General features: G+C 43.0%; 3 protein-coding genes across 3 annotated transcripts in view; 1 reads left to right on the top strand and 2 right to left on the bottom strand.

The window, feature by feature from the left end:
- zgc:152863 (uncharacterized protein LOC562658 homolog) overlaps positions 1-6,607 on the bottom strand; it is a gene marked incomplete at its 5' end in the record, with an annotated part of 9,998 nt that extends 3,391 nt beyond the window's left edge. The window contains 3 exons of the mRNA XM_034231857.1: positions 3,313-3,516; positions 5,797-5,901; positions 6,568-6,607. Of these exons, the coding sequence (XP_034087748.1) occupies positions 3,313-3,516; positions 5,797-5,901; positions 6,568-6,607 (349 nt within the window). The remainder of the gene's footprint in view (positions 1-3,312; positions 3,517-5,796; positions 5,902-6,567) is intronic.
- A 1,472-nt stretch (positions 6,608-8,079) lies between these two features.
- LOC117556525 (THAP domain-containing protein 6-like) lies at positions 8,080-10,185 on the top strand. The gene is given in 7 exon segments (XM_034231862.1): positions 8,080-8,142; positions 8,145-8,161; positions 8,442-8,634; positions 8,772-8,885; positions 9,222-9,432; positions 9,547-9,682; positions 9,765-10,185. Coding segments are annotated over 7 exon segments (1,155 nt in total).
- A 13,775-nt stretch (positions 10,186-23,960) lies between these two features.
- Positions 23,961-71,165, bottom strand: pak4 (p21 protein (Cdc42/Rac)-activated kinase 4). The gene is given in 13 exon segments (XM_034231866.1): positions 23,961-28,278; positions 31,756-31,890; positions 31,956-32,081; positions 34,903-35,029; positions 35,754-35,887; positions 36,974-37,281; positions 37,284-37,349; positions 37,352-37,421; positions 38,143-38,361; positions 38,555-38,765; positions 38,883-39,094; positions 39,700-39,936; positions 71,009-71,165. Coding segments are annotated over 12 exon segments (1,965 nt in total). The 5' UTR covers positions 39,901-39,936; positions 71,009-71,165; the 3' UTR covers positions 23,961-28,122.
- Positions 71,166-72,089: the final 924 nt, after the last annotated feature.

Here is a 72,089-nt window from a genome sequence, read left to right as displayed (position 1 = left end):
AGACACTGACAGACCCTCAGACAGACCCACAGACACTGACAGACCCTCAGACAGACCCACAGACACTGACAGACCCACAGACACTGACAGACCCACAGACAGACCCACAGACACTGACAGACCCACAGACACTGACAGACCCTCAGACAGACCCACAGACACTGACAGACCCACAGACACTGACAGACCCACAGACAGACCGTCAGACCCACAGACCCTCAGACACTGACAGACCCTCAGACCCTGACAGACCCTCAGACCCTGACAGACCCTCAGACCCTGACAGACCCTCAGACACTGACAGACCCTCAGACCCTGACAGACCCACAGACACTGACAGACCCTCAGACCCTGACAGACCCTCAGACCCTGACAGACCCCCTGCCAGTAGCTGAGCAAACAGAGGCTGAGCTTCACAATGAAACAATCATTGAATGATTCAGTCTCCATATGGAATCCCCTCTCCTCACACTGTAGTCCTCCGCTCCACCTAGCCCTCAGCACTGCAATTCTCTTATTCTCACTATAACCAACGTTATCTATTTTCTATTTTTACTACATATCACATAATTGTTACACACAAATAAAACCTTGAACAATTGAATTGATAAAAAAATCATGAAATAATGAACTGTATGCAGCTAAAGGTACACACAGACATCTCTGGCCAATTATCCGACAGAAAAGGAGCATGTGGAAAGTGTCAGCACGCAGCTTCAGTTAAAACGTTTAGGTGGTTGAGAAAACAAATTGAAACGTGTAGATCTGTAACAATGAGTGGAAGCTGTGGCAGAACAATCACCTGTGGTGGAAAACCCAGACAGCTATTATCTAACAGAAATAGATAATCAAACACACGATCTATGACGGGAGGTTTTGATCTGGTTCTGTGGGTCCCCTGATCTCCTGGCAGTAGATTTCCATGAGGCTCTGACAGCGTCATCACAGGGGAAATGTCTAATGGTTATCATGGTGGCATCGCCCACTTCCTCTTTCTGCACTCTGACTTCCTGTCGCATCTTGTTCTTAGTGAATGGGGAGAGGAAGTAGAACTGGTCTGAGACAGTCTCTGTGAAGTTCGGAGATGAACTTGAGTTTACATCAGACTCTTCCTCCTGATCTCAGCTTAACAGTCAGTCATTGAGACAAAACTCCAGTCCACTTAGGTCCAGTGGAGGTACTAATACCACTCTGTAAAATACTCTGTTACAAGTCAAAAGTCCTTTGTTTCTTAACTAAAGTATGTAAGTATAACCAGGAACTACTTAAAGCTGTAAAAGTATAACAATGTCTCCTGTCATTGTTTACTTTAATGTACTACATCATCATCATTTTGCTGTTGTAGTTGTTTGAGATGGCGCTCAATTTGGAACTATTTATTAAAGATGTCATTTTTATAACGGATTCAGTAGATTTTCTCTATTCGTTTTTTTGGTAAATCAAATGAAAATGGTGGTTTAATAGTAACACAATTACCCTGATCCTAAATGACACAATTGTTAACAAGGTTAAAGGGCAAAAGCAGCTATTACTTGTTTCTATTGAGACATGGAATGTTTTACATAAAAAATGATAACTAGGTAACTAAAGCTGTACAAAGAATGTAGTGGAGTAACAGTTTAATATTTCACTCTATAACAGAGTGGAAGTGAAAAGGAATATAAAAGCTTCGATGCAGTAAAAGTACCTAAAATGTGTTGGTGAGTACAGTTCTTGAGTAAAGTCCACTGGCTGAACTATAAACTCTTTTTGTTGAAGCTCAGCCTGACACATCATGGCTGTAGTCAGCCATGTTTAGGTTGATATCTCTCCTCTGAGAGCCGCACCCAACCAGGATGTCCTCCTCTGCTTCCAGAACGCTCTGAACCAGGAGTGATGTCAGTGAAGACCAATGAGCTGCACCGCTGAGTCATTAGATAATAGCCTGAGCTCATCACTGAGTAATGCTGTGAAGCAGGGGCTGCTGGGAAATGTCAGGGGATGTTTGGAGTGGTCCGAGAACATCTGCTCACTGATTAGGAATTTGAAAGTCACATGACTGAAAACCTAGAGAGTAGTGGAAACCTCTGAAGCCACAGAGAGAATCAAATGTTCTTCACTGACGCAAACCACCCTGTGTTCAACTCTCGTCAAATCTGTCTGTAGGAAGGGCCAGTCATTCCAATACTCATACATCCCACACATATTTTGTCTTTCAACAAGTGGTGGAAGAAGTACTGAGATCCTTTACTTGAGTAAAAAGTAGAAATACCAGAGTCTAAAAATACTCCATAGAAATTAAAGTGTATTACAAATGTACACTATCAGCAAAATGTACTTAAAGTATCAAAAGTAAAAGTTGTTATTGAGCAGTGTCTTGTATTATAACAGAACATGATGCTCTCCTGCTGTTATCCGCTCCTCAACAGGTTTTAAAGTTGTGGTTTGTCAATGACAAATCCATTTAACATTATAGATAGTCATGCTGCATCATGCCATATGTTTTAATGTGTTAAAAGCAGTGGTGTAATGTAACTAAGTATATACTCAAGTAGTCTGATTAAGTACTTTTTTGACATACATATACTTTACTTGAGTAAGTGTGTTTTATGCTACATATAATTGTAATCCACTACATACTGGAAGCAAATATACTTTTTACTCCATCACAGTTTTTCAAGACTCACACTTTTACATATGATATATGATAAGATGCAATACTGTTCTACATATATACCTAGTATTTTGTATATATCGTTAGTAAATTGGCGCCACATTGCAAAAACTACAAGTTTAAATGCTCCTACATTTACTTGTTAGTTGTGAAAACAGAATAATATTATATTCTATAATAATATAATAAATTATAATAAAAAGGCATTATGCTTACTGAGTACTTTTGATACTCAAAGTACATTTTGCTCAAAATACTTCTTCATATTTTGACTTGAAACTGAGTATTTTAGGACCATAGTATTTGTACTTTTACCTAAATTAAGAATCTGAGTATTTTTCCACCACTGGTTTATAGGAATCATGTGTCAAGAAAATGTAGTGTGGTGAAAAGAATATCATTCATCTCTGGGATGTAGAGCAGTATAAACACATGGAAATATTGGATGGATATTGGCAATTCAATACAAAATAAAAAGCCCTTTAAAGTGAATGTAGGCCCTGTCACTGATTCCCAGCACTTAATATGGACCTGCCTGAAGTGAATATATCTGCACTATCTTGGTTGGTCGGAGTTTGAATCTGGATGTTTTTTGCACTTAATGTAAGTCGCTTTGGATAAAAGAAATAGAATGTAATGTGTTATTGTTGCACTCTCACCTCTGAGAGGGGTGCAGGCGGGGATGGGGGGCATCCACCTCCCGTGTCGGCACCTGGAGACGCGCACCTTGCTGTTGACATGGTAACCGGGCTCACAGAAGAAGTGGATGGAGCTCTTCTGGGGGAACCCCCGGCACGGAGACGGGTCACAGCGGAACCCCCCATGCTCCGGCACCAGAGGGTGGGTGCAGTTACTGAGGCGGCCTGCAGGCACAAACACACTCTGTGAGGCCTAATGCACTGGATTCATATATATACTACTATATGTAATATATAAATATACCTCTTCATACATATTATATCATCAATGGCCCCCCTTAGTCAGACAATTCAATTCATCTTCTGTAATAAATCTGTAAATAACTGCAATATATATTTCGCCTCCAAATACTGTCACCCAGCTGCTTCCTCACAGCTGTTACTGGGACTGGATGTGTATTTTGAAAATTGTAAATTGTGTAATTTCGAATTTTATCTGTAATATTTTATGCATTCTCTTAATTAATATTAGGCAAGGCAAGTTTATTTATATAGCACTTTTCTGTACGCGACAATTCAAAGTGCTTTACAAAACAAATTAAAAGACTTTTTAGGAATAAGCTATGCTTATGCTCTGATTCTGAGCCGGCGACTGGTTAATGCTTATATTTCTCAAAAATTAAACCATTGAACCTTATGCCTTCTTGCAAGCTGGGAAAATTAGGATTTCATTTTCCTTAAAAATGACTTATAGTAGAGTAGAAGTTCTATCAGAATATTCCTTGAATCTGTTCAATTAAACAACTTCAGTACACACTTTCAGTACTGAAACTTCAGGACACATTCTGTTTGTAGGGCCATTTAATTTACAGAAAGTCAATCCACCAGCTGGGTTTCTCTTCACGTGCATCATGACTACTCACCCTTCAGTAGGAAAAAGTAGCATACATTGGGAATACTCAAGTAAGGTACATGTACCTCTAATTTGTACTTAAGTCCTTGAGTTGTACTTGTTTGATCAGACGGTGCAAGAACACATGTCCAGAGTGAAACACAGCAGGTGATGTTGTTATGGTTCCCTGAGTGACAGGTTCTACAGAAGGTCACAGTTTGGGTTAGGTATTAATATGAAACCCTGAATGCATGCTGCAGTTGTTTTTTGCAGCATTAAAACGTTTCCCACAAACTCCTCTGCCTTATACAACTGGCAGAGCTGGTACCACTTCCTCTATTTCTACACCTGCATCTAAAGGGCTGCGTCGGCAGAACGATCGTTTCCACCGAGCTCCTTCACCCGAACACAGTGAAGAGTGGGTCAGGGTGAGGAGAGGAACAGGCCGGAAGGAAAGATACAACGGTTCTGATGAGAAGAGGAAGAACCAGAGAGGTTCAAACCTGACAGAAAGTGTCTGCATCCTGAAACACGCTGCTAAAATGTAATGTTTCACAATCAGTCGCCATGACACCCTGCGTGCCACTGTTATAAACTACCTGGGTCGTGTTGGCAATAAAAGCTAATATTCAATCGTCTTATATTCACCAATAAATCCCAGAGGTTATGTAAAACATAGATATCAGTTTTTCATCATTTCTTTAGTTGGAGATTTCTACGGTAACCCTTACCCCCTAATCGCACCAGGAGCGTCTGCGCTGCGCTGCGACCTCCTCCTGCGTCCTAACCCACCAGGCGCGTTTCAAAACGTTGCGGAAGCGGAGCGTCGTGTGTGCAGCCTCGCAGTTGTTGGATGAACATTCCACTTCCTGCCTGCGCCGCGCTGCGCCGTGTCAAAAATAGGATTCATCCTATATTTTAGAAATTCCTTGCGGCGAGGAGCTTCTGGGACGCTTCGAGCCGCGGCGCAGCGCAGCGCAGCGTGTCTGGTGGAATAGCACCCATTGACTAGAGTGGTCGCTGGTCGCGATCGCTAAAAACGCCGCAGCGCAACGCAGACGCTCCTGGTGGGATTAGGGGGTTATAATTCAACACGCTGCAAACAGAGACAACACAACAAATACAAGAAGCTCAAGCAGAGCACCAAGCAGCTGGGACACACTTTTTGTTGCCATTGTTGCCATGGTTATTGGCTTATAAAGTGATTAAGTCAACCATTGATCAGTGTTGTTGGAAAAGTTGAGTATTTTTTGCTTTATTTTAACATCATGACCACAACCGTCACAAGTAGCCTAATGTTCCAAATCTAAAATGCAAATGTATTCAATTATTGTTTAAAACAAATGGAGTTGCAGTTTGACGGCTAAATACAATCATAAACGTCAAAACGAGTCATTCTGTCATAAAAGATGATTTGATTTGATTAGTTATTTATTAGCTATAGCTCAGACAATGTTTCACAGGTAATTGTTTTGTTTCATCAGATGGCTAAGCTAATAAGCAAAAGGCCCTGAAAGAGTTTCAGGTGTTGTGTGCTGCTTCCTGCTGCACAGTCCTGTGCCTGCAGCGTGTTGCCTGGGTGTCAGAGGGGTCAGGGAGGTCAGAGGTCGTACCTGCTGCGAGGAGCGGGGAGGCGGCCAGGAGGAGGAGTCTACACACCAGAGTGACGCGTCCCCACGGCGATGGAGACAGGACGGACGCAGACATCAAACCTGATCCTGAGGACACGACAGGGATAGAGTCAGAAGCAGAACACACACACACACACACACACACACTCACACACGCAATTGACCTAAATGTAGCTGCTGAGCTCTTATCTCCAGATTAAACTACGACTGTAACCCTGCCCCCAGCCTTCAGAGCAGCGATAGTGAAACTGAAATGTGTGAACTCTGACCAGACAGACCCTCTCAGAACAGAAACCAGCAGCACCACAACAACAACAACAACACAACTCTCTTTGCAGATGACTAGTCCAGAACACGCACTGTAGGAGCTAAAACGCTTATTTAGTCGTTTAGTCGTTGTTGATTGTTTCTATTATTTTGTTATTTGTTTACACCACAATAAGTCTTTATAATAAGTCCTGGGGCCTCATTTATAAACGGTGCGTACGCTCAAAATATGGCTGATGCACAGGCTGCAGCGGAGACGCTGCGCACAGCTGATCGACAGCTGGAACACAAACCACCAAATACAAAAACATAATTCAGATCCAGTCGTCATGACTCCACTCCGGAGGGATTCCCCGATCATTTCTTACAGTTTCTTATCAAGGGGGTGTCTCCTGTCCCCGGTACAAACACACTGCCTGAGGAAGGCTATGGGCCCTTCTCACTTCTCTTATTTTTCATTTCCTCGCTCCTCGGTCTCGGTCTCACCGGAAGTTGATTTGTCTGCGCCATCTTGAGTAGCGTCCCAATGGCCTTATTTTTGCCGGAGGAGCGAGGAGCGATAATGGAGGAGCTATAACCGAGGAACCACCAGACCATCCTTCGATGAAATCCTCAGATACTCGCCCCGCCCCCTTACTGTGTATCGCTCACTGATTGGACGATGCAGCGCATGCACTGATCTGATGCTTCTTGACATGAGAGCAGTTTCCCAGCGGAGTGAAGAAAATACATGAAGCTCACGAGAGTCACTCCTCAGTTTATACCGTGTTTTGTTGCAATTCATGTTTCATTTAGTTACAAATATGTGATATATCTGAACAACAAAGTGGTCACAAATCATTTTATTCATTTTTCGTTTTACATTTTCATTTATTGTCATTTCCATTGAGTCAGTCATTAAGTGCTATTACAATGTTAATGTGCTACATATCCACACAAACACACAAAGTGTGCAATTCAATGAATGTTAATCTAACTGGGGTTTGATAGATAATATATCTCTTTTTCTTCTCTCAATTATTTTATTTCTTTTGTGCACTCTAATCAATAATAATCAAACTAATGTTCGTTTATACATTTTAAGAATGGCGTTTATCTTTTTTTAGAATTAGTTCTTATTTAATTGTATGTATTTGGGTCTACAACAGAATAGATGATACAAATGTTTGTGTCAGTAAATGTGTACTAACAGAGGCGGGGGTGTGTGTGGAAATAACGGGGACAGAGCTGCTGTCAGACGATCAGCTGTGCGGCGTCATCACAAACGGACGTCGCTTCACGTGACGCTCCGGAGGAAAGGACGTCCCATTGCTCTTAAAGCTCATTTCCCTGCTTCTCGTGGTTTCCTTGCGTCTCTCCATGCTTCCCTGGTGGGAGGGACTAGTCACAAGGAAACGACGCAAGTGAGGGACGCAAGGAATCCATTTAACCGAAGTGAGAAGGGCCCGGTGTGAGATGTCTTTTGTAGCTGTTCTGTCGTCATTTCCTGCGATCTCCTTCATAAAGTCAGGCCCATTCCCAAACCGCCCCCTACACCCTACCCCTCCGTTTGCGCGTTCGCGCGGAGGGTCCGCCATATTAAGTGCTCACTGCTGTTCCAAACCAACGAGTGTGGAGCGGTGTGGAGGGGGAGTGGGCTATCAAGCCCTCAAACAGCGAGTCTGCAGCGGTGTTTGAGACCGGTCTCTACCTGACCGGAGTCACGCTGTGTGTGTCCGTCAGGAAACCAGGGCTGAAGTCGAATAGTCCATTTAGCTTAGGAACCTTCCTAACGGAGTGAAATGACCCGGAAGTCCCTCAGTGGCAGCTATAAGTGCCGTTCGCATTCTCTAGAATGATAGGAAAGGAGGTTTCAAACTTCCTTTATAACCTCCTTTAGCTTAGGAACCATAGACATATAAAGAGTAGACGCCGCATTGGCTGCTGGGGCGCAAGAAATACCGGTCATCCTACCCATATTGTACAGACATTCTACCCATAGACAGCAGAGGTTTCAAGATGCCAGAGCACTGTGCGGCGTATTGCTGTGCAAATCGGCGGACGATTGCGAACAGCTGGGTCGGGGGATTACTTTTCACAAGTAAGATTTAACATTATTATTGGTTGTATTTTGTAAATAGAATATTATTGTACTGTATTGATGTCCGCCAGCGAAATCGTAGCCAGCAAACATTATGTTTATGGCCAACTGAGACTTTATAAATCATATGCTGCTGTAACAAGTGAATTTCCTCATTGTGGGATGAATAAAGTAAAATCTAATCTCATCTATCTAGGAAGAAGAAGGAAGAAAATAAGCTTGACCTCCTTCTTAAAAATGTTTTGTGTTGACTCTCAAATCTCCCGTTTTTATTTTGAAGGTTTCCCAAAGACAAAGATATGAGGAAGAAGTGGGAAGTTGCTTTGAGGAGGGAAGGGTTCACTGCAAGCGAGTCATCCGTGATTTGCAGTGAGCATTTTAAGCAGGACGAGTTTGACAGGACAGGACAGATTGTCCGACTCAGAGATGGTGTTATTCCCTCCATCTTCAGCTTCCCGGTTCACCTCCAAAGAGTAGGTGTATCATCATAAGGCTATTAGCATTCATAAATGTAAATATTCTATTATCAATAACAGGGCAGGGTGAAATACCTATCCCTGTGTGTGTGTATATATATATTCTTTTCAAGTATTATGCTTCTTCATTTTAGCCGGAAAAGGGCAGGACTACGTCTACTTCCAGAAAAGCTGAAGAGAGCCTGTCTGTGGCCCCTCAGGACGACCCAGAAGCTTCAACCTCACACTCACAACCTCAGCCTAATGATGTGAGTATTTCTATTTTCAACATCATATCATAATGGTCCTAGACGAAGTAAAATCTCTCTTGTTTGCTGCCACTCATATTAAACACACTCACAAATAAACCCATACACACACAATTGAAGACATGTTGAACATGCATTCCTGTCACACACACACACACACACACACACACACACACACACACACACACACACACACACACACACGCACATGATGCTGGCAGTGGCTTTGACAGGTGATGACTATAAGAAAGAATGTGGGCCATACTCTAGTTGTGTCAAAGTGATGTGTGTGAAGTGAAACATCACTCAAACCATGTTCATCCCTCTTTCTACTAGGATCATAGCTATGTCTTGCCTGCTTCTCCTACTGCTCTTAAGGCCAGACTCAATGAAGCTTTAGCAAGAGTGGAGAGTCTCGAGCGAGAGATAAAGAATGCCATGGCTAGAGAAAAGAGGGCAAAGACCACAGTGAGGAGTCTTTTGGGGGATTTGAGGGAAAAGAACCTCATTAATGAAGAACTCAAAGAGAGGCTTGATTTCTACTCAGGTAAAATGAGATTAGCACTTTGAAATTCATGTACATCTTACTCTTATACTCTTTATTAAACTCCTTTGTTATTATATGAAGGGGACTTATTAATTTTTTCTCATACAATTTCAGATCTTCAAATAGACTTCAAGGCAAAGCAGGGCCACAGAGAGTTTGCCCTCACACTCCATCTACATGGTCCAAAGACATACAAATACCTCAGAGAGACTACAAATCTTCCCCTCCCTCATCCACATACATTACAAAGGTAGTCTTAATGTTGTTCAATTTCATTTTTGGAAATTACGGTTGCAAATACGTTAAATAGCTACTTCTCCATTTGTTTACAGGTGGCTGTGTTCGGTGGATGGCAAGCCTGGCCTGAACAAGATGATGCTGGATATGCTGGAGAGAAGATGCCAGGAAGACCAGGCTAAATATGGATGTGTTGCACTCATGTTGGATGCCATGGCCATCAGAAAACAATATAATCCACATAACCAGTCAATGTCTGGTTTTGTAGACATGGGTGATGGAAACAATGAGACCGATGTTGCTACTGAGGCTCTTGTGTTCATGGTGGTTGTCCTACAAGGACATTGGAAGGCTCCCATTGCATATTACCTGACGAAGTCTCTGTCACCTGAAACACAAAGGGTCCTTCTCAGTCATGCTTTGGAGGAGCTGCATGCACGGGGCATTCGGGGTGGTATCTGTCACCATGGATGGGCATGCCTCCAACGTCAGCATGTGCAACCAACTTGGGTGTGAGCTGAAGGGAAACCCACAGGAGCCACTTCAAACCAGTTTCCCGCATCCCTCGACTGGTGACAAAGTATTTGTAATGATGGATGGATGCCACATGCTGAAGTTGGCACGTAATATGTTGCAGGTAAATGATGATTGTTGTAGACCTATTTGTACAAGTTATGTCTCTGCTGCTAAAAGTTGTATCTAAATATTGTTGTCTGTTCATTTGCACAGTTATGGCTGGACGTGATGATCAACATGTTGCTGTTTGTACTTGTTTGAGCAGTGACTGAATGTTTCTCTGCAGGCAAACAGTCCAATTGCAACGACCACCGGACAGATCAAGTGGAGGTTCATCAATCATCTCAATGATGTGCAAAAAAAAGACGGACTGCATGCTGTCAATACAATCACAGACAAACATGTCTACTTTGAGAACCACAAGACGAGGGTGTCCCTGGCTGCACAAACACTGAGTCGCTCCGTGTCAGTTGCTCTCCGCACACACAATGAATCCTACGCACGGCGTTATAAATGAGGCCCCTGGTCACAGTGATGAGCCAAGTTTAGCCTGTTGAGCGACATCATTTATTGGAAGTTTTGATGCTACACACACCTTCCTGTGATGAGAGAATGCAAACCTGGGGCCTCATTTATAACGCCGTGCGTATAGGATTCACGTGGGAAGGTTGCTTACGTAGTAGAAATCCAAAAAATAGGTACCGAAATTTTCCGATTCACCAAACATTGCGTAGTGGCGAGGACGTACGGCACATCCTACGCCGGTTTCCCTTTTATAAATCACAATCGACTCGAAATGCGGTGCAGCTTTTGCGGGCTTCACGTAACGCCCATATTTGCCTATAAATAGTCAAAGAAACGCCCATTCATTCATTCTGACTGACTGCATGAAGAAGATCGCAGGAAATGACGACAGAACAGCTAAAAAAGACATCTCACACCGTGTCAGATTTTGGTTATTTTGGGGAGGTGGAGATAAATCCTATTGTTTGGTGGATGCAGTTTGAACCAGAGTAGCAGCATGGAGGTCGGATCGTCACCAAAATAAATAAATAAATGGTCCGAAAAAGCTTCATGACAAAAACAATACACACAGCCTTCCTCAGGCAGTGTGTTTGTACCGGGGACAGGAGACCCCCCCTTGATGAGAGACTGTAAGACATGATCGGGGAATCCCTCCGGAGTGGAGTCATGACGACTGGATCTGAATTATGTTTTCGTATTTGGTGGTTTGTGTCCCAGCTGTCGATCAGCTGTGCGCAGCCTCTCCACTGCAGCAACTCTATATCCACCAGTTAAAGGAAATACAACTAATGTGTTGTGTTATATTTGCTGTACAATTTACCACTTATGGTGTTCTTAGTTTCCATACCTCCTGTGTTTTACGAGCGACTTATCAAGTCTTAGCAAACGGCATAAAACACGATTAAACATGGTAGTATATAAAACCATGCTCGTGCAACCTATAGAAATGCAAAACCGCATCATTTATGAGAAAACATTTCATAACATTAACACAACATATTCGAGGTGGCTTTAAATAACATATCCGTATTTATTTATTTCTCCAAGTTATGTTTTTGTGTGCACTGAGGAGTCTCAAACAGACGTTTGTTAAATCATTTTAAGATTGGCTTTAATCAATGTTTGAAAATGAATTCTTCATATGATAAATGGTAACATTTTGTTTATGGTATTATTTCCACACATTTCTCTCCATTCTTCCTTCTGCCAACGCGGTGTCGCAGTTTCTCGTCTCTCCCGTTTTTGTGCTTAGTGCTTACACATGGGTTAGTTTGCATGGAGGCAGGGCCGCCCCTCCCTACAGGCCAATCACGCAGGCTGCATGGGGCCCCGCCCAGAGGGCCTCAGCTGCTGTGCGCAGTTCTCCGCGCACCCCCCGCGAGAGTAAGAAGGGGAGCACGTCTGTAACCCGACACCGTTGCAATGAATCGACATCTGACCAATCACGGCTTTGATACGGCCACTAATGCAGGTGAAGAGATGTCGGTGAAAAGACAGTTTCAGTCCGGCGCAAAAAACAAAACATGAAGAAACTAGAGCATCACTCGAAGGTGGGTTATTGTATGAGTCAAATGTACAACTTACGAATGTTGTATAAGTCAAATTGCCAATTGCCATATTAAAACATCAACTGCAATTCACGACATGAAGAAGGCAGTCTGCAGAGCATACAGGCTAATGGAGATGCAGTTATTTCCAGCATTCTTTATTTAACATTCATTCAAGTATGTTATTCCTTTTATCTGCTAATGTACAGGAAGAAGAGTGATACACTGTCTGTCTACTTGGCTTACATAACAGTTAAAGTTTACAGCCTAAAAAACATGGAGCATTTTTCCCACTTTTATTCATTTTTATGTCAATTTGCACATTTCATGGTGATGCTCAGCCTCTCCCCTTAACTCCTAACAGTCATTATCATGTCAACCACAACACAGAGAAATACTGATAGAAATGTGTGTGTAGTTGTTGGTACATTGCTGACAGAGGGAACTAGAATACAGATTTAAGAAATATCAGTTTTTGAGCATGTCATAAGCATGTTTTGTCTTGACTATATTACAACTATATTATAATAAAACAATATAGTATTTATATTATTGAATTTATTATGATTATTATTATTAGTAGAAGTAGTTGATTTGCATTCATTATATTTTAATCTTTTTGAGGCTAGTATTTGGCAGGAAATGCAGACGTACATGCACATTTACCATTTACCTCACTGTATACAAAAGTAACTGTGTTGATACTAATAATAAACAGGAATTATATTTGCAAAGTAGCCTACTTTGTTTCCAAAAAAATGTGTTTCACTCCTGTCGGTTGGGGGGCCTCACAATGTCGCTTGGGGCCCCAAGTTGGCCAGGGGCGGCCCTGCGTGGAGGACCGCACGTTTTCCCGTCAAGTTAGTATTTACATTTTTCTTAATGTCTTTCATTTTTTGTAAAGCACTTTGAATTGCCTTGTGTTGAAAAGTGCTATATAAATAAACTTGCCTTGCCTTGCCTTATAAATCGCAAACATTGCGTAGAAACTGGCGTACGCCATTTTTTGAGCATATATCCGTTTATAAATTAGGCCCCTGGTCTCAGCCTAAATGTCAATGTCTGTGTGTGTGTGTGTGTGTGTGTGTGTGTGTGTGTGCAGCCTCTGCTGTCTTTAGTGGGGTTTTGTGCTTTCATGCCAGTCATCTCTGGAGCGGTGAGGGAGGGTCCCTGCCTTACCATGCCAGTCTCCCAGTCACACACACACACACACAGCTCCATCTCACGAACACAATCTGCGTGGGAGCTCTGGATCTTAGTCATCACGGCCCTCTGTGATATTAAAACTGCTGTCATTTTTGTCAACACAATTCTAATACACACAGAAAAAGACATTCAGAGAAGTGTTGTACCTCAGTAAAAGTAGCAAAACTATGATTTAGAAATAATTTGTTAAGTGTAAAAGTCCTGCATTAAAAAAAATCATACAAAAGTATCAGCATCAAAATATACGTATATAAGTACCAGAAGTGAAAGTAGTCACTATGCAGGTCCATTTCAGAATAATACATATCATATTATTGATATAATTATTGATGAATGAATGTGTTAATAATTGTAATGCTGTAGACAAGAAAAATATTTAACTTTATATACTACTGGGAGTTTATATTGAATACATCATTATAGTTATTAATTTATATTATGTATTAATTATTGCACACTGCAAAGTAACATTAGGCATTGAAATGTTATTTTATGTAAAAAGCGTACTATTTGAGACTGGGAATCTGAGGAACAACTATTGGTCCATCAGAGCACTCATACCACTGTGAACATACTGAAACTAACTGGAGTCAAAGTATGTCAGAAAGTTCCACACAGGAAATGATTGTGCAGTAAAAAGTTCCAGTGTGTTTTTACTAACATGTATTATGTTTAATTATAATAGTAATAGTAATGCTGCAGCTACTGTATGTGGATGATGCATTTTACTGCATTTTATTTCCAAGCTCCTTCTTGGAAATATTTTCAGTCACACAGGAAATGATGTACTTAATGTTTACAGCCAAAACAAGAGATGTGTTTGGTGAAAACAGGGGAGGAGCAGGGTGTAGAGGAACCACACCTGACGGAGGGGGTAGATCAGTAGCTGAGTGAACTCTGCTCTTTCTGCGCTGCTGCTCACTGTTTGGTCAAAGTTTAGCCTCAGGGTTTGATTTGTCTCTTTTATAAAGAACTGACTCATGTCCCCATCTGTGTAGTAGATACCAGTGGACATGACTTAGTTACAAGTAACCACCCTGCATTCAAAATCTAGGGATGTCAGCATCAATATAAACTTAAAGTACTAAGAGTAGAATGCAGAATGGCCTATTTCATAACAATGCATATTCCATTAATAGATAATGTAATGCATCATATTCTGTGTGTTCACCACTTCTGCTGGTAAGTGAGGGGTTCATTTGACCTAATGACTTACACTGCTCGGTACTATAAATAATGCATAATCATTGTATTAGTTGATTTGTGTTCCGTAATAGCAATCTGAATCTGCAAAGTAATAATAATAATAACAACTGAGTGAGTGAGTTATTGTTGGAAGGCGATGTTGAACAGATGAGTTTTAAGGGTTGATTTGAAGATGTTGAGAGAAGGGACGTTGCGGATTTCTGCAGGTAGGGACTTCCAGAGGGTGGGGACAGCGACACTGAAGGCACGGTCCCCGAAGGTGCGGAGGCGTGAATGGGGAATGGAGAGCAGGCCAAAGTCTGAGGATGGAAGGGTGCGGGGTGGGGGGTGGAGGAGATCTGGGAGGGACTGAGGGGAGAGGGCGTGGAGGGACTTGTAGGTGACGAGGAGGAGTTTGTAGGTGATGTGGGACTTGCCCGGGAGCCAGTGGAGGTTGAAGAGAGTGGGGTTGATGTGCTGCCAGGGCTTGGTGCATGTGAGAACCCTGGCAGCTGAGTTCTGGATGTACTGGAGCCTGTTCAGGGTTTTGCTGGGAACCGGGGTTCGTCAGCAGTCCGTTACAATAATCCAGGCGTGGGGTAATAAAACAATTAATCAGCTTCTCTGCAACAGAGTCGGAGAGTGATGGCCGGAGTCTTGATATATTTCTGAGGTGGAAGAAGGCTGATTTTGAAACGGACTTGATGTGGTTTTGAAATGAGAGGGTTGAATCTAAGACAAATCCAAGGTTGCGGACCTGAGGGGATGGGGAGATGATGGAACCGTCGATGTTGAGGAGCAGATCTCAAACATTCCCGAGCAGTGCCTTGGGGGCCACAACCATGAGCTCAGTTTTATCACTGTTTAGTTTGAGTAGCTTGGTGGTCATCCAGGTTTTAATTTTGTGGAGGCAGTTGATTAGTGACTGAGGGGGAGATGGGCAGAAGGTTTTGTGCTGATGTACAGTTGGGTGTCGTCGGCGTAGGAGTGGAAACAGACACCATGGCTGCGGATGACATCACCAATCGGAAGGATGTATATTGTGAATAGAAGGGGACCGAGCACCGAGCCTTGGGGGACTCCATGGTTGAAAGAAGCACAGGGGGAGCTGCAGCCAGTGTGTGTGACAAACTGTGTCCGGCCCGAGAGGTATGAGTGGAAGAAGGAGAGGGCGGAGTCAGTGAGGCCAAGGAGTTCAGACAGGCGGGTGAGGAGGATATTATGGGAGATGGTGTCAAAGGCAGCAGAGAGGTCTAGGAGAATTAGTGTAGTGATGGATAGGGTTGGATACCGATAACCGGTTCCGGTTCGGAACCGGTTCCAACATTTCGATTCCAACGGCATCCTTTAGACATGTGAATTTCGGTTCCGCTTTTCGATGCCTGAGGAAATATTTCTCTCCGTATGACTGCGGCGGGGCCGGAAATGTAGCGTTGTACCCATAGATATATATAAACCATAGATATAAACACGTGTTTATATTAGGGCTGTCAAGTTAACGCGTTAATAACGCGTTAACGCAAAAAAAAAATAACGCCACTAATTATTTTAACGCGATTAACGCATGTGTATTTTTTGTCCTCGGCCGCCCCGTAGTTTCAGAGCGCATCGAGTTTAAAATACCATCTACAAGCTGATGCTGACAGCCCCGCTCCTGCCGCCCGCTTGTGGCAGACCACACTTCCACGCTCACCGGCAGGCACCGACTGGCTGTTGGGAGGACCGGGAGGGTGTGTGTATGTGTGGCCCGAGCGAGCGAGAGAGAGACCTTACGTGCATTGTTGTTGTTAGCATCTGGTGCTAGCTAGCTGCGCTAACGGATATGGAGCTGTTTAAATGAAAACCTAGGAGCGACATTTCGCCACAACTGCGCCGAGCACTTGACTTTATGCAGGAAGCCAGACAGTGGGACATTGTACGAAAAGTCAGCACACTCAGCACGGATAGTGCGCGCAACATGATTGCAGCGTCCAGCAGCTCCCGTTCGAGCATATGCCTTGAGTTGCACATAACTCCAACGATCCATCACACACACACACACACACACACACACACACACACACACACACACACACACACACACACACACACACACACACACACACACACACACACACACACACACACACACACACACACACACACACACACACACACACACACACACACACACACACACACACACACACACACACACACACACACACACACACACACACACACACACACACACACACACACACACACACACAGTATTGTATGAGAGAGGTTCCAGTTTGAATTGAGGCGAATATTTGTAATGTTCAGAGGTTGTTGTGTTTAATATTCATGAGAATATTTGTCATTGTTCAAATGATAATAAACATTAGCATAAAGCATATTTGTCCACTCATATGATACTAAGACTATTAAAAACTTGAAAAATATTCCTCTAAGGTACATTTAGAACAGATACAAAATGTGCGATTAATTTGCGATTAATCGCGATTAACTATGGACAATCATGCGATTAATCGCGATTAAATATTTTTAATCGACTGACAGCCCTAGTTTATATATATAACTATGGTTGTACCTACACTTCACAGCGTAACCTGAGACCAGGGCCGGCCCGTAGCCGTAGCACTGGCGTAATAGATGTTCGCCTAGGGCGCCAGATCTGGAGAGGCGCTGCGCTGACAGCTCTGGGAGGGAAACAAATGTTTTGACCGTTGGTGCTCATCCTAATGTTCGGCCTTGATGTAACAACATTCATAATTAAGTAAATGTAACACCCTTTTCATCCCGGTTACACTTGGGCGCTGTAAGTGATGAAAATGGGGGATGTTGGCTTATCTGGCAACCGCAGCTCACAGCCAAAGTGCGAGTGAGTGTGGGAGCGAGCGAGGGAGAAAGGGAGGGCGCTGTTGTTATTAGCATCTGGTGCTAGCTGCTCTAACGGAAGAAGAATATGTTTCTACAATGATGTGGAGGGAGAGTCCTCTCCAGTCAGACTGAGAGGCTGATACTACAGCTCAGTGAGGTAAAGGACTCTGAGTGTTTAGATAGTTCATTTTAGTCTAAGTTCAAACGGTTTGGTCACAATTTATGTAAACACATATTTCCAAGGCACTCCTTTATAATTATTGGGATAAAACAGGTTTGAAATCATTCCAATGTATACTATAGGACAGTAACCAAAAATATCCTTTAAAACTGGAGAGATAAAAAAATATGCATAAATAAAATAGTAAAATAAGATATGAATGAACAACAAAACTAAAACACGTTACATGTATTTGTTATTGGCTATGGTAGGTTATTGGTTATGTTCACATACTTATTTGATTATTAAAATGTAAACCGATCTTTTTCATATGGGTGTTTAGAGTTGTACCCCCTAGATCTAGTCTCTAGTCATTCTGCTTAAAGTGCACCAGATTGAAGCATTTTACTTTAAAATGTTCAAACCTTTCTTCCCGGTATGCCTGAGAAGGCAGATATGCTTGTTTTTCTCAACAAGACCTGTTGTTAAATGGGGGGGGGTTCCTTTAAAAGTTGGACTGTTGCACTGTTGTAGCTTCAGTGGTTCTCAGGTTACAGTTACATAGCAGTGGATATAAACAGACTGATTCATGTGAATATTACTGTAAGCTAACCTGTGTAAAAGTCTCTCGAATAAATGTAATTTTTTTGGTGGAAGAAGAATGTAACATTTTTTTACCCTGCCCCTCAAAGAATCGGAATTGAGAACCGTTAAGAACCAGAATCGAAAAGTAGAATCGGAATCAGAATCGTGGAAATTCAAATGATACCCAACCCTAGTGATGGAGCCTGAGTCAGCTGCGATGAGGAGGTCATTGGTGATTTTGATCAGGGCGGTCTCGGTGCTGTGGTGGGTCCGGTAGGCAGATTGAAAGGGTTCATAGAGCTCATGGTTGGACATGTGATGGTGGAGTTGGTCGGCGACTGCTCTTTCCAAGATTTTACTAAGGAAGGGAAGGTTGGAGATTGGCCGGTAGTTGTCGAGATCAGTTGGGTCCAGTTGGGGTCCAGAGAGCAGGTGGAGGGCTTGGCCTTAGAGACCAACTTAGCCACCTGGACAGCATCCACAGGGGCGAAAGCAGAGAGGTGGCAGTATGAGGAGCGTGCAGTTGGAGCAGCGGCGCTTGGAGTACGAGCTGTGTGTGGAGCAGGGGGGGCAGGTGCGTTAAGCTGCAAGTGGATGGAATTCACTTTGGCCTGGAAGAAATCCAGGAAGTCCGAGCAGAGGTCACGAGCACCAGGAGGTTGTGGGGCAGCAATGGGGCAGAGTAAACTATTTATTGTTGAAAACAGTTGGCCGTGGGTTATGGTTGAATAGTATTGAGCTTTGGTCCAGGTGAGCGCCTCCTTGTAGGCCCTTACCCAGGCCCAAAGTAACTAAATGCAGCACTTATTGCATCCGAGATGAAGGAAGGTGGCAGGAGAGAGTAACAGAATCACTTAAATGAAATGTACAGTAAACACAATCTAATATAAGTGATGACGAATGAACACTAAATGAACATTCATTGCCATCGACACAAAGCGATGTCTGAGCAATGATCTGAATCATCAAACATTGACGTAGTAGTCCTCACCTCCTCTACTTCCCTCTGTTCCTGCACCTCCAAGCTTCACCACTTTTCTTATTTTATGAGAATTGCTTATACATGTGATTTTCCAATAAAAGTCCTATACAGAAGAGGACATATGAACTGTTGTTTGGGGTCTCAGAGACTTTAGCTTTTCAGTTCTAAGTGGTAACATAGAACTCTTCAGACACTTCTACCACATCCCTATCCATGTGTGAGGAGTCCGAGTTCCACTTCTCTAATCAACCTGAAACACAAGCAACATTACCAGAGAAAACCAAAGCTGCCATCATCACAGCCGGACAGCACTGAGGAAGAGAAGCCAGTGTTTCTCACAGACAATGCCTTCAAAACGTCCTCTTGTCTATATTTAATTTGATATAATCATATATGACAAATATAGCAATCACAAGAAACCTGCTCCTTCCTGCTCAGTGAGATTAGGGGATGTTTGGGTGTGTTCATGCTCTGAACAGTACACACAGTACACAGCAGTGTGCTGGTCTCTGTATGATGTGCTGCCACAGATTGCTGTTTGCCTTCAATCACTGAAACACTTCCCCCTCTGAACATGGTCAAATTAAGCTAATTGAACATTGAAGCCGAATAAATATGAATGACAGAATCACACAAGTTTTTTTTTGTATTGATCGGGTTTGCCTTGTGATATAGAACAACTGGGAATAAACAACAATATAATAATTGTAAAAGGTGAAGCTCATACTCGATGTTCCTGCAGGTAAAGCAGGCAGTAGGCTCCATATTAGCTCCCGCTGTCTGCCACTTCCTGTGCAGCTTTTTACAGATCTATTAATGTAGTTATTACCAGGTCTGTATGTTTTGTGGAACAGTGATGAATACATTTGTATTTAATTGCACTAAAAAGGCTCCCAAGTGTGTCTGGAGTAGGCCTTCTCAGTATTATCTGTGGGGGGGTTCCAGCAGGTCACACACAGTCACACACATCCAGGCGTTCACTTTTTTTTTTAATACATCTAAAGTTGAAATATTAAACTAAATCATTATCATTTCATCTGAAAACATGTGTTTTCATTTTCTGGTTTATGAAATGGCAAAAAAAAAAGTACAATCGCCTCTTTTGTCCAACCAACCGTCTGAACCTGATCACAGTCCTGAACACATCCAGGGACTGACAGAGTACACTGTGGCCCCTCAGGACCACCTCATAGCTCCACACTGTGGCCCCTCGGGACCACCTCTCAGCTTCACACTGTGGCCCCTCGGGACCACCTCATAGCTCCACACTGTGGCCCCTCGGGACCACCTCTCAGCTCCACACTGTGGCCCCTCAGGACCACCTCATAGCTCCACACTGTGGCCCCTCGGGACCACCTCTCAGCTTCACACTGTGGCCCCTCGGGACCACCTCATAGCTCCACACTGTGGCCCCTCGGGACCACCTCTCAGCTCCACACTGTGGCCCCTCAGGACCACCTCATAGCTCCACACTGTGGCCCCTCAGGACCACCTCTCAGCTCCACACTGTGGCCCCTCAGGACCACCTCTCAGCTCCACACTGTGGCCCCTCGGGACCACCTCATAGCTCCACACTGTGGCCCCTCAGGGCCACCTCATAGCTCCACACTGTGGCCCCTCAGGACCACCTCATAGCTCCACACTGTGGCCCCTCAGGACCACCTCATAGCTCCACACTGTGGCCCCTCGGGACCACCTCATAGCTCCACACTGTGGCCCCTCAGGGCCACCTCATAGCTCCACACTGTGGCCCTTCAGGACCACCTCTCAGCTTCACACTGTGGCCCCTCGGGACCACCTCATAGCTCCACACTGTGGCCCTTCAGGACCACCTCTCAGCTCCACACTGTGGCCCCTCGGGACCACCTCTCAGATCCACACTGTGGCCCCTCGGGACCACCTCTCAGCTCCAGACTGTGGCCCCTCCGGACCACCTCTCAGCTCCACACTGTGGCCCCTCGGGTACTAAATGTAAAAGAGCCTTTGTTCCTCAGTGGAAGCTTCATGACTTCGCAATAATATTCCTTTGGTTATTAACTATCAAGAACCATCCCCCTAACAATCACTGTCCATCACACTGACATGAACATCATCACCGTCACATCATTATCCACCTACCCTGTTTAAAGCGATCTGTTTCATGAATCATCCAAGATCTATTCCAGCAGCCTCTGCGCTCTGTTGATTTTACATATCAGTTATATGTTTATGTTGACATTGATTGGCTGTCCTTGTTTTAGATGTCCATTCCGGTCATATGAATAAAGCTGATTCTGGTCCTCGTTCTGTCACCAGAAGGTTTCATTAATAGGCAATAAGCAGTTCATGTTTTCTCTGTATGAACTCACAGCTACAGCAATTCAGTTGATTTGATCAAAGGCTATAAAATAGAACCCCGCGGGGGACACCGTGTGACGGTATGTTATGTGTTTATAGCTTATTGATTTTTAAAGCGTGCCGGCAGGTCTCTGATTGGACCAAGTATTTATACCAAATGTCTCGAAGTCTCACCTGAGAGCCGCGGAGAGGCAGCAGCGGGAGGCGGAGGGGCTGTAGGCTGGAGAAGCTCCTCTGGTTCCCCGGCAGGTGAGATGGCTCACGGCTGTAGATCTCCGTCAGCTCCGCTCCTGCCTCAGCAACAAGTGGGTGCTGCTCCGCTCCCTCGCGCTGACTCATCGATCAGCTGTGTTTGCGAGCAGTCCAGGCGGTGATTGGCTGCTGCGAGCAGCCAATCACCGCCCACCTGCGCGGCTCTGTCAAGTTCTGGAAAAGCTCCCATTACCTCACAGCACAGAGTCGCGCTCCGGCAAGCACACGCACACATGCACGAGCACGCAGTTATTTAGAAAAGGGAAATCGCGGCCGCTTCGATCACAAATGTAGAAACAAAATGTTAGATAATCCATTTACTTCCATGTGTAGCCTACTAAAATGCAACTTTAGGTAACGGAACTTTATAACACTTTAGAGAAATATAGTCTATTTTTCACTTCACTACATTGGCTCAACACTTTAGTTACTAGTTTAGTACGGACTTACATTATTATTAATAAATATAAACTTTGGTTTTTAAAGTATATTTTGATGCTAATGGTATTTTGAATGTAGGACTTTTGTGACCAATTATTTATATGTTGTAGAAGTGCAACATTAACTCAAGTGAATTATCTGACACACACACACACACACACACACACACACACACACACACAACACACACAGCACACACACACACACACACCACACAACACCACACAACACAACACACACACACACAACAACACACAAACACACACACACACACACACACACACACACACACACACAACAACACACACACACACACACACACACACACACACACACACACACACACACACACACACACACACACACACACACACACACACAACACACACACACACACACACACACACACACCACACTTCCACTGACTTGACGGAAGTGCTATAAATAAAAGCTTGCTGCTGAGCAGAGAATAGAGCTGCTGGTTTGTGTAGAGCAGCTCCAGCTCACCACGCAGCATGTGGATCTTTATCACACATCTTATTATTCAGTTGGGTGACTTTAAAGGATGATTCTCCACTAAGGCCTTAATATCCAACACTGGGGAGGCACATTGATTAAAAGTAGAGAACTTGTTGGGAGGGTTTTCTTTAATCATGTCAACAGAAATGTAGAAATAAGGTTTTAATATTACTAGCACCCGCTATCGGTATCATTTTACCAGTGGTTTAAACTTTAAAGTAACTAAGTACATTAATTTAAGTACTGTACTTTACTAGAGTAAAGTACAGTTTGTTGCTATACTTTGTACTTCTACTCCACTAATTCAGAGGTAAATGGTGTACTTTTACTCCACTACATGTATTTAACCTTTAGTTACTTTACAGATTTGGAATAATGATGTGATGATTCTTCTTCTTTTAAAAGTTTGATACCAAATTAGGGACAAACTTTGGGTCATTTGGATTCTGCATCATCTAATGAATAACCGACCACATGGGCCCTATTGAAAACATGCTTTAATAAGCGGAGCATTTCTCCACGGAGCACCTGCACAAGGTGTGGTACTTCACCATGCGTGTCGTTTTTGAGATGTATTTAGATATAATTGCACTTCCATACACGCAGCAAATCAAATAAGGATTTGATCAAATATTGATATCTTTGGACATTTTGTGTCCATCTTCGAAATTGCGAGCCCCAGCTGGCAAATACAAATCTGTCTTTTGCATCAACCCTTTAGAATCCTTTGGAAGAGTTTCTGTTATTGAGTTGCAGTACTTGGTGTAATTTAAGGTATCACAGTAAGATAAAACATGCCAACTGTAAATGTATTCATGTTGATTTGGTTCTAACCGCACATTAACATCCTTTCTAAAACTCTCGCCATTAGCAATTCTATCTGATCACAGCTGGGCCCCTATAGCTCAGCATGATGATGACTGATGTGTCCCAAAAAGGCCACAATACACAGAAAACACGTTTTTCATTTACAAGAACTTTCCTCTGGCACCAATATGTGTGATGAGCATGGAGCTGCCATCTCTTCGCCTGTGGAATATGTGTGACCATGTTTTACTCTAAAGCTTCCTAAGTGGAGAATAAATGCATCTTCGCTGCACCTCTGTCAGCGGGCGTCCGTTAAAAACAACATTTCAGAACAGACAAAAAGAACAGAAAACCGACACCATGGTGACTTTTACAAAATCTGTATTAAAAAAAAAAAGAAGCATAATTTGCAAAGTTTAGTCTATGTTTTTTTTTTTACAATACCAGTGAAATGTACAAAAACAAGATGGAGCAGGAACAGTTGGAATTGGATGTTTGGCAAGACATGTCAATACCAGCATTTAAAACAAAAGGCAAGTCAATGACAATTACGCATTTGTCACATATTTCATAGCGCAGGCTGGTTAGTCAGTAGTGGTCAATGGGCATCAGTCACCACACAGTCGCTATGGAAACCAGTTAATGGGGGTTTTCCCAAGAGGCAAGACAATTCATGTAACTGCAAAATGTCGGTCAATATGCCGCAAGGCAAGGCACTGAACCCTGAACACAGCACTGGGCTGCTCATTGGCTACTTGTAAAGAAATGAAAACTATTGGAAGCTCCTGAAAATGGAGTTGAGAAGAAAATCTGAAGTGGTCTCAGCAGGAATGTCAATGAGAGCCTTTTTAATGTATCAAGCAGGAAGATCTTCTCATAACTTCTGACACAAATGATTGGACTTATTCAGATATGCGAGATGACAAGAAGCGTCATGGAAGTCTCTGTTCTCCGTCTTTAACAGTCGTAGTGTCAACACCGTCAGCCGTCAAGTAGCGTTTGTAAATGTTAAGGCAAGAAATCATGAATATGTACACAAACATACCCTCCAACACAAACACAGCAGTAGAATCTGGGCCATACAAATGTAGTTACAGTCTACCCAAAGATCCATCATTCTACCAGAACACATCAGGGACTTTCACATTGATCCTAAAGGAGAAATGACTGAATGTGGGATAAACAGGAAACACATAATATAACACCTTGACCTCCATGCAGGGGACAAGGTGGGAAACAAACTCTAACACAATGTAAGGACACACACAACAGATGGGGCCAAGGTAGGAAACCAAATAACCTGAAAACAAAGGCGAAATGTTTTATGACAGAAGTTTCAATATTTAGAGGTTCAATTTCAATTCTAAGAGGAAAAGACAACATATTTTGAAAAACAAATGTCTGAGTGGTCTGCGTCTTTTGTGCCAAATGAGTACCTTGGTATAATATGTTTGAGGATGTTGAGGTGAAAAAGAGGCAGAGCCAAACCATTAAACATAGAATCCTATTCAAATGTCTTTTAGCTTTGATCATATCTAAAAATAGTCGGTAAAATATGACTTTCTTTTTCAAAAAATACACATTTTTCACCCTCATAATATACAGCATGACATTATTCTCAAAATGATTAGATTTCTTTTTGTCCTATCAGTGGTTCTCTTACGCTATCAAACGTATACATATTCCGTCCTCTCAAAAAGAACAGCAGGAAGCTCACCAGATGCATTTACCAGTGGATTTCAACTCTATGACATGTGAGTGAAGAATCAATACGTCCAGATCTTATGGTCTAATTTGAGATTCTGCCTGTTATCAAATGAGAAAGTGTCATAACCAAAAAATCCAAAGCTGAATGACCTGGACCATACGTGATGTCATTCGGTCAATCATCCTCCACGTCCCTCAAGGCATGTTTCCCACTCTGTGAGTCAGTGTCACGCATCAGACAGAAACACAGCTGAAATGTGCAAAGACGCAACCAGGAAGCTATCTTCAGTGAATGTTACTGGGAAGAGAAAACGTTGATGATGAACCAACACTTAGCCTGCAGTGTCTCAGAGCTGCTCATGTAAACCAGAGAACACCTGTTTCAGGAAGTGGAAGCTACATTGTTGTGCTTACACCGCTGCTACAACAGGAGAGCGTTAAGGAACCCAGAGAGGACTCCAAGGACACACCGACAGACTGCATGCCCGGGAGCACCTTAGGGCGGATTGACTATCTCTCATCATTGCTGTGCTTTGCAACAATGATCATCTTTGTTAGAAAACAAGTTCTAGCTTGGAACACATCCTGCTATTTGCACAAGCCCTCACAGCCACTGGGTTCCACATGAGCACAAGGAGAATAGAGGACAATGTGCACTGTATCATTAGTGCATACCGACAGCTGTATGTTAGCAGTATATGTGGAATAGTTCATGACAACAGCGATTGTGCTCTGCCACCCTAATCATTGAAGCCCCTGTTTAGTTGCAACAGAAGACATAGAAGGAATGGAAACAGCCGCAGCAGCGAGGGGAATGTGTGGATCTGCATCTCTGTGCCAAACCACCCTCAGGAGGAATCATAACAGAGCCTCATCTCTCCAGCCATCGTCTGTCCAACGCTACATGGCGCAGTGTGACCCAGGGCATACAAACCAGACCTGAAGTGTCATTCATTTCTTTTTAGTGTCTGCTGGAATTTAAAAACATTTCATTTGCAGAGACTGATCTGGATGATGAGTGTTTGTGTCCGACAATAAACATAAACCTGCTATAGTTACATATTGTCATGAAATGAACCGAGCACTTTGCACTGCTGCAGAGCTATAATCCAGGTGGGATTATTCTTTTAGTTCGTGCGTGTGCGCGTTAGTATTACAGTTGTTGCTAACTAGTGTTCATATTGATTTCATAGAAGCGCTTTGTGCCTGAAGCACCCGGTCATCTGCCAATGGCCCACTGTCACAGAACACACGATGCAGACACTGAAAGGACACAATGTCTTCGTGCAGAGTACTATAAGAGTTTCCTTTAGCGTTGAAGCACTCGTGAGGTGATGCAGGAGCGCTCCGTCAGAGGCCTTGACGAGGAAGTCAACGATGAATTGATTGAATAACGCGATGAGAGCTCTAATCAGCAGCAGCCTGGAACAGCAGCCGCTCTGCGTTTGTTGAAGGAGAGCAATGACTGTCAGAGAGAGGATGTGAACCACAGAATAAAACAACTCCAAACAAACGTGGACTCACAACAAATTTGAGCATTTTCACTTTCTACCAGAAGAACCCTCTTTCAGGGGAAATAGTTATTACAGTCAGAAAACAGGTCATGGAACAGCCTACTCTTCTAAAAATAAAAAATGGAGAAATGTTAAAACAGGGCTGGGATTTGTATAAGCGTTGTCAGAATTGTAGTTCCATTCAGTGTTAAGGGGGTGTATTATCTTCATCACGAGGTGGATGGACAACAGATCCCATCTGGTCTAAAGAAATACTAAATACAGTCTCGTGTCTGCGTGCTGGAATCAACCGGGAGTGCAGCTTCTATCTCTCGTCAACAGTGCTTCAAAAATCATCACATCTTTCTCTAAAATAATACAAGAAACAAATCATAATAATAATTATAATAATAAAACGATCACAAAAAAGAGATAGCAAAACATCAAAATGGATATACCTCTCTATGTTCATTGTGCTTACACAGGAAAATAAGGAGGAAATAAGAGTAAAACCAAATTTAAAAAAAACCACAACTCCAGTGTTTACCTTTTGACTTAGTGTATGTTTGCTTGTTTACAACAGAAAGCTAGTATTTATATGGCTACAAACTAAAGTCTGTCCGACTCATGTCTGAGTCAGCAGACGTCCTCCCTCAGTAGTAAGTTCTGGGTGTGATGAGGATAGTGTCTGGGATCTGTCCGCGGGAGAAGCCCTTCAGTGAGAGAATTCATCTTCAGACCGTCGAATGGTGAGATTAAAATGTTGCCCAGCCAATGCCTAAAATCAGCCTGGGGCTCACGGCTCCTTCAAAGCATCCGATTGGTGTGCAAACCCCCTCCACACTTCAAATCCAGGTAAGGTCCAAATGGAAAATAAAAAAACAGCCACAATATTTCCAAGTCTTCCATTAAAACAAAACGTTTAAATGAATTCTGATAAAATCACTCGACAGGCAAATTGTGGCACTCATAAAACACTGTTGCCAACATGCACGCACACACACACACACACACACACACACACACACACACACACACACACACACACACACACACACACACACACACACACACACACACACACACACACACACACACACACACACACACACACACACCACCTTATTGCCTCTTTGTGAAAGAGTACACCTCTACAGTTCAGTGATTCACATAAGGAAAAAAGAATACTCCTGCACACCCAGTTTACTCTCTGCAGCTCTCAGCCGTGACCTCTGTGCCCCCCCCCTCTTTGTGCAGGAATATTGTGTTCCATCTGAACCTGCACACACTACCCTCCAGAGTGTGGAGCTCTTGGTGTCACAGGTCTCATCTCATCCTGTTCTGCCTCATCAGAGGGACGATGCAGGAGGGGGGCCCCGCCTTGGTCAGGAAGGGGTGTTTGAGAAGCTCGCTGGCCGAGGACCTCTGAGCTGGGTCCCGCACTAACGTCTTGTCCAGGAAGCCCTTGAGCAGAGGGGAGACCTGGCAGGGGGAGAACATATTCAGAGTCATCAGATTCAGGTGTTCATGACACTAGCCTGTAGCATTTGTTTAAATAGAGAAGTGAATCAAATCAAACCACATGTACATTATAAGATATCTCCAGTCCAGTGATATGGAAGGGTGCACACTATAAATAACTTAACATCTCTACTCAGAGAATTTGGACTGAAGTGAGACAAATTCAGACCTTACCAACGGCTTTGCATCTAGTTTTTTTCTGTGGAAACAAACGTAATATATCGATATATAAAATCAATATTCATGTATCTGTCATTTCTTGTCAGACATTGAATTAAATCCTTTTGACTAATGGTTTCTGGCTGCATGCACATATACACAGCCAAGGAACCACATTTCTCCATCAGATATATTCCCATGTTAACCTTTTCAATCAAAAAATTGAATTACATTTAAGAAATCCGGCTATTTTTTTTGTATTGACACTGGTGGAGAACTTCGTAGGCTGGTCTGACAACAATTACCTCCAGCTCAACGTCAGCAACACTGAGGAACAGCAGCACCAGTGTTGTCTGACCAGTACAGCAATAAACTGTACTGGTCAGACAACACTGGTGCTCTCTTCAGGAAGGGACAGAGCCAGCTGTTCTTCATGAGGATGCTCAGGTCCTCCTCAGAGGAGTTCAGCCTCAGACTCATCCCTCCATACAGAGCTAGTGAAGAAGAGGAGTTCAGCCTCAGACTCATCCCTCCATGCAGAGCTAGTGAAGAAGAGGAGTTCAGCCTCAGACTCATCCCTCCATGCAGAGCTAGTGACGAAGAGGAGTTCAGCCTCAGACTCATCCCTCCATGCAGAGCTAGTGAAGAAGAGGAGTTCAGCCTCAGACTCATCCCTCCATGCAGAGCTAGTGAAGAAGAGAGTTCAGCCTCAGACTCATCCCTCCATGCAGAGCTAGTGAAGAAGAGGAGTTCAGCCTCAGACTCATCCCTCCATGCAGAGCTAGTGAAGAAGAGGAGTTCAGCCTCAGACTCATCCCTCCATGCAGAGCTAGTGAAGAAGAGGAGTTCAGCCTCAGACTCATCCCTCCATGCAGAGCTAGTGAAGAAGAGGAGTTCAGCCTCAGACTCATCCCTCCATGCAGAGCTAGTGACGAAGAGGAGTTCAGCCTCAGACTCATCCCTCCATGCAGAGCTAGTGACGAAGAGGAGTTCAGCCTCAGACTCATCCCTCCATGCAGAGCTAGTGAAGAAGAGGAGTTCAGCCTCAGACTCATCCCTCCATGCAGAGCTAGTGAAGAAGAGGAGTTCAGCCTCAGACTCATCCCTCCATGCAGAGCTAGTGACGAAGAGGAGTTCAGCCTCAGACTCATCCCTCCATGCAGAGCTAGTGACGAAGAGGAGTTCAGCCTCAGACTCATCCCTCCTCGGCACAGCACCAAGCGCTCGGACAGTCCTTTGTGCCTGTAGCCATCAGGCTGCACAACCAGGGGCTAAACCATGTAGCCCAGTGACCACCAACTGGCGGCCCGCGGGCCACATCCAGCCCGCCAGACATTCTCATCCGGCCCGCACGACGGGGGTGACTGTGGCGTTGGCGGAGTGATTACTGCGTTCGCCCCCCACCCATTTCTTTGTTTACAACGTCTCGTGAGTAAGGTGCAGTACCGGAGTCCAACAGAGAGGCAGCAGCTGCGGGACAGTAGACTGCGAAACCTTCCCTGCCTTGAACAAGAATTGATCCTTCGTCGTGAAAGTGTCTGGTTAATGCGCTCCGCACCACAGCAGTAGCCACGCTGCGACAGAGTCCAACAGAGAGGCAGGAGCTGCGGGACAGTAGCCTAGAAGCAGGGTTGGGTTGTAACGGAATACATGTAACGGTGTTACGTAATCAGAATACAAAAATCAAGTAGGCTAACTGTATTCAGCTGGCGTTACATTTGAAAAACGAGTAATCTGATTACAGTTACTTTCGTAAACCTGAAGTGAATACATTTTGGAATACTTATTGGAATTATTGGTGGAAAACTTTCCTCACAAAATGTAATCTTCATTACCGGCAGAACTGTGTGCACACTGCACGGCGCTGCAGCGTGTCTGTGAGCGAGAGAGAGATGCAGAGTCTGTGAGGCCCCGCCCCCGCACGCAGATGAGAGAGAGATCTCTTTTAAAATATATTGAAAGTTAGAAACGGAGATGGTTCGATAAAATGTGCAAGATAACGTTTATGAAGCATTTCTTTATTGTCGAGATGATGACATTTATAACGGGATCAAATCAAAGTGAATGGCTTGCTGCTGCTAAATGCATGGGGCAAGTGACTGGAAACAGTTTTAAAAGTTATTACATTGTTTCAGATAATAAATAATAATGAGAATTCATTCTATTTAGGGGTGCCTTTCAAAGCACCCAAGGACACCTTACAATTCATAACATATTCTAAAGAAAGGTTTTAAGACAGTACAAAGAATGCAGTCCGGGTGATGTTTTTTATGTGGGGTGCAGATGAGAGAGAGCTGTCCAGAATGACACCAATGTTGTGTTTGAGTTCTTGATAAGCCATTAAAACAGTAAAATAAGTGTCTCCTGTTCACCAAAACATACCCATCTGTTATGGAAAAAGAAAGTATTCCAAAAGTAATCTGAATACTATTTATAAAATTCTGGGCTATATAAAAATCGCTGGCCCGCGATAGTGTCTATTGGTTACATTTCGGCCCTTGGACAAATGTAGTTGGTGATCCCTGAGCCCATTAATAGTAGCCCGTACTGTACATACATCACATCTGCAGTTTGATTGTAAGATAGCAAAACTAAACAGCTTTAGAAGGTTTTAGCTTTAGCTTTATTAGAAAAAGAAACCATTAGAAAGTAGTATTTGATTTAGGCATTGTTCCCAAGAGACGCAGACTTGCATTTCCCCATAACGATGTTGTTTAACAACCGGCGTAAACGGACCTTCGTGCGCTATCAAGCAGTGAGCGTGCGATGTCCTGTTCAGATGACGTCACGTCCAACGGGATGCCATCAATAAACTACACAGCATCACACTACACACCTACGCAATGACTACATTCAGGCACACTGTAGAACACAACCTCTTTGGACCATTCATATACTTATTGAAAACAAGCTACAACATTTAATACCTTGGAAAATGCTGTTTAATATTTTTTTCATTTTCGCTAAATTGATTTATCAACTTGTAATACTTTTTAAGACCCCGCGGACCCCCTGTACTGGTGTCTGCTTTATCAAAGATTGATTTAGTTGTCTTAGTGCTTATGTTGATAAAACGTTATCAGTAGTCCAGCTGGGACCTTTGCCATTTCTTTGTTGACACTTTTAAGCCACTACAAAAGGCATAGAACAAAGAGGTCTTAGATTACTCAGCCCATTACCTAAACACAGATTATAATCCAACCTTGAAAAGTGTCTTTTATTTGTACAGCATTTGTGTTATTATGTGATGAAGTGCTCTGCAGCATTTTGTCTTGGTACCTTGTGCAGATTCTTCAGTTTGGGAGGCAGGTTGTCTCGGATCATTTTCATGGCTTTGAGCGGCGGCTCATTGAAGTACGGCGGCTCCCCGTCCACCATCTCTATCACCATGATACCCAGAGACCAGATATCCACCTGGATACAGAGAGAGAGTCACCACCAGAAGAGATGTTTCAACATGAACAGAGTGCGAGTGTTACCTCTGGTCCATACGGCAGTCTGGATATGAGTTCTGGTGCCATCCAGTACGGCGTTCCAACCAGAGACTTCCTTCTCTGCACCTCTTTAGACACCTGGGCACAGAAGCCAAAGTCTGACAGCTTCACCTGGAGGCAGAGCAAGACACACAAAGGAATGGTTACAAAAAGAAAAGAACCGGTATGACTGATGAACATGGAGATTATTTTCCCTAGAAAGTAAATAACTTGATGACAAATCGTTTTTAGAATCAGAGCATACCTACCCTTAAAAACAGAAGAACACTGAATACACTTTGGGTAGAGCAACAACCTCTCTCACGAGGGACAGACATGCAACATATGTCGTTTGATTAGAATAGACCAACGTAGGAATTATAGTATAAAAAGGACAACAAAAATATAGATAGACTGAAAACGACATGAAGCATGGGATGATGAATGGTCCAAAAGCTTTTCTCAGCAGGGTACATTTGACTTTAGATTACATAACGATGAAGAAAAGTAATACAAGACATAAAAAGGTGTGTTCCTGCAACATGGAAATAAATATGATCTGAGGCTCAGCTTATGCTTCAATCGTCAAGGCGATCACTCAATGGCATTCCTCTTTGCTACCATCTGCACATCTTTCTAAGGAACTCTGCATGGCAAGTGAGAGCTTTGATACGGCCCACAGGGCTCACTGTTAGCCTCAGATAGCACAGAAAGAGAAATGAAACAAACCCACTATGAGAAGCCAAGACACAGTTTCAGTATGTCTGCCACTGATGGGAAACACAAGAAGCTTGAAATGTAACCCGGATAGACTAGAGTTAAACCGTGGCTTCAAACTGTTATCACACAGCTGCATCAGATACACCGCCCTACTGACGAGGAACACATCAGGCTGGGTGGGGTCTGCCTCCCCTCCCGGCCCAAAGAGGGCAGCCCCTCAGACCCACCTCACACCACCTGCCCTCAGCAGCCTGCAGGAACACCCAGGTCACACAGAAAGGCCTTTCTGTGATGTAACTCAAAATATTTGATACAACTTTAATTGAGTTCAGTGTTTACAAATTAATCTACCACCAAAAGTGATATAAACATAAAGAAACATCAACCGCTTCCTATTTTGAAATACTTTCTTAAAGTTTTAAGAAAGTATTTCAAAGTATTCTTTAAGACATTGGGTGCTGGCATTCCGTTTGTAATGTCTGACACGTAAACACGGTTACATGAAATGGCCACCATTAGAAACACTGATGCTGTGTCCACAGGGGGAAATAACAGGACTGGAAAAGTATACATGCACCATGCAAATCAAAAAGATACAACAAACCTTTCCATATCATATAACCATCACTATTAAACACATTGAAGTATGAGCAACATGAAGCAGCCCCTGCCTTGTTCTGTTCCTCAGAGGACAACAATGCTGAAGAAGCCCTTCAGTGTCCCAGAGGCCTCTCTGGCATACATGCATACTGCTGTACACCACAGCTCATAAAGACACAAGCCACAAACTCACCAGCTGTCATCAAGGGGCTGTGGTTAACACCTTAGGCCGTCTTAGCATCACATCTGTGACTTGCACAAACAAGATATTATATGTGATGGTGCTGAGACACATATGCCTATTAACCTATTATAAACAAATTGATTAACAAACAAAGGATGCGCTACGCTTGGCAGAAAATGACACATTTTGTCAAATGATTTACAACATTTGTCATCTTTGTGATCCAACAATGTGAACAAGACACCAGTTTCACATACGCTGACGACATTTAGCAGAAAACTTGCCACAAATCGTCGGCCTTGCTTAGATGGTAGAATTGTGGTTAAAAGCTCAACTCAGCAGAACCACTCCTCTGTGCACTCAGCAGCATCTGAGTCACTGAGTCACGGTCTTATGTACTAAAACACAGTGCTATGTACTAAAACACAGTGCTATGTACTAAAACACAGTGCTATGTACTAAAACACAGTGCTATGTACTAAAACACAGTGCTATGTACTAAAACACAGTGCTATGTACATGAAAATACTTGTTCTAGCACTGTGTTTTACACAGTGCTAGAACAAGTATTTTCATTCTTTAGTATGCTACACATATTTGACAGCTGATCCCAGAGGCTTTTATTTAGATTGAAAAGTATAAATATTTTCTCAACACATAAAAAAACACTTTAGTTCATTACGAAAACTCAAAATTAACACACCTGGAGTTATGTGTTTTTTTACACAAAAGGACAGGGATGGAAAAGTACAATATTTACCTCAAAGAGAGGTGTAGAAGTATAAAGCTGCATAAAATGCAAATATGTAAGTAACTACAAGAACCTCACATTTGTACTTAATAACATTCCACTACTGACGAGGAGGACTGTGACACACAAGAAACAACTTCCATTGTCCTCTGGCCTAACCAGGTTGGTTTCATTTTCTACTGAAAGCAGAAACCTGCCTTCAAATGGTCAGGAAGTGAGCTGGTGACACTGCCAGTTTAACAGAGCGGTGAACAAAGACAACACAGTCATGTATTTTCATTCTTACAACAACTTGTGACGTCATGTCAGGGGCTGCTGCAGTGCAGTGAGAAACACAACAGGCAGGTAACATCTCAAAGCAGGAAGGACATAAATGATCGCTGCATGATGGTGGCTCATTTGATCATTTCAATGAAACAAATCAAAACATATTGTTACTCACTACACCTGCTCATGTCCCTCTATGACTTCCCGAGATGTCTGAGAAGAAATGCTTGTTGTGGTTCGACTGATAAAAGTGGATGTTTGCTGCTACTAAAGCGCATAATGAAGGCACTTGGGCTCTCTGTTCTGACTGGGCAGCTCAGGAACAGATGTTCTGCACTCCTGCACTGAAAGGGAGGCAGCTTTAATGAGTTTGAAATGCCTCTAAAGAGAACTAAGGTGTGTTTATGCAGTGTGAAGAATGTGGTACATACGCGGCCATCATGAGTGAGGAGGATGGAGTCACTCTTGATGTCTCTGTGGATCACACCCTGTGTGTGGAGGACAGACAGCGCCTTCAGGACAGACAGACACACCGTGGCAATCTGCTCCTCGTTCATCCTGCAGGACACACACAGATGTACACCCTTTGTATGCACTTCTATCAACACTGTTTGATTCAGGTTCTACAGTCATTTCTGAAGCCATATTAATGATTGGTAGCTCCAAGAGAGGAAAACACTCAATTACAACTGAGAATGACAATTAAATAGATCATGTAAAATGACACACCATGGTCGTAAGTCAATTCATATATCTACTCAAGTCCAATTTTGATGTACTTGTGTTTCACTTGTTCCTTTATTTAGTTTTCCCTATTTTACAAGTGACAGCTTTAGTATTTTCAGATGATTATAAAATACATTATTATAGAATACGTTTCACTCAGTCAATGCAGTGATTCAATGAGCACCTGCATTATAACAACTAAGTGAACAGACATTAATTGCATAAATGATTATCATCCTGAAATGGGCCTATTACTTAAGTAAGAATGCATGACTTTGACGAGAAACAGAGTCTTTTTACACTGTAGTATTATTGCTCATTTTATTAATGAAGAAAATAAATAAGGCAACACCGCCCCCTTGTGGAAAAACACAATGTTGGTGAATTGGGGATTTCAAATTGAAAGCAGAATACAGATGAATGGAGAAGCGGTATTTATACAATAACAGGTTGAAATCATGTAAAACAAATGAGTTTTTAGAGAATAAAAGGTCATATACAGTGGTTAACATCTGCTACATAATAACACTTTAAAGGCATTAAAGGTTTCTCTCACCTGGTGTGTGTCACAATGTCAGTGAGAGCTCCTCCCTCCAGGAACTCCATGACGACCCAGAGCTCGTCTCCTACCAGGTAGCTGTTGTACATCTCCACCACATTGTCATGGTGATAGTCCCGCATGATCACCACCTGCAGTCACCACGGAAACAGATGGAAACACGGTGAAGGTATAATTGAATTACATGGACTCAAAAGAGAGGCCCTGCAGGTAGGGTGTGTGTGTGTGTGTGTGTGTGTGTGTGTGTGTGTGTGTGTGTGTGTGTGTGTGTGTGTGTGTGTGTGTGTGTGTGTGTGTGTGTGTGTGTGTGCGTGTGTGTGTGTGTGTGTGTGTTGTGTGTGTGTGTACACTGATGTTGCTGTTGATAACACACTGTAGCTTGAAAGTGACTAAAAGTGTCAATTAGCAACTGTGAGTGTGAAGTGGAGCTGTGTGCTCCACCACCTGCAAATACATGTAACCTGTCATTTCTACTGAGAGCAGTTCTGACCTATTATGTCAGATGTGTTACATTTAATTCCATCGTTTAAAGGCTGTATGAGCCGAGTGTGAGACAGGCTGCTGTTTTTATTTGTGAATTCTATAACTCCAAAATAAGCTTGAGGTAAGAATGGAGCTTACTGTTCACATAGATCTTAACACAAGAAAGACAGCCATAGTTCTGTTCTGGTCTTAAGGATCTTGTCAGAAGTTTACAGAGCGGTCTTATAGTTGTATAAAGGTGTAGTGATGTGCGTGTTCTGTACAGCATTACATTAAGAGGTGTTTCTAATATTCATATGAGTTAGGAGGCAGAAAAATCCCTTTGGAAGAATGTCTAAATGTAATTTAGTCCAGTACAACTATGACTTCAGTAATAAATATTAACTTCATGTAAACATTTCCACGCATGCCAACAAAATGTAAAGACTACTAACTTGTTTCTGTTTATTTTATGACAGAGCTGTTGTATTGAGTTGCAATCATTTGTAAAGGTGTACCTAATAAAGAAAACATCATAGATTTAACCAGCAACATGTCTTAATCTGTTCCAATGATATCTCGTGTACAGATGGTGAAGCACACACAAAAGAGAACTTTTGATATAAAACAAATATTTACAATTCTCAGTTTCAGATAAACATTTCGGTGAGGTGTCATTGGTAAAGAGAAAGAACATAACGTGCAACAGTGGTAACTGTTTGAACCAGAGCCTTCACTCGATCATAAAGTCTCACCTCGTTGAAGAGGAGTTCTCTGCGTTGTTGTTTCCTCAGGTCCATCTTCTTCACAGCCACCAGCTTCCCGGTGGTCTTCACCGTGGCGATACAGACGATCCCGGTGGACCCCTCCCCTATCTTGATGTAGTGGTCCAGGTAGGTCCTCGGATCACCAGGATCCACCACCATCTGTAGCGCTGCTCTGAACTGCTCATGAGAAACCCTCTGGGGTTCCCTCTGCGGCGAGCGGCCCTGGGGCGGAGCACCTGGGGCCGGGGGCCCAGAGGGTGCTGGGGGCCGGGGGGCTGGAACGCTTGGGTGAGGGGGTGTGGGTGCTGGGTAGCCTCAGGGGTCAGGCTGGGATGGGATGTGTGATGAGGGTGGCTTACAGGGGCTTGGAGCTGGAGGAACCTCGAGAGGAGCCGCTGGAGGGGCCGTTCTGAGGAGACTCATGGTGTCGCACAGGCTGCAAACAGAGACCCTCATCACAAACACAACATAGGCCGAGTGTAACAATCTACAGCAAATAGTCTTTCAGGCGTTGTAGATGTATTATTTATATAGAATATGAATACCCCATTTATATAGTAGGAAGGGGCAATATGGAATGAATCCCCTGTTAGAGAATATGGAATTTGATTTCACAAGATATATTCATTTTGCCAGAAAAAACCTTTTTATAGATAAAATTACAAAAAAGATTTGTCTGTTTAAGAGTATACTAGCAAATGAAATACCTGGAAAATCCAAGTACTTTCAATTGATGCAAAAGACAAGAACTGATCAAATGGAACAATAACCTGCTGACTGGTGATCAAAATGACCAGGAAAGATCTTATAGGGATATCAGAGGGTATGGTATACATGATGTGGGAAGATCTTGGATTTACTGTTCATTTCAAATCCAACAAAAGATAACATCTTTAAGTGCATTTCCCTCTGAACTGTCTGAATAGTTTACATTTGCTTTCATTGCATCATTCTTTAAAGCCCTTTGGCATAAAGCTGTGTTTAAAAAAAAAGAAGCCCTCAACTTGAACTGCTTGAATTCTCTCACAAGCATCGCTGACTGCTGAACAAAGAGCAAGGTGATAAGAGCTGCCCAATTTGCACTTGTCTGCCTTTTCTCTCTCGGTCAATAGCTTCCCTCTGGGCTGCCCTCCCTCTGTCCATGCTGCTGTCCATACCTGTCCCGTGGGGCTGCGTCCGCCCTCACTCTCCGTCCTGGGGTAGGTGTTGAATGGCCGTGTGTTCTGTTGTGTGGTCTTCATCAGCCCCTCTGATACTGGCAGGTTAGGGGTGCGGATGTTAGGTCCAGAGAGAGGCCTTTTGTCCCTGGGAGACTGAGGGCTGCCGTCCCGCACCATGTAGCTGGACTTTGGCCTTTGGTCACTTGGTTGATCCATCTGAAAAGAGGCAGGGTTTCGTGGAGAGATGGACGGATCATTAGGTAGATGGGTTGTCAAATGTAAGGATATATCAATGTGAGATATACAAAGATGAACATGTTCGTCGCGAAGATAAAAAAAGAGCCATTTGAGTCCTGTAAACAGCAATTACTAGATTTCATCATCAATAAATGTGAAGCTGCAGCCCCACCTGGTCCCGGTCCCGATGCTCTCTGTCTCTGTGAGGTGGGGGAGGGGGCCCGGAGCCCGGTCTATCCCTGTGGGCCCGGCTGGGCTCTTGGCCCCGGGGCTGCTGCTGAGGCCGATCCTGACCTCCCTCCTCCCACTGAGGAGGGCGGAGTGCACGTGGACCCTGGCGGGGGTCACCTCCACCTGCATGGTGGTCTGGCCTGGGTCGGTCTCTGAAAAGCAAAAATCAGAAACATGTGGTGAAATGCCTCATCGGCTGGTATTGACATAACATCTGCTTTGGTCCCGTTTCCATCATTAAGATTAGATGCTGCAGTTTGACTCTGTACCTGTCTTGCCTGTCCGGGTGTGGGTGGTGTCTGTGGTGAGGATCTCCGTTCTCCTGCCCCCCTCCTCCTGAAGAGCCCGAGTCCTTGCGAGGATGGATTGGGGGGCTGCCTCGTCGCAAGGAGTTGGAGCGTGTCACAGACATGGTGTCAAACTCATCCAACAGCCATGTCAGAGAGCCGTCCACTCCCAGCTTGCTGCCACGCACAATTGTCTGGAGATATTAAAAATAATTTGATTTGATTTGTGGATAGTGAACATGAGAGGCCCTAATATAAAAAGCTTGTCATTCCAATTAGCCGCTTTGGTAAAACCATGTATCTATTTAAAAGTGGTATGAATGAGAAATTGGCACTATTATATGATTCTAATCACAGTAAAAGAAAAAATCTATTTAGTTACAGAATAAAATCATTCATACACAACTTTACAGATAATAATTTCATTAAGTGCTACCAACTTTATAAATATCTAAGAATTAAGATAACAAGTAAATGTCTTGGGTAGCTTAACATCAAAATCTTGTAGTAGCACGCATGAGTTGGGATGAAATATAATTAATCATTTTTCATTAACTCTGTTGTTCTCTAATGTAATTATCTTGTTTTTTCCATGTGTGTTCATTTGGTATTTCTCCTTTAGTTCTTTTTTGGAGCAAGTGACATTTTGGTGACATGTTGAAATCTCAAATGTAATATAATTAAACCATCATCCAACAAAAATGTTGTATAATGTAGTCAAAATACAGCTGGTATGTTTAACACATTCGTTTTTACAAGCCCATGACTTGATTGTTGATTCGATTCCTTGCTTCCCCACCTTGCGTGGCTCTACAGTAGTGATGACCGTGGCGTCGATGAAGGGTTTTGGCCTTTTGGCAGTGTCTTCGATGAGAGAATGCCATTGCCTTGGCAAACCAACAAACTTTTGCTCCTGCTCGTCATAGTCTGTATGTACGCGATGCTCAAAGTTTGATGGAGAGGAGATCTGGATCCGAGACTTTTTCTTTTTGGTGAACATGATGGCGGCTGTGGCAGCTGCAGCCGAGCATCAGACCTGCAGGGAGGAGCGAGAAAAGAGAGGATGGTTAGCAGGAATGACTGAGAATACATCTAAATCTTGTGGCATATGTAAAACAAGCCAAACATGCACTAAAATGTTCAAAAAGAGGTAACCACAAAGCGATATTTAACTGAAAATACTAGGGAAATGTTTACTCAGAATTTTTCTTCCACACTTGCCCCTGCTAACATCTCAAGAAAAAAAAAGATCATTTTAATTAAAAAATTAAAAATGTTATAGATGCCATTGCTCCAACTAAGGTAAAGGAAGTGTCTGGCAAGAAAATATCTCCATGGAGAAAGGCCATGACCGTGAAAACAGAAAAAAGAGAATGTCGAAAAGCTGAACGCAGGTGGCGAAAAACAAATCTCCAGGTTCACTTTGAAATCTATAAAGAGAGACTTGGCCTTTATAATTTGGAATTGAAAAACGCACGACAATCGTTCTTCTCTGACATCATTACCAAAAACAACGCACGTGCCTTGTTTGCTACCGTCGACAGACTAACTAACCCCCCAGTGTCAGTAGCCTCTGAATTTCTATCCACCAGGGCGTGCAATGATTTTGCCTTTTTCACTGACAAAATTCAGAAAATCAGACAAGCAGTCAGTGCCTCTGCATCAGGAACAGCAAATGTGTTGCCCCTATCTCCACTTAACATCAATTCAAACACCATGACACAATTCCATCAGATTAATGATAAAAACCTAGAGGACATTATTCAACTTCTGAAATCCTCCTCCTGCTGCCTTGATATTATTCCAACAGGATTTTTCAAAGATGTTTTGCCTTGCATGGCCTCAGATCTACTTCATATAGTAAACAAATCTCTTCACTCAGGTATTTTTCCACAGGCCCTGAAAACTGCAGTCATTAAACCGCTCTTAAAAAAGAATAATCTAGATGCTTCAGTAATGAACAATTACAGGCCCATATCAAACCTCCCATTTCTAGGTAAAATCATTGAAAAAGTTGTTTTTCAACAGTTGAGTAATTTCTTGCATTTAAATAACTGTTTCGATGTGTTCCAGTCAGGCTTTCGTCCAAACCACAGAGACTGCTCTTGTAAAGGTCTTTAATGACATCCACTTAAACACAGACAGTGGCAGAACTTCAGTGTTAGTATTATTAGATCTCAGTGCTGCGTTTGACACTGTTGACCACAGCATATTACTAGACCGACTGGAGAACTGGGTGGGACTTTCGGAAACAGTTCTAAATTGGTTTGAATCCTACTTAAAGGACAGAAACAACTTTGTTTCTATAGGTAAATACACATCTGAGTTGACAAATATGACATGTGGGGTTCCTCAAGGCTCCATCTTGGGGCCTCTTCTCTTTAACATCTACATGCTACCACTGGCTCAGATAATGAAGAACAACAAAATAAGTTACCATAGCTATGCGGATGACACACAAATTTACGTAACAATTTCACCAGGAGATTATGCTCCAATTCAAACACTGAGTAAGTGCATTGAGCAAATCAATGACTGGATGTGTCAGAACTTTCTCCAATTAAACAAAGATAAAACTGAGGTAATGGTTTTTGGAGCCAAGGCAGAACGTATAAAAGTTAGCGCTGAGCTTCAGTCTGCAATGTTCAAAACAACAGATAAAGCCAGAAATCTAGGTGTAGTCATGGACTCTGACCTGAGTTTCAACAGTCACATTAAAACAGTTACTAAATCAGCCTACTATCACCTAAAGAATATATCTAGGATTAAAAGACTAATGTCACAGCAGGATTTGGAAAAACTTGTCCATGCTTTTATCTTCAGTAGACTCGACTACTGCAATGGTGTCTTCACAGGTCTCACTAAAAAATCTATTAGAAAGCTGCAGCTGATTCAGAACGCTGCTGCTCGAGTCCTCACTAACACTAAGAAAGTGGATCACATCACTCCTGTTCTGAAGTCTTTACACTGGCTTCCTGTGTGTCAAAGAATAGATTTCAAAATACTGCTGCTGATTTATAAAGCACTGAATGGTTTAGGCAGGGCCGCCCCTGGCCAACTTGGGGCCCCAAGCGACATTGTGAGATGAGCCCCCCCCCCAACCGACAGTTGTTTTTGGAAACAAAGTAGGCTACTTTGCAAATATAATTCCTGTTTATTATTATTATCAACACAGTTACTTTTTTATACAGTGAGGTAAATGGTAAATGTGCATGTACGTCATGCGTTTACAGGTGAATACGTCTGCATTTCCTGCCAAATATTAGCCTCAAAAAGATTAAAATATAATGATTAAAATATAATGAATGCAATAAACTACTAATAATCATAATAATCATAATCAATTCAATAATATAAATACTATATTGTTTTATTATAATATAGTTGTAATATAGTCAAGACAAAACATGCTTATGACATGCTCAAAAACTGATATTTCTTAAATCTGTATTCTAGTTCCCTCTGTCAGCAATGTATCAACAACTACACACACATTTCTATCAGTATTTCTCTGTGTTGTGGTTGACATGACGATGACTGTTAGGGCCCGTCCACACAGCGGCTATGGAAAAAGCTTGCCGGCGGGCGTGTCTGAAGCTCGACCAACAACCAATCACATGAATCTCCCGCCCCAGACACACAAGCAGCAGTTTGATTGGCTAGAGCTTGTACTGGCATATTATTTGATTGGCTGACTCTTCCACCGAAAGCTTCAGAAGCTTAAAAAGTTGAACATTGCTCAACCTTTGCAGCCTGAAACGCCAGGAAAGCTCCGCTCTGGAAGAAGCTTCCAACGCCGCTGTGTGGACGGGCCGTTAGGAGTTAAGGGGAGAGGCTGAGCATCACCATGAAATGTGCAAATTGACATAAAAATGAATAAAAGGGGAAAAAATGCTCCATGTTTTTTAGGCTGTAAACTTGAACTGTTATGTAAGCCAACTAGACAGACAGTGTATCACTCTTCCTCCTGTATATTAGCAGATAAAAGGCATCACATACTTGAATGAATGTTAAATAAAGAATGCTGGAAATAACATGCATCTCCATTAGCCTATATGCTATGCAGAGACTGCCTTCTTCATGTCGTGAATTGCAGCTGATGTTTTAATATGGCAATTGGCAATTTGACTTATATAACATTCGCAAGTTGTACATTTGACTCATACAATAACCCACCTTCGAGTGATGCTCTAGTTTCTTCATGTTTTTATTTTTTTCCCTCTTGCTTGCGCCGGACTGAAACTGTCTTTTCACCGACATCTCTTCACCTGCACTAGTGGCCGTATCAAAGCCGTGATTGGTCAGATGTCGATTCATTGCAACGGTGTCGGGTTACAGACGTGCTCCCCTTGTCACCTCTCACTCTCGCGGGGGTGCACGGAGAACTGAGCGGAGAACTGCGCCCAGCAGCTGAGGCCCTCTGGGCGGGGCCCCCGGCGCAAGGCGGGGCCCCATGCAGCCTGCGTGATTGGCCTGTAGGGAGGGGCGGCCCTGGGTTTAGGCCCAAAATACATTTCTGATCTTCTGCTAAATTATGAACCATCCAGATCTCTCAGGTCTTCAGGGACTGGTCAGCTTTCTGTCCCCAGAGTCAGAACTAAACATGGTAAAGCAGCGTTCAGTTAGTATGCTCCAAATATCTGGAACAAACTCCCAGAAACCTGCAGGTCCGCTGCAACTCTGACTACTTTTAAATCCAGGCTGAAGACTTTTCTTTTTGTCGCTGCTTTTAATTGAACTATTCATATCTTAGACTGCACTGTAACATTTATCCATGTATTTTTTCTTTTAATGTTTATTTTATTAGCTTTTTCTTTTTAATGACTGATTTTAAATGCCATTTTCTTAATGTCTTTCATTTTTTGTAAAGCACTTTGAATTGCCTTGTGTTGAAAAGTGCTATATAAATAAACTTGCCTTGCCTACGATATAGTGCTGTAGCGACGCGTCGACAACGTCGACTTCAAAATATCGTCGACGACATATTTCCGCGTCGACGCGTCGCTACACACACGTGGGTCACCCAAAGCAACAAGCAGTTCGCAATTGCACTTCAAACACAATGGAGACTGAAACGGCTACCACCTCCTCCTCACAGGATTGCGCACGAAGCCCCCAAACGAAAACATCTCGCCCCAGGTCTTCAAAAGCATGGGAATATTTTAAAGTTAGTCCAAAACGCAAAGATATTTATATATTTATATCTCACTGAGACTGCTGCATAGTCTAGACCGAAAGCAGCAGCTAGCTGTGGTGGCTACCATTAGCAGCTAGCATTTGCTCTCCGATTTTTACATAAAATGGAATTATGGATTATAAATTCAATCATTTTTTTATACATAGACGTTAAAACCTATGGATTAACCGATTCAGCCGCGTTTTTTCTCATTTTAATGCCATTGAACACGTATTTTGATCAGATTGACAGCTACGGTGGTGAGACGATCTCCCTAGAAGCTCTGTGAAGGTACGTGTTGTGATGACTGTATTTGCTTCCCCTGTCGCGAGTCCGGATCACTCAGTGATGATACTATGTACCTACATAATCTGTGGAGTCTCAGCTTTAATCGGATATATTGTATGTGCAGCTACGATAAGTAATAAGGGTACTTTTTATCTTGAGTTCTGTGCCAATGTCCGTTAGCATTTTTCGCTCAGGGGTAATTTAGATGCTTCTTATGAGACTTGTGTTTTGTTTTGGTAAACATGGTTTGTATCGTCAGTTAGCTGAGATTATTTCCGTTAATCTGGTATAACACATTAATAGGTTCTTAAATATTAAGATCCCCTGAGACACAGTATCGTGAACACATTTTCTTTTACATTACGTTTTTTTTACATTACGTTTTTTATGAATTGAACAACAGAAAAATAATCGTTAGATTAGTCGACTAATCGATCAAATAATCGCCCGATTCATCGTTTTCTAAATAATCGTTTCCCCCCAGCACTACTACGATATAAGTTCAGATATCACTCACTACTTGTATTTGCAAAACTCACATCACCAATATACAAAAAATGTGCTTGTGTGTAGTTCAGGAAATTAATGACCATCCAACTTGTTTATTTCAGCCCATTGAGCACTACGCTGTGAACTGGCATTAAAGCAGATGTGACCTTTAGCTGAAGGTCATCAGCAGGCCCAACAATAGGCTCAGTGCTGGCCTCTAAATACTAATGACAGGACAACTGCTCCTGCTCCAGCATTTCCTAATGGGCATAACAATGTAACCAGCCTGAAGGGGGGTGACATCACAGCGGCAATCTGAACGAGACATTTCCTCGTCATCACTTGCAGCTTTTCTTCCCGTCTCATGCTATTATGACTGTCACTCTGTGCAACTCCCTGCACAATACACACTATTGTGTACATATTAGACTGACTACAGTCCAGTCTGCTGTTGACAGTTCACTGGCTGTAACATAAACCAGAAGCACCCTTCCTTTATTATGTATCATTCTCCAGGGAAAGTGGGAGGATGCCTCTGAGAATGTGTTCCTAGCCCTGGTATCTAAACAGATAGCCTGGTGACATTTACCTTTGAGGACAACTTGATATTTGATGGCTGCAACAAGGATGGCATTTATGGCGAGGTGCTATGAATATCAACTAGGAGGACCAAATATCAGGCACCTTGCCACAGAAGACATTGTGAGATGTCACTGTAGGAAAAGTACAACAATAACTGATATTAGTGTTATTCAATTGTTTTATTTATAACATCCGTACTTTTCATACGATTGTTTCTATTTCTGGGGAAGTGTGGGTAAAAGATCCTGCAAAATAGGAAGGTTTGTTCTTCAAATGTAACATAAAAACGTCCAGTGTTGCACTCTGAAATGCACCTGTTTCTACTGCCACACATTGTACAGATATAAATCAATGATCAGAGCAAATGCATCATCACGGACGAACCCACATGATGAGTACAACAAAATGATTCTGCTGCCGTTGTGGTAAGCTTGAATAATTAACCTGCAGATGTAGGAAGACTTCTGAAATCACAAACTATCCTGTTTAACACAGAGCACACCGTTTCTAGCTTGAGTCTAAACCGTCTCCCACTCAACCTTGCTGTTTGTCAGTGGGAATCAAAGGAGACACTCCCAGTAGTCAGACAGAGGCTGGATAGAGATCAGTGTGTTATGAGCAAAAGCAGGCCCTGCTGGGCAGCTGACCAGAGGGGCCAACAGGAGCGGAGGGGCCTGTTGAGTTCTGCCAGAGCCTTCTCTTATTGTTTTTCTATCAAACACTGTGTCAAAGAACAGAAAACAGGGGAAGTCTAAAACAAGACGATGAATAAATGCACGGATGTGAGGAGTAGAAGGAGGACGGTGGGTGGATGAGCTGAGTAAAGGGGGATCTGGGCGGGTCATCAGTTAGAGGTCATGAGTCATGCTGCAGAGCTCACAGTGTGCAGCATTAATAAAGCCTTCTACCAGCAGGAGTGTTTGAAGTCAAGCAGGACCCGCCCAGGAACACACCAAAAAAAGTGGGGATCATAGCCAACAATGACGGCAACAACTCACAACTTCAACACTCTGCTAAAAACAGTAATACAAACAAAATCTGGATTCATTGATAATATGGATATATTTAACGTGCACTTGACTTTTGGTTACTAAATGGTGCAAAGCAAGCAGGACAGTAGTTTATACTCCAACCCATTTCTAACATTTTCACACAAATGTAAGGTCGGAAACAAACAGCTGTTTTATCCTCAGGCATGGGGCGTTTATCATGAATCTTAATTAGAAGCTTGGCTTTTAAACTAATATCTAATGCCATACCTTTATAGTGAGAATGTATATCAAAGTGAGTTTCCTGTGACAGAGCACCCCTATCTGTTAACACATGTTGCTCTCACTGTCATCCTTAAATGTTTGGTGAATAAAGCTACATTGCAGCAGATCTAACACAATATATAGACATTTTTCGAAATAAATTAAATCAAATTGTTCACTATTGATGCAATGCCAGTTTCTTCATATTTAAAAAGTGATTTCACATCATTAAATGATCCATGCTCCATTACCACATTACATGTTCAGTTACTCCACCCTGTTACCAACTCTGGATTCTATAGCCCTAGCAAAAGTATGTAATAACAGAGGGGTTACAACACTAATGATAAATGCCTCTTTCCAGTCCTAATGAGTGTGGTGACAACAGAGCAGAGGGGTATACATCACTGAGGAGGACTATCATTAGTGTTTGACTGAGACAGCAATACAGCCAATCAATGCATGTGAGCTCTGGGACACATAGCAACTACTGCCTTTTAGCAGGATACAACTAATGACAACTGGAATAGGTGGCAGGAGAAATCATACTACCTACAGAGTACATGAACCAATACGTTTGTATATGCAGGCACCTATGATTAGAACCACAATGGGCAAGACGAGAATAGTTAGAGCTGTCAGTTAATGTTTTGAGTTGTAATGTTTTATTGAAAGCGTAAGGAGCTTTAACCAAAGCGTAAATCAGTCACGTTGGTATTGAGAATGACATTGTGCGTCTCAGAGTCACAGACATGGCGGGGGATCATGGAGGATTGCTGCATTCAAATTCATGGCTTCTTTCTGCATCTGGAGATATCTGCAACTCTTAGCTTGAAGAGTTGTGGCTGCAAAACAAGATGTTACTCCTGCTGTCAAGTGAGCCAAGACCAGCCAATAAAGTTTCAATGTTACGTAGGCAAAGAGCTAACAGATGACAGAGCTCTGACCTCAAAGTGTTTGTTTTCAGAGAGAACTTAGGCTGTTTGAAGTATGAATACACAAAGAGTGGGAGGGCTTTACATCTGGGTCTGCAATTCTGTAGACGATAAATGCACATGAATGTGATCAAAGTTGGTTTTTATACAGCCCATTCAGCACACGAATGTAAAAGATGAGAATGTAAATAAATGTAAATTAAAGCAGATTATTAAGTCATGTATTTTGAGTCTAAAGATTATGGCCAATTCAGTTTGATATAAAATGTACTAGTATATATTTCGAGCAGCACACAAGCCTTTTGACCCACGGATAGAGTGGGACAGGTGTTAGGGGAACAAGTGATCTCCAGGGATTTAGCCAGGGAGAGTGATTTACAGCTGAAGCAGGTGTATGGTCAATCCCCCCCGGCACAAACAGCTGACCACAACCCTCTCCATAACCCCGACACCATAAAACAGGAAGTGAAAACCAGTGTCAGACAACACGGTGTCTGCTCTTACTGACACTTTTTAAAAGGAAAGAAAGACTGAACTAACAAATGGCTCAAGAAGCAAAAGACTCAAACCAGGTCTTCACAAATCACTCTTTCTTTAGGTGACTGTAATACCCAATTTCCCCACAATGTTCAATAGCTCCCTGTATGTCCAGTTTTCAACTTTAAGGACCTGTTAAGATCATTTGCATAGCTGTTCAACTAGATTTCACAACAATATTACTCAAAAATAAAATTGTGGAGACACATTTCTTTAAATATAATATGACACATTTACCAATATCTGAAACATTTAACATTTAATACTTTCAATTCCAATTGAGAAATGCAGATATCATGTTCCAATTATTGCATCTACTTGGAACTAAACTGTGTTGGCTTAAACAACAGGGCTTGCTGTAAATGTCACACAAATCTATTGTTTCTCTGAGTAAGGATGGTAGGAGGAAACATATGCACTGAACAAGTCAAGATATAAAAGATATTATGCAAAAGGTATATGGATTTGGACAGGCACAGCTTTTAACCGGAGGATACATACAGTGGAAGAGCAACACTGCTGCACTCTGCCACACACTCAAACATTCTTAATGCTCTCACACACCGAGTCAACCAGAAGCTATAAAAGGACCTCTCCTCTCGCAGAGACCAACAAGCAGAACCCCTCCCTGAACACAACAATCACTGGAGTTATGGCTTCCCCTCCCGCCTACTCAAAGTCCATATCGAATCACCCCCACCACTACCCTCAAACTCTCTTTCTACTCTCCTTCCCCTTTTAATAGGCTCCCACCCTCTTCCCACTTTTTCATCTCTGTCTCCCTCCCTCTCTCATGTATGCGTGGCTGAACAGTGAGACAGCAGCCTGTCCGCTCAGTGGGCCAGAGCAGGCTGATAAGCTCTGGGTGAAGCCGCTGTCCTCTGGCATCATTCACGTGCTGTGCACGGGTGGTCCACACTCAGAAAAAAGACACCGTCTGTCACAACCCTATTACTACAAAGATACAGGTGTGGCTGGAACTGAAAAGAGATCAAAATTCATAAGGGTGCTTTACTTTGCTTAATGATTCATAAACACAGAAGTATGCCTGGGTATGTTCAAAATCACAATGGCAAAGGATCAAAACAGATGACAGATTCAATTACGACAAATAACTTATGATATGATGTTTTTTTTACAAACCCCAATTCCAATGAAGTTGGGACGTTGTGTAAAACGTAAATAAAAACAGAATACAATGATTTGCAAATCCTTTAAATGGTGCCTTCACAGATGTGCAATTTGCCCCTGCCATGGGTTTATAGAGCAACATGTGTTCAACAGATAGGGGTGCTCTGTCACAGGGAACACACTTTGATATACATTCTCACTATAAAGGTATGGCATTAGATATTAGTTTAAAAGCCAAGCTACTAATTAAGATTCATGATAAACGCCCCATGCCTGAGGATAAAACAGAGTTGTTTTTTTCCGACCCTTACATTTGTGTGAACATGTTAGAAATGGGTAGGTGGGTTGGTGTATAAACTACTGTCCTGCTTGCTTTGCACCATTTAGTAACGTGCACAAAAACTATTTGAAACGTGGACTCATCAGACCCAGCACACGTTTTGACTTTGCATCAGTCCATCTCAGATGAGCTCGGGCCCAGAGAAGCCGGGCGGAGGCGTTTCTTGGTGTTGTTGATGTTGATATATGGCTTCGGCTTTCCATGGTAGAGTTTTAACTCACACTGGTAGATGTAGCGAGAGACTTAACTGACAATGGTTTTCCCAAGTGCTCCTGAGCCCACGTGTTAAAGGTGGGGTAGGTACGTTTGAGAAACCGGCTCGAGATACACTTGTTATATTCCATGGAATGCTCTAAACATCCCGATAGCAATGAATATCTGAAGTGCTTTGACAAAAAATGTCATCTGTGGAAGCCGTAGCGCTGTAAAAAGTACTGTAAAATCACTGGATGGCCTACCTGCCTGTCAGCCTTCCATCGGGGCACAAACTTATCTCGTGCCCTCATTGGTCATGTGTGCGTTCGTGTGTGTTGGAGGAGGGGCTCTGTAAGGAAGTGGCAGATTTTCTCCGGTCGTGTATTTTCAAATTCTAGCGATCTGGAGCCGGTTTCTCAAACGTACCTACCCCACCTTTAATATCAAACAGGTGTTTTTTGAGCATTCCTCAACAATCCCAGACTTGTGTTGCCCCTGTACCAGGTTTTTTGGAACGTGTTGCAGGCATCACATTCAAAATGAGTGAATATTTCAGTTAATCAGTTTGGACATTACATATCTTGTTTTTGTAGTGTATTCAATTTAAAGGGTACCTATCATGCAAAATGCACTTTTATACATAAATACGTGTCCCCGGTGCGTCGGGGAACTCACGCAGCGTCAGAAAATAAAACCCTCTCTCTTTTCCTCCGTACCCAAATCTTTTAAAAACGGGGGTACAACGAGCGGATACAGATTTGCTGCCGATATGACGTAATTTCGGATGGTGGACCCACAGAAAGTTGCCATCACGTGTTTTGGACGTAACCTCGTCTTTGTTTACATTAGCAAGCCTTGCTAACACTCAGAGCTAACCTTCACAGTAGAGCACTTGTGTTTAAAAAGCAGGAAATAAAAAAAGGAACTCACCTTGTGATAAACTGGAGAGAGAAAAAGCATTTGAGCTCCATACTGTTTCAGAAATAATCCTTGATGTGGTTTAGAACAGGATGGCGTTTTATCGCAGCAGAATTTAACTTTATCTCCGGTAGAATTCTGATCAGGCATTAGCTCCGCCTCCTCCCTTTTTTTTTTAAGCTAAGGACCCAAACTCTGCGTTTCTCTAAACAGGGCTGGAATAGAGGGGTATGAGGGATTTCTAAAATGCATGATCTGTTTGCATTTTGAGAAAAACACATCAGACATGTTTTTATATATTTGTATATATCTGAGACCCATCATATATGCCTAAAATAGCATGATAGGTGCACTTTAATATACAGTAGGTCGAAAAGGAACTGCAAATCATTGTATTCTCTTTATGTCTACACAACTTCATTGGAATTGGGGTTTGTATATGGTGGTTTGCTTTTAACATAACCCGTTTTCTTTGTTGCTCAAATCGGCCACCAAATTGGAATCAAGTTGCAATAGGAACAGCGAACGTTACACAATATGATGAATGCTATTTGAAAAGTGATCTGTTTTTAGAAAACATTACATTTTGTACATGTTATGACAAAGAACGGTTGAAAACAAAATCACAGGAATATTTCTCAAATGTTGATGAATATTTAAAAATGGTATTTAGATGTAACTACCATGAATCAAAAATGACCTGACACCCAAAATCCTTACACTGATGGATCCATTACACTGATGTGAGTTTATATTGCAACTGCCATTACCACATGTATTATCTCTACAGTGGTGAGCTCACATAAGCAGGTTACTACTACTGATCTGCTTTTTTTGATAAGCCTATGAACGCATTACTTTGTAAACACATCATCAGCATCAGCCACCTCAAAGAGAGCGTGCGATGCATCACACTCCTCCGCTCTAATGATTTTCTGTCTGCGGCTCCATTGAGACATACCTTGCATAACTATCTTCCTAAGAAGACTAACAACACTCAGGGCTTGAGAAGACCAATGTAAACACACTTAAATAGATCAAATGAATCATAGTGGACTAGGTGATTCCCTTCCGAGATTTGGTTTGGAGTATTTGACCTTATTAACAACGTGTAACACGGCAAATAAGGCTGTGTACTTATTTATTTAAGATCATCTGTGAAAAGAACACTTGTTTTGTCAAGAAGAGCTTCCACTCCTGCTCCTTTTTGAGCAAATCATCTTTCTATAAAAAAATATCAAATACTTCCAAATTCCATTTAATACATGGTGATTCAAAAGAAGTCTATGGATGGTAACCTTCATTAATATGTAGCCTTACGTACACTGATATTCCGTTACCACAAGTTAGAGGCCATAATGTTTGTTGCTGACTCGCTCCCTTGCACAACTCGGATGTTATTGGAACCATGGAATAGGTTTCATTAATGCATACAAACTCCCTTGTTCACATAAGGGCCACAATGTGAGATAAATCCCCACATTGTCAGAATGGCCTCTAAATGTCACCTTCCAAGGGCAATTGTACACAACACAGAGCTACCAGCCAAGGCCAAAGAACGTAACATCTATCACATCTCAGAAATAAGGGAAAAGAGGTCCAAGGTGAAGTCTTTAAATGGCTTGTTTACAATTTCCAAACCCGAAGATATTCATTTGAAGATAATATAAAACAGTTATTAGTCGAGCTTTTGTTTCAGCTTTCAGCAAAGTTAAGAAATGAAAGCACATTTATTATCTTTTCACTGAGACACGATTTAAAGAATGACATGCTAAACAGCAGACAACAGTTACCTTCGTTGTCGTGGTGTTCTTACATTAGCGTGCTAATGCTGAATCAGGGGTGATCATTAATAACCTCTTTTTCTCACTACTGAAACCACACACGTCAACAAACACACACACAAACACACACCAAGGGCAACAGCTCTCTCCCAGCGTTTCCCAGATGTATAAAGTGTATTGCAAACATAGCGTACACGTGTGACCTTAGAGCTACTGATTACGACCATCAGCCTGCCTACATCAGTGGTGGTGAAAGGACACAAGTACTGTACTGTGCTACAGGGCAGTAGTTATACTTGAGTATAAAAGTATACAAAACTAGCCCCACCTTAAAGAGCTACAACAGCTAATTGTTGCCAACAACTTGCCACATCAGTATTATCAAGGCATTAGTATTACCGATCTCATAATGTCAAAATAACACACATCAGTAATAAGAAACATTTTGAAGCAGAATGAGTAGTTCTATTTGTTTCCCCTAAAGATGATTTGACTGAAAATGTTTTTTAAGCATAAGTAGGATTTGAGTGCAGGACTTTAACTTATAATGCTGTATTTGTTACATTGTTGTTATGGCACTTTCACTGGAGAAAACGATTTGAATACTTCTTCCACCCCTGGTTCAAAATACTGTGTATGAGTGCGGCAGTCTCAGCTTTAATACAAGACTGAGTGGCCGCTAACATCTGTCTGCTATTATGGTCAATTAGGTAGTCAAGATGCACAACTGGCTGTTACACTGGGCCTACTTAAGTTCCCATGACATGACGCTGCATTGAACTGAGATAACAGGTTTCAGTTTTTCATCATAGCACATACATGATGAAACATATCTGGTTGAAGCTATATATGTTACACTTATGTATTTTACTCCTGAGCATCTGGAGTCCTTAGTTCTTGCTCACTCTTTCACGTTTCAGTAGACTGCATATCAAAATGAATAAAGAATCAAACCCCTAATATTGTTATTGTTGACTATCATTGAATCTGTGCATACTTATATTTGTTGTGTGGTCTGCAAAGACAATCCTCACTGAAAAGCAATAGTCATTTTATAAACTAATAACCACATTTTCAATTAAGAGGGAAAATGAAGATGTGGTCATGTTTCATTAAATCCCATATCAGTTTATTATATGTACAACAATCCTGAGTCAAGGTCAGGTCAATTTAAAAAATGTTATATGTAAGGTTTGCAAGATAATGAAGATATCTGTTTTGTTGTAACACCCATCTGTGAGTGTTTGTACATTACTAATGGAAACAAGAGAGAAGAAATAAAGGACACCATTTCAAAATCATATATTTCAATATGTTCCATAGAAATAACTAAATGTCTGTCTAGGGCTGCTCAATTCATCGTATTTTAATCGCAATTATGATTTTGGCTTGCAACGATTATGAAAACAACATAATCGAAATAAAACGATTATTATTTTTATTTTTGTATTGAATTTTCAGTTGAATTATACTTAAAGTTCAGGGTAATCAACTGTTAAACATATACTGTTCTTCAATAAGTTGATGTTTTCAAAGTAAATGGATAGTCGTTTTTAATAATCGTGATATCAATTATTGACCCAAATAATCGAGATTATGATTTTTGCCATAATCGAGCAGTCTGTCCCTACAACACTCAAACAAGCATAACATGAACTCATTAAGAGAGGAACTACAAGCTACTCCGTATAGATACATACATTACAAAAGCATTGTTAGTGCACAAAAGAGAACCAAACTTCCTTCTGTGTTTAAAACAAAGCTACGCAGTGAATAACTACCACAACCTGCGTGTCACCAGCACTTGTGCAAAGAGACGGATGACCGGGAGCCCAGCAGCTGCCTGACACTCACACACATTATGATCAGTCAGTAACAGCTTTCAATGGTAACAGGCAGACAGCCAGTCCAACAGGGCTCTCGGTGTGAAACAGATCACCCCTCGCTCCCACCCTTCACTCAAGGCAAACAATCAAGTTATTATGCTTTTTCCGGACTCACTGTTAATCCATGCTGTGCGATTTTACCAACAGAGTTGTGTTGTTGTGGCCCGAGGAACTTTCGCTCGGTCCAAGTAGCTCTACCAGAAGTTGCACATACTGGTTTACGCCCGATAAAACGAGTAGTTAAAGTATGAAACGGCAATACATCCGTGAATAAAACGATGTATCGTCGGGACAAGCCTACTCACTTGTAGTCCCAAGTACAGCAGCACACCTGATGTCATGTCGGAAACGCAGCTGAGGACGGAGGGGAAACAGACTCCCTGCAGCAACAAGGTTGTTTCCGCGAACAAATGAAACTCAGTCAAACCGTCGGAAGCGTCGACACGTCTTCATCAAAAAACGGACCGGAACACAGGTTGACATTTGTGGATAAAAATAGAATGTGTATATTCACATAGAAAAGTGCCGTAGCTTGACTGTAAATACAAAGTGTGTCGCATTCCTATGGTTTCAGCAAAACGCGGCCCAGTATCATGACGTCAGCGCAGGGAGGGAGAGAGGGGGAGAGCGAGACATTAGCACGGGTATTACTTTTAGACTGTGTGTCCGGTCAAATAGGTTTTAAATAAATGACACAGGGATAAACTGTTACCTCTCCTGCAGGAACGAGTATTCAGGTCCTTTACGTTTGTAAAAGTAGTCTACTTTGTTCATTTGCAAATGTAGATTAACAATACAAACATCTACAAATAATAATGATTTCATATTAAAGATTACGTTTAATTAGGAAATATTAATTATACAAAATTAATTGATTTGAATACTTGAACATCACAAGCTTCAGAGCAAACAAATATAAGGTATTAGTCCAACCTAACAATAAGTATACACCAATTATTATATTTGTAATCAAACCAACAGTCCATAACCAAAATAAATGCAGTTTCCAATGATCGATAACACGCAAAGGAGAACATAACTCCTTCATGTTTGGCTAGAAGATGATTTATTGGTTAAGGTCCAGTGTTCATCTCATCGTTTCATTCAGACAGCTGAATGAATGAAACTGAATCAAAACTATCCAGTCAAAGTTGATATTGTGTTCCAATAAAACGGTAGACTGTGGTACTTCTGTACTACTACTGTCTTCCTGTGATCATATGTTACTTCTTTGATAACAATAAAAAGACATACATTTCTGAGATGCCAATATTAACTCAATGATTGCATTGAGTAATGAATGTACCCTATGAAACATCAAGTGAGCCAGAAGGGGATGACTGGTGAGATGCTTATTGTTTCATTCAATGAGAAGATTACAGATGAACTCTGACATCACATGACACTCACTTTGTGGAACAACAAAGTGACAGTATCTATGCTTTAATGATTACAGCAGTCCGATCAAGGCAGACTGCTGTGAAATGCCATGTGTGTCTGCTAATGTAAACAGATCCATCTCCACAGACATGACAGAGAGTGAGACGATGCCAAAACTCTTTTTCAACACATCAAAACGGAGTGGCCATTGTGGCAGCAGTGTTGTTTTAGTCACATACATTGCACTATTTGTCTATGTATGTAGTTCAGAATTGCTCCATGCGAAGAAAAGAAAATATTGGCTGTGTGTCCTGCTCAAATAGTTGCACACATAATACAAACACTTATTTAAGAGGGATACTTAAACAAGATGTATTGTTATATGAATACAAATCCAATTGTATACATTATACTAGGGTGGCTTCCTTCCTATATAACACAACATTATAGTTTTCAATATCCACAACAAATCCTATATTTTAAGTGATGTACTATGTTATGTCTAAAACTATTATTTTGTATATATATATTTGTATAAATGGTATACATATTTGTATGAACATTGTAGGAGGCAGTCTGAAAAGTCAATCAGCTGCTTCAGTGTAAACTTGAAATGTAATAAATGCACTGTTGCAATGGAACATTTAATCACAAAAGCTATTTCAACCAAATGTAGAAGAATCAGTAACTGAACAAATGAACCAGTTACTTTGAAATCTCATGATAACATCAAAGAATATTTAAAACATAGTTTACAATAAGAGTTTCTTATCAAAGCCAGCTTAAAGGTGGGGTAGGTCATTTTGGAGAAACCAGCTCGAGTGCGCTAGAATTTGAAAATACACAGCCGGAGAAAATCTGCCACTTCCTTACAGAGCCCCTCCTCCAACACACAGGAACGCACACATGACCAATGAGGGCACGAGATCAGTGTGTGCACAGATGGAAGGCTGACTGGCAGGTAGGCCATCCAGTTACTTTAGCCGGCTCAGATGATTGGTCGTGCTTTTTACAGTACTATGGCTTCCACAGATGAACTTTTTTTATGTATTTGTTGTCAAAGCATTTAAGATATTCATTGCTATCAGGATGTTAAGAGCATTCCATGGAATATAACAATAAGTGTATCTCGAGCCGGTTTCTCAAACCTACCTACCCCACCTTTAAGTGAACTAAGAAACCTGTCCATTTGTTGAATGCTGTATTATCTACTGTCTATCAGAACCAGAATAGCTGTATTGGTCCCAACAGACTACAATGTGTCAGCTTCAATAAGGAGAAGGCCTGTTGACATTCCTATGAGAGTCTAAATACAGCAGGAACTGTTCCACAAGTATGGAAGCCCCACAACACACAAACCTGCCAATCCCGAGGCCCAGTTCAAACAAAGCACGCAGTGTTGCAGCCAATGAGGACTGACTTCCAGAAGCAGGTTGTGGAATGTGGAAAGGTCAATGATAAAAGAGTGCTATGAAGATCACACAGGCTAGCGTACACACATTTCAGCACACTCAGACAGACCTTTGCCTGCAACAAACTTATCGTGTATTTTACCAAAATATCAAGTTTTGAAGAGAAAAGTTTACTGCTGGGAGTTTGTGAACAACATGCAAGTTCAAGGATTCTTGGCTTATGAATTAAAAAACACAATTTATGTTTATAAAGAAAAAGAGTTTTAGCACAGCAAGCTGAAAAGAAAGCCAGACTACATCTCATTTACCCCCAAGACAAAACATCGCAATATCAAACAGTTTGACCATTTCTTTATCTAAGGGTAAACTACAATTACTCTGAATGAAATACAATACTTGATATATAAATGTAGATTCCTCCACTTAATTGTATCCAACTACTCTGAATATAACGTGTTGCCCTATAAAGACAAGGCTCTTTTAGACAATGTTAGTGTCATGTCCAACATCAGACAAAGTGTCAAATACATGACTCAGTGTAGCACCATCATTACATGTTTATGGCATGTTGACAATGAGGTGATGTTGTTGTGAAGAGGTCAAACATCACATCAATCTCCCCAGTCATTAGTGAGGCCAGTCATCCCTCCATCAGCTGCTCTGAAATGTCTGCAAGGCAGTGCTGGCAAACAGCACATTAGTGAATGTCTTTCAGACTAAAATCACAGAGGAGAAATTGTGATCGGAACCATCAGATGCTCGTAAATAACAGTAACTCTGAAAATATGTGCAGGCAAAGCGCTCGTAAACAAACTTCTTCCACAGCTTCCACTGTGTTGTTCATGAGCAACACAGTGTAGGGCTGGTGAGGTGACAACAAGAATACCAAGTTCTATTTCGTATATGGCTTCGCCCTCTAAGGCTATCGCTATTGGGTTATCCCTCTGCGCCCCCGCGCAGCACTGAAACACTTGTAGTCCACGCCCACCCGCTAGGTGGGCCCCACCATCGGGCTTCCTTCCGGTATAAATAGGAAGGAGGCCCGGCAATCTGCTCCCTCTTTTCTTCAGCAAACCAGCACAGTTACTGAAGCACAGCCTGCCTGGGGTCAGAGCACGCATACGCGGCTCTAAACCAGCAGGTAGCATGCACACACTGCGCTCGTCTCCCCTCGGGCGACAGGAAGCGGAGAGCGGACGCTCTTGCTGCTGTGGCCGAGGAGGACGATTGGCCCGTCCAGGCTTACGAGCCCGCGGACGGAGCCTCGTGTTCCTGGGGCTGAGTGCCGGGCAGGAGTCCGAGGAAAAAGGCAACTCCTGCCCCGTCTCCCTCCACGGTTCGGTTCTCCCCTCCCTCCTCTCCCCCGGACGGGGGAGACAGAGTCGGAGCAGGGTGCCAGCTTGGTGGCCGAACATGCTTTCCCCCTCTCCGTCACCACAGCGTGGCGGCGAATAACATCGCGCGGCTCTCCAACTCGGTGGGGACACTGGTAGAGCGGTCCACCACCGAGGCAGAGGAAATCAGCAAGGCGGCCAGCACGTCGCTCATTCTGTGCGCGTCCGTCGCTGTCTCCCAGGTGAGGATTTCCGCGTGGGTGACACAGATCCAGCGCCACCTTGGGCTGAAGTATAGGCGTCTGTTACGGAGACGGCCAGAAAAGTGCTACTGGACGCTCCAATCAGCCCGGACGGGCTGCTCGGACCCCAGTTCCACGCCATGGTGGAGTCCATGAAGACGGCTGCGGAACAGGCGGACGGCATTCGCCAGCATGTACAGCTGGCTCCAGCCGGCTGAGCTGCCACAGCGGCATCAACGCCCGCAGCAGCTGCGGCGTCTACACCGGCCACAGGAGGCCGCAAGCGGAGAGACGCCCACAGAAACCGCCTCGGCGTCAGACTCGCCCTTCTGCGGCTGCAGGGGCTCCGTCCCACGTCTCCACTCCCCCGCCACCCCAGAGACAGGGTCTCCCGGCGGCGAGTCAAAGGGGAGTGAGGCTCCCCCGCTCCTGGTCTGCTCCGCGAGAGCCTCCGAGGAAGCAGAGCCGGTAATTAAGCCGGCTGCCACTAATCTGTTGATTAAGTAGACAGCAGGGCTCCCTGCAGAAGCATGCTGGTTTTAACCTATCGGTTAATAACCTGCAGAGCTCGCGGCATTCCTCTGTCCGAGATACGCCTCCTACACACGGTCATAATAACCCATGAGCGCCGTTTTAACGCCTCATGTGGACAGCACTGCACACACCTCCACTCATCCCCTGAGCGTGTATACGCCTCAGGATGACAGCCGGAGTGAAACGCAGCGTGTGGAGGCTTCCTCGCAGCCCTTTCGCGGCTGCCACTAATCTGTTGATTAAGTAGACAGCAGGGATCGCTGCAGAAGCCTGCCGGTTTTAACCTCGGTTAATAACCTGCAGAGCTCGCGGCATTCCTCTGTCCGAGGTACGCCTCCTACACACGGACGCCTCATGTGGGCAGCACTGCACACACCTCCATTCATCCCCCGAGCGTGTACGCGCCTCATGATGAGAGTCGGAGTGAGACGCAGCGTGTGGAGGCCCCGCGCAGCCCGTTCGGTCCCAGCCCACCTGGGGTTGCCTCACGCCCTGTGTAAACCAGCTGCCTATAACCTTTCGGTTAATAGCCAGCAGGGCCCGTTGCTAAAGCCTGGTTTTAACCTGTCGGTTAATACATTTCAGAGCGCGCTAATTAAGCCGGCTGCCACTAATCTGTTGATTAATAGACAGCAGGGCTCGCTGCAGAAGCCTGCCGGTTTTAACCTATCGGTTAATAACCTGCAGAGCTCGCGGCATTCCTCTGTCCGAGATACACCTCCTACACACGGGCATAACCCATGAGCGCAGTTTTAACGCCTCATGTGGACAGCACTGCACACACCTCCCCTGAGCGTGTACACGCCTCATGATGACAGCCGGAGTGAAACGCAGCGTGTGTAGGCTTCCTCGCTGCCCTTTCGCCTCACGGGCCAACACATCCTCACTCCCAGATCGGCCTATGTTGACGTTATGTCAAGTCCCCTGTCGGCTTTTTCCAACGCAAGGGGGGGGGGCCTTAGCGTCCATTTTCAACGCAAGGGGGGGGGCCCTTAGCGTCCATTTTCAGCTTTCCGGGATGTCCATATGCTTCTATGGACGCTCATGGAAGCACGGCGTTCGTTTGTGTCGACTGCCCTTAAAGGCAATGTGAGCGTCCATTCTCATTGGATAACGGAGAATTGTACACCCGGAAGTAAGTATTCCCCTTACTGTCGATTGATTTTACAGTGATATCTGCACTACTCATCGACTAAAAAACACCAGAGTATCCTTGTTAATTACACAACATTGATTGGTTTAAATTGTGTGCAATGCTTTTGTATTTTTCCCCTTCGATTCGGAGAAACAAATGTTTTTTCGGAGTAAAGGATGGCAGAAGACACTACACTACCCAGAATCCCCAGCTATCGTTTGGACTACACCATGTGCTCTGTTTGACAAACCCCGTGATAGTCCTCAAGCTCTGTGATTGGAGAGTGTGCTCCGAGGGTTACGCCGAGCCTCGAACAGCACTTGAAATGGGATGGAACCACGCAGACTGTCCAAAACTGGATTTGAACGGGTCCACCGCGTCCCCCCTCCCCCACCCCGTCCCTAGAACTACACATGCTGGCTATTCTGTTTCGCAACATGTTCTCTATCTATGGCACGTCTCTACTGGGAGTTGTAGTTTTAAAAGACGTTTTCGTATTTCCCATAAGAAGTTGCCAGTATTAAACTGTGTACATCCCTGGAGGTTTAGGGGATAGGAAACACTCAAATGTAAAACATATAATTAATAAATGGGTGAAAATTGCTTGTGCCCATAATGGGCAGCATTAATATATATATACACACATGCCAGCTAAGGTCAGAAGAGCTTTATTTAACAGCTGGTCTTATGTTTGTGACCCCTGTTGTTAATTGATAACATTACATTAATTGATAAGCCTGAAACATGCACTTGTTAAGGTTCAGAGGCACATTTTGCAAATATGGCAGTAGCCATCGATCAGCTTAAGATAAGATATACTTTATTGATCTCAAGTTGGAACATTTGCGTTACATCAGCATGTGTAACAGTTAAATATGCAGTGGTGTTTATTTGTAAATCATTTAGTATAATCACACAAATTATGTGTTTTATATTTAACAATTCTGTGTTCTTTATTTATTGATTGTTCAATACCTGACAAGGTCGGAGATGAAATATCTACATACATCTTATAAGAGTATAATACATTATGTATAATATCAGTTAAAATAAGTACTTCAACATAGTTAACATTGCTGGAGGTATGCACAAATATTGATAGATGTCTTGTAATGCACTATTGAGGAACCTGCGACCCAAGTTTTTCATTCATTGCATAACTACACCATAGTTGTGTAGGCCTATATATGTCAATAAACCTTAGAACATCTTGAAATCGATGTGCAAAATAGTCATTATATACAGTCTTTAATGAACTATTAGTAGAGAATAACGAGTAATTAATATACTTGATAGGGATCCTATTAATATCTAATAATACAAATAATGAAATTCAATAACATGCTTTAACCACTAGGTGTCCCTTTATATCAGCTGTGCACCTTTATGGTGTAAATACAGCCTATCTACCAATTGGATCAAATATAAAAGTCAGCCGAATTAGTGTTGTTACTGCAAGGAGACGTATTGTGTGAAAAGAAATGTAAGATGTTGTTTAATGGCTGATATATTTATGATCCACGTCACGTTTTCAGTTCCTCATGTTTGTCTAGAAGTCTTCTCATCAGGGCTCTATAAATACAGAACTACGGCAGATATGTAATATTTAATGCAGCCGAACCGTGTATTACAATGCCGTTATGTGATGACTTCCAAAGAGAAAAGCAAGCACACTCGGAATAAAGTATTATTGTATTTTTTATCAATGTTTTCGGTCTGTTTCCGGTATTTGTTAATGACGATGTGCTGTGAGATGTGAGACTGGAATTGCACAGGGGAAAATAACGTAGGCTATCTTTAGATGCGGATTTTGTTAAACTAATATGTTTGCGCTGTGGACCAACACTATACATTGACGGGGAAGGGGGTAGCAATAAAGATAACACCATTAAACAGTTACACAACAGAAATAATATCGATAGCAGCGTCCCTAGCAACCACCTTGGTAACAATGAAAACGTTATGGACGCAATTTCCTGAAGTAATCTTCGTAATAACTAGCAAACTAAAGATCATGTACATCCACTGCACACATAATCTGAAATAACAACTCATATTTCTCGCATCAAATGACATCGAAACGCATTTTAATGGCCAAACTAACTTTAAAGTAGGCATTTTCCATCGAGAATAAAACGAAGTTCGGCCATGTTTTTTTTTTCTGCAGGGAGAAATTTGAAGATCACGTGACGTCAAACAGAGCACATGGTGTAGTCCAAACGATAGCTGGGGATTCTGGGTAGTGTAGTGTCTTCTGCCATCCTTTACTCCGAAAAAACATTCGTTTCTCCGAATCGAAGGGGAAAAATACAAAAGCATTGCACACAATTTAAACCAATCAATGTTGTGTAATTAACAAGGATAATCTGGTGTTTTTTTAGTCGATGAGTAGTGCAGATATCACTGTAAAATCAATCGACAGTAAGGGGAATACTTACTTCCGGGTGTACAATTCTCCGTTATCCAATGAGAATGGACGCTCACATTGCCTTTAAGGGCAGCCGACACAAACGAATGCCGTGCTTCCATGAGCGTCCATAGAAGCATATGGACATCCCGGAAAGCTGAAAATGGACGCTAAGGGCCCCCCCCCTTGCGTTGAAAATGGACGCTAAGGCCCCCCCCCCCTTGCGTTGGAAAAAGCCGACAGGGGACTTGACATAACGTCAATATAGGCCGACCTGGGAGTGAGGATGTGTTGCACGGGCAGTGGCGGCGAGGGCAATGGCGTGGCTCGTCACCAGGACGACCATTACGGCACATCACAGAGAAGCCAGAACGGGGGAAAGAGCAGTATTCCAGGCTGAGTGCCCCCAGCGGCAGCGCCCGCAGCGCCACGCCGTCAGGGCTCGCTGCAGAATTCTGCTGGTTTTAACCTATCGGTTAATAAACTGCAGAGCTCGCTAATTAAGCCGGCTGCCACTAATCTGTTGATTATAGGCAGCAGGGTTCGCTGCAGAGGCCTGGTGGTTATGACTTTTTGGTTATTAAACCACAGACCTCGCGGCATTCCTCTGTCCGAGATACGCCACACACGGTCACAATAAGCCCATGAGCGCCGTGGTAACGCCTCATGTGGATGTCACTGCACACACCTCCACTCATCCTCTGAGCGTGTACGCGTCTCATGATGAGAGTCAGAGTGAAATGCAGCGTGTGGAGGCCTCCTCACAGCCCTTTCGCTCTAGGCCCACCTTGGCTTGCCTCACGGGCAGCGGCGGCGAGGGCTACTTCCACGTACCCATCATCCCGAAACACAGAAAATTCCTGCGGTTTCTCATTTCAGGGAATATCAGACCAGACAATCGTCTGCCGTTCGGATATTTCCTGGCTCCTCCCATTTTTGTGTAGAGAAGGCTGGAGCCGCTACACAAGAGGAGGGATGAGAGGGTGGTTTCCTCTGGACGACCTGCTATTTGCTGGCTCGCTCCAGGGAGGAAGTCGCTTTACAGACGGTACATCTTGTATCGCATCTGTCAAAGCCTGGGTTTCAGAATAAATTGGAAGAAGAGCTGTCCTCTTCCCTCTCAGACAAACGGTTATCTGGAGTGGAATTAAACTCAGCCAGCAGAGCGCGGCTCTCGCGGCAGCGAGTGGAGAAACTGACAGCTCTCCTCCGGCATGTCACAACCCACACAGCCCTCTCCGTGACGCAGCTGCTCAGCGTTGGCGTCAGCTGGTCACGTGGTGATCCCCCTGGGTCTCTTCCAAAAGGGGGACACTCCAGAGGTGGTTCATTCGCTGCAGAAGCCTGCTGTTTTTAACCTATTGGTTTATAAACTGCAAAGCTCGCGGCATTCCTCTGTCCCAGATATGCCTCCTACACACGGTCATAATAAATCCACGAGCACCGTTATAACGCCTCGTGTGGACAGCATGCACACACCTCTCATCCTCTGGGCGTGTACGCGCCTCATGATGAGAGACGGAGTGAAATGCAGCGTGTGGAAACTCCCTCGCAGCGGCGGCGATGGCGTGGCACGTCACCATGACGACCATTACGGCACATCACAGAGAAGCCTCTCACCCCAGCAGTTCCATGGGATACAAGAAACACCGTCTTCTTGCCTAAGGTCATCACAACTCTTTTAGGTCAAGAGTGATCACCCTGGCTGGCTTATTCCCCCCTCCTCACAGGTCGGAGGAAGAAGCCACGTCTCATCTCCTCTGTCCTGTGCGCGCGCTGTCCTGCTATGTGGCGCGCACGGCGGCCTGGCGCCGTTCTCAGCGCCTGTTTGTGCACTATAGAGAGCGCTCGATCGGGCAACCTCTGTCTGCACAACGGCTGTCACACTGGCTGTGTGAGGCTGTGTCACAGGCATATGTCTCCTCTGGGGTGGAGCCCCCGGAGAACATCAATGCGCACTCCACCAGAGGAATTTCCTCCTCCACAGCGTTGCACGGAGGAATGTCAGTGGAAGATATTTGCACTGCTGCATCTTGGTCTTCCCCCTGTTCATTTATTCAATTTTATTTGAGGGAGGTCTCCCATTCCTCTCTGACGCACCCTGTACTGGGTGTCCTGTCGGAGTGAGTGACGTCAGGGATCCAGCGGTGCGCCTCTCTCCTGCCTCTCGGCACGCGGAGAGCTGCCCTTTTTCCCCTCGTATGAGAGGGACGTTCCTTTTTCCTCTGACACACTTTGTACGGAGTGCCTGGTCAGAGTGAGTGACGTCAGGGATCCAGCTGTGCGCTCTCCTACCTGTCTGACATGCAGAGAGCTGCTGTTCCCCCTCTATGATCGCTGGGCAAGGTGGGACCTTCGTCTCTACTCTCTCACAGCGGCCGGTATGTATTGTTCCCAGCCTTCACCCCGTCGGGAAGATAGGCATGTTTTGCTATGTTCCAGGGACGGTGATGCGCCATTACGCATGGCACAACAGGCAGGGGGTGTTATTGAGCGGGTGTGTCTGTGCTTCTAGTGCCGGGCGGACCCAGTGGGGCGCAGACTACATCATGCTTCGCCCTTAACCCAATAGCGATAGCCTTAGAGGGCGAAGCCATATACGAAATAGAACTGAGGTTACCTACTGCAATCCAGCTTCTATGAGTAAATGGCGCAGACCTCTAAGTGCGGGGCCCCACTGGCTCTACGAATAGCTGAAGAAAAGTTATTTTGTATGAGATGGGCCTCCTTCCTATTTATACCGGAAGGAAGCCCGAGGGTGGGGCCCACCTAGCGGGTGGGCGTAGACTACAAGTGTTTCAGTGCTGTGCGGAGGCGCAGGGGGATAACCCAATAGCGATAGCCTTAGAGGGCGAAGCCATTTACTCATAGAAGCTGGGGTTACAGTAGGTAACCTCAGTTTGGAGATTTACATGCAAAAAAAAAACTCCTCTTTGGTATTGGTCCTTTCTGCAATAACTTTTCAAAAAAATAACAAAAATGCAAAATGGGTCAGTTTGTAAAGTGAAGGGGGGAGAATGTCCAGGACCACACCCTTCTTTAAACTCAGCCTTCATTATAATCTCAACAACACATCTGTCAAATGTAAGTACTGTATCTTTCACTGTTGAAACATTATTTTTCGTGACACAATCTGAACACAAATGTGGTAGTTTCAGCTGCAGTAGGTGTCTCCTGAGCACATTCTGGGGTGATGACACACACACACACAGATTCACAAGCTGAAACAAAACCAGTGTGCTGTCTGGCTTGTAATAACATGTCTTAATAAAGTGTTACTAATCTTAAAGATTGGTTAAATGCACTGGATAGCAGGACCCTGAGAAAGAACGCACTTATTAACAGACAGAGCACTGCAACAAAGGTGTGTGCGTGTGCGTGTGCGTGTGCGTGTGCGTGTGCGTGTTAAACGTCTACATCATTGGGATCATGCAGGCCCAAGCTTGATTTTTCAGGCAAGATTAAAACAACTGTACTTGCAAACACAAGAACAAAACTCCTCGCTGGGTTGCGGTGTACAAAGCAAAAGACACACAGACAGGAACAGAACAGAGTTGAACCTAGACAGAAAACTATTAGATATTAAAAACAAATAATAATGGAAGCAAGTTAGGGCTATTCATTAATCTCACAATTATTATTATTTGGTCGTTAAAATATCAGAAAATTGTGCCAGATGCCGTCACAATTCTATAGTGCGTCTTATCTCCGACCAACATTCCATAACTGAAAAATATTCAGCAAACAGTCCTTTTAAGCGAAAATCCGGCTTCGTAGTACAGGTGTTACAAACTAGCCTATGTATCAACTCTGTCTGTTATAGTTGTGATGATAAGCATATATTTTATAACAGTGTTTATGCCTCTGTTCGGAGCACCTCGAGGGGTTTGTTGATGTTGGCTGCTGCATTCATTCCTCATAGGAGACTTTTGTAAGGCAATAAGCCTGGCCCATTCTCCCTGTTACAGGGAGGAATCATAATGTGGGCTCCGATATGACCCACCCAGAGTTTATTTAATCCGTTACCACTCAGCTTAGCTTGATTCTCTGTCTCCAGACATTAGTAAGTCAACAAGCAACTGTTGTTTCTTTAAACAGGATACCTTAATGTGCATGGTTTGAAAAACGTTTGTGTCATAAACAAAGATTAAAAAAAGTACACAGAACGTGCACAGAAGAACCGAAAGAAAACAGAGAATGGATGTTCTCAACCACATACAAACTCTGTTTCTGATATTAGGTGGAGTTGGGTTTGTTTGCTGGCTTTTCTCTGGAGATCTTGTTGTTCGGCTGATGGCCATTTGATGAATCTGGCCCAATGTTGGCTCTGAACCTCGACTCCCCCTTTCACAAACACCCACACCTACTTACACATAGAAAGAAAAATATCCACTGCTCTCTGTTCCTTTTTTCTTCCCACCTTCTTTATCAAGCAATCGTTTTTTCTGTGAACCCTGATGCCAGGAGAAAGACGGGGATTTGAATGTTTTGATGTTTACTTATCTACTACACCAGGGGTTTTCAAAGTGTGGGAAGGTGAGCCTCCCCTCAGAGAACATAAGAACAGCCGCGCCCCCCCCTCCCAATTATTATTGCTATTATTATTATTATTGTTGTTGCTATAATGCAGGGGTATTATTATCCAGTGGAAAGTCCTTACCTACTGGCCTAGTTCAATCAAAGTGGTTACTTTTTTTTGGCTGGGCAGTGTAGTTTTATACACCGTCTTATTTGACTTTCTCAGGACTGTTTTTTGGGGGCAGACCCCCTCAAAGAAAAAATAAATGTTTTACACACGTAAGGTCATCATTTTAACAGTTTGTTATTCTCATCGAGTCATCCGTGAGCAGAGCATCAAGTTGGCATGCCTATAACAGCTGAATGTGGCGATTACTATCTTGTTCAGCAAAACGCCTCACAAACTTATTAAGATCAACAGCTGTAGTGCGTTTTGATTCAATGCTGAGTACAGTCAAACTTGACAGGCTTCTCTGTCATTGTAGACCGCAAATACCTCATTCCTTCCGTCTACTTGGGGGGTCCGAATGCGCCGTCCCGTTCAAATGAAATCGCCGCCAATCCCATTTCCTCGCTCACGCCAGGGCCGGGGTTACAAGACTTGCGTCTTGTGCTGCATTCACTTGCACTCGGACATTAGGGATTTTCTCTCATAAATGTCCGATGAGCCACAACTTTTATTTCAAAACAAAGATGCCAACTGGGGTGGCAGCTGGGGTGGCAAGGCTATTTTTAGGGTGGTAGCTGCCACCCATGCCACCCCGGTAGATCCGCCCCTGCTTGACCGGTACTTGCTTTTGATCAAAGTCATTGCGGAAAACCCGCACTCACACAGGTAGGTGGAGGTGAAGGGAATGAACACTTTTACAGCCTTTTTGGCGAGGTGGGGGAACTCGGTCTCCACAGACAGCCAAAAGTGTGCAAGTGACGTTTTCGGCATAAAGTTAGCTGAAGTTAACTAGCTAGATTTAACTGTTTCTCGTTTTTATTTTTGTCCCCGCTGCGCTTCCCCTGAAGCTCTCTGGTGCCCCCCAGGGGAGGTGCGCCTCACACTTTGAAATTCGCTGTGCTACACCATAAAATCAACCAGCAAGGACACATGGAGGAGAGAACAATTCCTCAAATGTGCAGGGTGAAGACCCTGGCTCTTTAATGATCAATACTATGATGATCATTCACAGCCTAATGCCAAAGAAACATCAAGCAGCAGCAATAGTGCTGCAGTAATGTCATTTTTCTGTGTTTCAGGCTAAATACATTATTTCCAACAAAAATCCAAATGTCACAGCTTTCCATAGACAATGAATGGCAGAACTTTCTATGTCGATGTGAAAGTTGTTTGGAGTTCATTGAAGACACCTAAACAGCAGCTGTGTTTGTCTCTCTCTCCCTGAGAGACCTTCAGGTCACCTTATGACAACATCTGTCCTGCCATCAGTCCCCCTGCAGGACACGTCTTTCAACAGGTGTCAGTAGCTCCTGCTAGTCTCTGTCTTCATGACTCAACTCTATACTGTGATCCACCATAAACACCACTCCTTCCAATCTGAATACCAAGTATGTAACCCTCAAAATGTGCAACAGTAAGAACCTTGAAACAGATTCCAGGTGTTGCCTTACAGTTGTGTTCCCTTACAACGCACCATTTCATCATCAAATATGTGGCGCGTTCACACCGGAGTACTTTTCCCGTTTAGTTCCGTTAGTACCTCTTATGTTGCATTCACACCAAAAAGAGTACTTAGTCCCGGGAACTTTTACCGCCATTTTTAGTGCCTGCTAGAGAGGTGGTACCAAAAAAGTACCAAAAAATAACCAATTTCTATTGGCTGGGCGAATTTTACGCCATTCTTTTTTGTCCCTAATTTCTTTATTTTGATGACACGCTGAAGTGTTATGAGAAAGAAAGACTTCATTCTTGTCTGTTCTGAAGCCACAAGGGTACAACAGACACACTTACTGTTACTACTGTAAACAGCAGCTAGGGGGTTCAGAAAGTAAAGCCTCCTGTCATAAAGGATATAAGGGAGAATATTGTTTTAGCTTTGTGAACACTTTCAGCTAATTTCACTGGACTGGATTCAAAGATTTAACAACATGAACTACAACAAGACAACCAATTCCATCCCTGCATAGCCTTGTTGCCCAAATGTCCAGCCATCACTTTGGTTGTACCATACTTCTAGACCAAAGGGACCACAAAAACATTTCTGATATTAAGGTCTTTACGTAATGAGTTGTAATGTTAAGTTACCTTAGCAATACATAACTTTTTAAAGCTGTAATCATACAGATGCTGAGCTACCAGTGCACATTTGGTCATTAGACCTGTAGTTCCCTGTGATTTTTAAACCTGACACCCAGTTCCTTCCAGACACAGTTGTCCTGGTTGAATAACTTGCAGAGCATGATGTAGAGAAGGGGTTGATTTTGATAAGAGTCAGCGCTCACTGCTGGGTGTATATGAGAGGGAAGAATGACCCCTCCATACAGCTCTGGTATCCCAGGAATGTGTGGTGTGCCCAACACTGATCACAAAACCTTGCTAGCTTACCAACAGCATACAAAATCCCATGCCACTCACTCATGCACACTAGATATGAATAGCAGCACACATGCATATCCACATGCTGGGAGAAAAGGAAGAGGAGGGACATTAAAGACCAAAGAACAGTGTCCTGTATTTAATAAAAAGGGAGCTCAAAGAAGACCCTCAGACAGACAATATCCTCCTTGAGCCTTGCCAGACACACACACACACACACACACACACACACACACACACACACACACACACACACACACACACACACACACACACACACACACACACACACACACACACACACACACACACACACACACACACACACACACACACACACACACACACACACACACACACACACACACACACACACACACACACACACACACACACACACACACACACACACACACACACACACACACACACACACACACACACACACACACACACACACACACACACACACACACACACACACACACACACACACACACACACACACACACACACACACACACACACACACACACACTTTTAAGAGTAATACTCCTTACTTAACGTACCGTTAGAAGGGTGAAGTAGCATGAATATAGTACTTGAGTTCATGTATTTAATTACATCCCGTCACTATCATTAACAGATATCATTAACAGTGCAGCCAATAAGAAACAGACAAGAAAATCCAATGTTACCACAACCAGCTTTTCTCCTGGATTTGCTATTAAGCCGTCCTGCGAGCTTAAAGAGTCTTAGCACAAAATAACACAGAGCCATAACGTAAAGTTAGCTTGCTTATGTCACAACGACTGCGGCTTTAAATTGTTGCAAACTTTAACTAGTGACTAGTTGCCTAGTACCGTAGCCACACATAGAAAACGCCAAGCTTTACATCCCAGTAAGATATTCAAATAGCACACACACACAGAGAGACCACACCGAATGAGGTTTCTGTGGTCTCCCTAGACCCAGACTTAAAAGCAGCTAACATTAGCCACAGTTAGCAACTAAACGGGGATCAGAGACGCGCCACAAGCTAGCGCACAACAAACTACAAGTATTAGAACCAAATGTGCTTACTCACCCCGAAACTCACAGGAAAACTTATTTCTGCTGCCACCGCAATGTGGAAATAAACTTTCCTCTATTTAAAAGAGCAGACGCGGGCTAACTTTGGGCAAACTGACTAACATTAGCTGAAGTCTCACTTTCCCGACGCCATGTTGAACAGTGAGAAATACATCCGGGAAACTGCAGCAAAGCACCATGGCAACCGAGTCAGCAACGGGTCGCTAGGGAGACGAGTAGAATTAGCATAATGGATTAGCAATATTGTGTTAATACCAGTCTATGGTTAATACATGAGAGGCACACACTTAGCTAGCTAACATTCTCTGAATGTAGTCTACATTTGTGTACTTATCTTATGTATGTAGTGGTGAAAATAAGTTATCTGATGCTTTACTTGAGTAAAAGTAGCAATACTGTAATGATAATGATATTCTGTTAGAAGTAAACACTATGAACGCATACGCATCACAAAACACCTGAAATACCACCTTAGTTTATTTAAAGTAGATAATCATTAGGCCTATGCAGAAGAATAGCATGTTTTGTTAAAACAAATGTTTATTTTACTGAATATTTGATTGTTATTTTCTTATGAATAATAATATGATTATTTATTATTATTACTATTATAATATAATGATTAATGCATTCATGTAGCTTACATTACTTAACGTTGCAGCTGGCTGTGATCAAAGAGGGGGAGCTCATGCCTGTGAATTTCTTCCAGTTGTATCTATAATAATGCACCATACATATATATATTTGGGTTGTTTAACCTATGTTTTGTTATATTAATCTGAATTTGTAAAGAAACTACTGTTTCTATAAATATGTATTTATTTGTATTCTATTGTGCAACTGCAAAACCTAATTTCCTCCTGGGATTAATTAAGTATTTTTGATTGATTGAAAGCCCTACTTCTTCTAAATAAGAACATTAACATTTTTAACATTTCAAAACTAAAATAATGATAACATCATTTTGTAATTCTCTATTGTCACAGTTTACCTTGCAAATTAGATTGTGCAGGCAAATGTGCATCAAAAGAAATAACTGATTTATAAATGGAAAAGTGTGCATTGCAAATTTTAAA

This window comes from Gymnodraco acuticeps, unplaced genomic scaffold (genome assembly GCF_902827175.1).
Source record: "Gymnodraco acuticeps unplaced genomic scaffold, fGymAcu1.1, whole genome shotgun sequence".
NCBI lineage: Eukaryota > Metazoa > Chordata > Actinopteri > Perciformes > Bathydraconidae > Gymnodraco > Gymnodraco acuticeps.
The sequence above is the reverse complement of the archived record's forward strand: the minus strand, read 5'-3'. Positions and strand labels throughout refer to the sequence as shown.